The 72,089-nt window shown below is 33.8% G+C and overlaps 3 protein-coding genes across 8 annotated transcripts; 1 reads left to right on the forward strand and 2 right to left on the reverse strand.

Annotated features, from left to right (window-relative positions):
• The first annotated feature begins 27,765 nt into the window (after positions 1 to 27,765).
• Positions 27,766 to 31,713, forward strand: LOC120083722 (UPF0235 protein At5g63440). Of its 5 annotated transcripts, none has more exons than XM_039039575.2 (7): positions 27,766 to 28,063; positions 28,461 to 28,575; positions 29,315 to 29,468; positions 29,970 to 30,066; positions 30,684 to 30,772; positions 30,895 to 30,963; positions 31,448 to 31,713. In XM_039039575.2, exons 1-7 carry the CDS (start codon positions 27,949 to 27,951, stop codon positions 31,505 to 31,507), a joined length of 699 nt encoding a protein of 232 aa, XP_038895503.1. In that variant the 5' UTR covers positions 27,766 to 27,948; the 3' UTR covers positions 31,508 to 31,713. The 5 variants fall into 5 exon arrangements, 3 of the variants coding, with proteins under 3 accessions (XP_038895503.1, XP_038895504.1, XP_038895505.1); XM_039039576.2 differs by having other exon boundaries at positions 27,818 to 28,063; positions 30,895 to 30,981; XR_005483525.2 differs by having other exon boundaries at positions 27,832 to 28,063; positions 30,684 to 30,812.
• Positions 31,714 to 32,984: 1,271 nt separating this feature from the next.
• Positions 32,985 to 35,858, reverse strand: LOC120082533 (ribonucleoside-diphosphate reductase subunit beta). Of its 2 annotated transcripts, XM_039037737.2 has the most exons (6): positions 35,630 to 35,846; positions 35,222 to 35,551; positions 34,160 to 34,441; positions 33,749 to 33,821; positions 33,462 to 33,540; positions 32,985 to 33,359 (listed from the first exon to the last, which is right to left on the reverse strand). In XM_039037737.2, the coding sequence occupies exons 2-6, from the start codon at positions 35,501 to 35,503 to the stop codon at positions 33,299 to 33,301; spliced, it is 777 nt and encodes a 258-aa protein (XP_038893665.1). In that variant the 5' UTR covers positions 35,504 to 35,551; positions 35,630 to 35,846; the 3' UTR covers positions 32,985 to 33,298. The 2 variants fall into 2 exon arrangements, with proteins under 2 accessions (XP_038893665.1, XP_038893664.1); XM_039037736.2 differs by having other exon boundaries at positions 35,222 to 35,858.
• Positions 35,859 to 37,453: 1,595 nt separating this feature from the next.
• On the reverse strand, positions 37,454 to 40,980 carry EXO70F1 (exocyst subunit exo70 family protein F1). Its single transcript, XM_039038690.2, has 2 exons — positions 38,706 to 40,980; positions 37,454 to 37,834 (listed from the first exon to the last, which is right to left on the reverse strand). Exon 1 carries the CDS (start codon positions 40,711 to 40,713, stop codon positions 38,734 to 38,736), a length of 1,980 nt encoding a protein of 659 aa, XP_038894618.1. The 5' UTR covers positions 40,714 to 40,980; the 3' UTR covers positions 37,454 to 37,834; positions 38,706 to 38,733.
• Between the last annotated feature and the right edge of the window lie 31,109 nt (positions 40,981 to 72,089).

Here is a 72,089-nt window from a genome sequence, read left to right on the forward strand (position 1 = left end):
TTCATAACTCTTATAAACAGCTTAAGTGTCATGCTCTATGTATTGTTCATTCATTGCTACTTTTTATATAACACTTATACAACACAACAATGAACCAAGAAAAACATGCTTCCATTCATGCTTATACTATAACACTTATAATATAAAGATGATGCATGAATATGCTTACTGCATGCATAAATATAACTCTTATATTTTCATGATGCGTGCGCATGCTTACTTTTAATTTCATCATACCTTATTATAACACTTATAATACATGATGCATGAATAATTGCACAACCTAAGGTAGGTTTCAAATTTATATGTCATACACTATGCCATATAAACCACATACATCTCATGTATATTAAGCAAATGTTGATGAACCGGAAAAAATTGCCTCAAATCCACAAAACCAAAAAGTTAACAATTACAAATGCAAAGAGTCACCGGTTCAAACAGGCGAATCGAGTCTTGAACTGTTCGGTCGAAGTCTGCGTCTCCCCTAACCATGTACTAAAATCCAAGCGATCATCTACACATAAGAGTAAATGCTTTACTCAATCGTTTACCTACACTTCCAGAGCTAAACGATCGTTTAGCAATGATTGTTTATGTGATGAAGCATGAGGTACGCAATCGTGCAACGTGCTTCGCATAACACAAACCGCTTAAACGATCGTCTAAACAACAACGATATGATGAAGCACGGTCGTCTAAATGATTGCTGAGCGAGCGCCTAAGTATCGTGTAACGCGCGATCATGTAGTCAGTGACTATGTGATGAACATGCTAACTATACAATCGTTTAATGCGCGCGTCTTTCATTAAACAATGAGCATCAAATGCTCCCACTCGATCGTTTACCTCCAGTGTCTACGCGATCAGGCAACCAACCCTACGCGATAGAGTAAACATTTTACCCCATCGTTTAGCATTAGCTAAATGATAGTTTAGTAAATACTACATGATCACATAGAAAAATCTACACGATCGTTTAGCTAAAACCTAACGATCATTTACCTGAGGCTACACGACACGACCAACTCTTGGTCTTCTTCTTCACTGAGAACGACATTTCCATGCTTCGAAACCTCATCACGAACGACTCGACAAACTCAAACACTTATAATTACAGACTCGATTACATGTTAATTATGCCCAAAAACACAGGGACCCTTACAAATTAACATTTTGTAATTGAAAGAAAACTATAAATAGAGGTAATTAACCCGTAAATATTCATCAACGCCATCCACAAAACGCATTTAACAATTAAACGCAATGCACAAAACCCACCACGACTGTAAAAAAAGTTCAAAATAGAAGTGAAATTTGGAATATCAGAACAACATGGCTTTGATACCAATTGAAGAAAATCGGACACGAGGATTTTCATGAGCATCGAAATATTGTTTAAAATCCCATTCTATTTGAACATTAACAATTACAATCAAGAAATGGAAACTAACTGGTTATACAACATACGAAATTACAGCATGCTTTACAAGATAATTAAGGGAAAGGTCATACATACTTTTGAAGACTCATCTTCAAAATCCCTCAATCCCAAACGCTCGTTTAATCTCCAAGACTGCAACACACAAACGCTCATATCCAACGATCGCAACACAGCACGATCACATCGACCACAACACAAACAATGTGAATTCAATGAACGACCTTCAAAAACTTCGACTTAGTCGAGTTGAGTATGACACCACCACAATGGCTACCTTGGTATTCTCAGTATGAGAATCTAGAAGTGTGGGCTCTATGTGAACTTGGTTAGAGGAAACGCAATCATGTAAACAATTGAGCAAATGCGATATGATAGAAGTCTATCGCATAGACAATGCCCAATCGTTTAGAAAAAGCTATGCAATCATATAGCAAAATCATCGCAATTGTTTAGCTATCATCCAGCTGAGTGAACTATCGTGTAGTGTCACTTCACAATCGTTTAGTCTCTCTTCAGCTATTGTTTAGTGAATCTTATTCACTTGACAGCCATTCGTGAGTTACTTTCCGAGAATAGCAACTTTCTCAAATCTTCAACTACTAAATTTAGGAAAACATTTTTCCTTTTATCTCACGGTTACCATGAAACTACCAATAACTCCCACTCAATTGGTTATTAGAGAAAAAGATATAATTATCCAATAATTAATATTATTATAAATATATATGATAACTAACTTACCATACTATATTTATAACCTATAGTTTTAATATTTCATCTCATGAAACATATAAACAATAGTGCTTTTTCTATTTCATGGTACTTAATGTAAATCTCATTTACATTAATCCTGCACTTGATGTATCTCATACATCACACCGATCATATCATATATAATCGAATTTCCTCTTGTCAATTTGAACACTTCAAATCAACACCAAGAACTAATTGTCAACTTGAATCCATTGAGCTACCAAAGGGACCTTATGGACATGTCACTCGAAGCTCCAACGGTACGTGAATAACTGACAAAACTCTTTAGTCATGGGATCCACAATCTGTTAACTGCCAGGCACTCCACTAAAGACCAACAGCTGAACTCTCTTTACTACCGTCCATATCAACCAATCAGTAGTGCGATAACCCTTCACAGATCACTCATAAGTTCAGTTGGGCCAATAACCGTTATGCCCCTTTAGTTACATTTAACTCTTTAAATACCACTGATCCCTCTAATGAACATAAGTCATAGTCCTACTATGACTGAGTCCTCTATTCCAAAGAGAAGTTGTGGCCACTATGTTTAAGACCCGCAATCAACCCTTAAGGGAGCAATCTATCTACTTACCCTTGCTTCGGGGAAGGAGTGAATTCCATCTTGTGTAACTGAGTTCCCAACTCCCAAATCAGGCAAATCCCTAAAAGGTAGGCATGTTGAGTTGGCAATCTGGCCACTCTCACCCATACTAATCAAAGGACTGCCCTCAAAGGCAGGAATTCCCAAAACACTCAGGATTGAGGTCATGTCACCTATCGTCGTTTAGGTGAGATGTAAGTCTCCAGTATCAACGGCGTTATATACAGTGACTAGTCATCTCATGGTCCGGTTTTATGTAAACTCTTTGTATAGGATACCTCCACTCGCATGTCTCCACATGAATGGTCAGGATATACCATCTGTAGTAGTTTACAACACTTGTAAACCTCTACAAACTTAGTCGTATCCATAGTGTCACTAGGATCAGGTATCCCTCCTTAATCCTTATACTACAAACCTTTTTAGGTTATCACTTAAGGCATGGTCCACTTGTATATCTTATATACATCCTTAAGTTTACATATAATAACTATGGAGCTTTGTTTATTGGATATGAGTAAATTTCAGATAAAATAACTCTTATTTTATTCATAACAATGTGTATAGATTACAAACTACGAGACTCTATGAGAATTAAGACACCAATCCCAACAATTGGCCAGCTGTACTTACAAGCGATCCATGAATGGTTATCGCACTATTGATTGGTTGATATGGACATAAAATATATCTGTAGGTGGAGTGCCTAGCAGCTAACGGATGGTGGATCCCATGACTAAAGAGTTTAGTCAGTTATTCACATATCGTTGGAGCTTCAAGCTACAGGTCCATAAGATCCCCTTGGTAGCTCAATGGATTCAAGTTGAAAATCAGTTCTTGGTGTTGATTTGAGGAAATTCGATTATATATGATATGATCAGTGTGATGTATGAGATACATCAAGTGGAGGATTAATGTAAATGAGATTTACATTAAGTACCATCAAATAGAAAAAGAGCTATGGTTTATATGTTTCATGAGATTAAATATTAAAACTATAGGTTATAAATATAATATAGTAAGTTGGTTATCATATATATTTATAATAATATAAATTATTGGATAATTATCTCTTTTTCTCTAATAACCAATTGAGTGGGAGGTTATTGGTGGTTTTATGGTAACCGTGAGATAAAAGGAAAAAAATTTTCCTAAATTTAGTAGAGTTGCCATTCTCAGAAAGAAACTCACGGTTTGTTGTCAAGTGAATTGGATTCACTAAACGATAGCTGAAAGAGAGACTAAACGATCGTGGAGTGACACTATACGATAGTTCACTCAACTGGTCGTAGCTAAACAATCACATGGCTTTTTCTATACGATAGATTTCCTTCTTTTAAACGATTAAGCATTTGTCTATAGGACAGACTCTTCTCATCTCTCACTTGCTCAATCGTCTACATGATTGTTATTCCTCCGGTCTTTTCCTTTAACCAAGTCCACACAAAGCCCACACTTCTGGATTCTCAACCGAGAATACCAAGGTAGCCATTGTAGTGGTGTTCTCACTCAACTCAATTGAGTTCGAGGTTTTAGATGTTGTTCATTGGGTTCGCGATCTTAGAGATCATTGAGTTCGTGTTTGTTGATTGATCATGTTGTGTTGCGGTCGTTGTGTTCAAGCGTTCGAGTATTACTGTCTTGGAAACTGAATGAGCATTCGTGATCGAGGGAGTTTGAAGCACGAGTCTTCAAAGGTATGTATACTTTATCCCTTGATCTCTTCTGAAAGCATGTTATAATTTCGTATTGTGCATGACCTGTAAGTTTCCATTTCTCGACTGTAATTGTTAGTCTTCAATTTCGAATGGAATTTAGAACGATCATTCTGCTGCTCATGGAAATCCTCATGTCTGATTTCCTTCAATTGGTATCAGAGCCAAGTTGTTTTGATATTCCAAATTTCACTTATGTTTTGAACTTCTTTTGCAGTCGTGGTGGGTTTTCTGCATTTGCATTTAAGTGTTAAATGCGTTTGTGGATGGTGTTGATGAATGTTTACGGGTCAATTGCCTTTGTTTAAAGCTTTCTTTTGATTATAAAGTGTTAATTTGTTAGGGCCTTTGTGTTCTTGGGCATAATTAACAAGCACTTGAGTCTGTAATTCAAAGTGTTTGAGTTTGTCGAGTCGTTCGTGATGAAGTTTCGAAGCATGAAGATCTGATTCTCAGCGAAGAAGAAGACCAAGAGTTGGTTGTTTCGTGTAGCTTAAGATAAAAGATCGTAGGGATTTGGCTAAACGATCGTGTAGATTTTTCTATGCGATCATGTAGTATTTACTAAACAATCGTTTAGTTAATGCTAAACGATGCAGTAAAGTGTTTTCTCTATCGCATAGCGTTGGTTGCCTGATCGCGTGGACGCTGGAGGTAAATGATCGAGTGGGAACAATTGATGCTCATCGTTTAATAAAAGACGCGCACACTAAACGATCGTGTAGTTAGCATGCCTCATCGTATAGTCACTGACTACACGATCACGCGGTATATGATACTTAGGCACTCGCTCAGCGATCATTTAGACAATTGTGCTTCACCGCATCATTGTCATTTATGCAACTCTTTTCTTTGCATGTTGATCCGCAATATAATGCAAAGATTGGAGTGAAAATCGGGCATGTAATCTATAGAGATTTTGAGAGAAAAATTGGTTTGAAGAAAGAGTTCTTCAATTGATTTTCTGCAGTGAGCATTTCTTCTTCTACCCTTGATTCAAGCTTGTTGTGAGTCCCAAAACTCAATCTAAAGCACCAAGAGAATAGTAGGGAAGATCTTGAGGTGGTCTACAATAAGATTTAGAGAAAATAGAAGTTGGTGAAGGAGCTTTGAAGAAGTTCTACAAGAGGTATGTCTTGAAACTCACTTGTTTCTGCAAAAGCATGCTTTTTATATTGCCAAAATTAGTGAATTTAGGTGCTTAGATGATTCTTCTGCTTCCGCTACTGTTGATGCAATCCTACAATTGGTATCAGAGCATCAAATAAGCATTCAATTCGGTTTAATTTTGGTTTGGTGGGTGTTTTATATGAGAAATATGAAATTGGTGCACTGATATGGTTTTCTGAGTTTTAGCTGTTTAATTCTCTTTAATTTCTCATTTAAATTTGTAGTTTAGCTCTTTCTTGATGAGCTTTGATGAGCTTTAATGTGTTCCCAAGAGTCTTTAATTTATTTAGAGTCATTAGAGTTGAAATTAAGCTATAAATCGAAGAAACAAGCAAAGAGGCCGAGTTGTTGTTCCAGTTTTTCAGCTTCTGCTCAAAATCGTTGTTAAGGTTCTAGTTGCTAAACGATTGCCTAGCTCCAGACGCTACACGATGTGAAGAAAAGCTAGACAATCATGTAGCAATGGGCACTGGTCGTTGTGATATTGAACGCCAAACAATCGTGTACCTGTGGGAGCTAAACGATGCGTTCAATTTTCTATATGATAGCATTAAGCGATTGTTTAGCTTTGGCGTGGGAACTAAATGATATGTTCAATTTACCATATGATGGTACTATGCGATCATTTAGCAACATGCATGCTAAACGATGTGATGAAGTGTTATGCAATAGCGCTGAGCGATCGTTTAGAAGCAGAGCTAAGCGATCGTGTAGACGAAGTGCTAAGCAATGCGTTGAAGTTTCTATGCGATGGAACTAAACAATCGCTTACCTAAGATGCTGAACAATGCGATGATATTCTATACGATGGAGCTAAACGATCGTTTAGCTACGGCGGATACTAAACAATGACATGAAGTGCTAAACGATGGTGTTAACTGATCGTTTGGTTCTATGCAGTAGAACTAAGCTATATTTATGCGATAACTATACGACAGCTAAGCGATAGATATGTGATGGAGTTGAGCGATCGCGTAGTTCTATACGATAGAGCTAAATGATTATTTAGCTTCGGCAGACACTAAGCGATCGTATAGCTTTATGCGATAAAGCTAAACGATCGTTTAGTTGAGGCAAACACTAAGCGATCGTGTAGTTCTTCACAACACAAGGCGATGGAGCCAGACGATAGCCTCCAAGCACTATACGATTGGCCTTTGCAAGATTTTGAGGTTGGACCGAGAGCAGCCGGTTCGACCTGTTTTCTCAAAGTCCAATCCGGTTCGACCTTAAAATTTTTTGGCTGGTCCAGTTCAGACTCATCCAGTCCGGTTCAAGATGTTTGGGTTCTGTTCGAGCAGTTCAAAGACATTTTTGAAGCTGATTTGTAATAGTTAGGCTTTTGTTTGCTTGTTTTTGCCAAAACTAAAACCATATCAGTCTGTGTTTAGTTATTTATGCATTTGATGAATGTTATAATTAAATAAATCTTGTATGTGCATTTAGTATGCCATTTAGATCTAAAATCCCACCATAGGAAGTATATTACATGCATTGAAAGTATGTTATAATTGTTATAATATATAGTATGCATGTTAGGGTTTCTAGTATTTAATATAAATGTTATATTAAATGTTGAATGCCTCATGTATGTTATGGATAAATAGCATGTCTAAAGTTTTATAAGCTGTTATAAAATTGGGTTAGACATTTAAAATCCATAAACAACAATTGCATGCTCACGTAGGTTGACCACCTGTTTTAATTGTTAAAACTTATCTAGGTTACAAACTCAACCGGTATACATTCTTGTCTAAGGCTGGGGGTACTTAAGTTGACAGGTTACGAAACACCTCCTACCTAGGGATTATGGCCGAATAATTGAGCGTTGGTAAACGGTTTTATGAGCATACGTGAGTGATATGAGGTAATAAAATGGTTTATCACCTCGATATCGTAGGTTAAAATCCAATTATAAGAGTTATACTTGGATAAACCACATAGACTTAGGTTTATTTTATTAGCCGAAAAGAACCTAAGTATAAATCTACCCAAATAGAACACTTCAGTGGCAGTTTAATAACTTCTATATGATAGAGTTATTAGAAAACTTCAGTGGGAGATTAATAACATATATGATACGCTATTTTTAGCTCTCACGTCTCTAAGAGTTCACAATCCAGATTTAAGCGGTACTTCGTGCCACCCTAGAAGTGACCTCCATTCGAAAAGTATTTTTAGCTTAAATCTAGATTTTGGTGAATAAGGAGAAGTTGTTCAAACATAAATCTATTATTCGATATATAGATTTCAACTGCCATGTCTCCACATAAGTTACATCGTGAGATTCATATGACGCTTCGTGTCACCGTGGAAGTGGTCTCCATTCAAAAAGTGTTTTGTATGAGTCAATATCAAGGTAAACGGAGGAAGTAGTTCAGAGTAAGTGGGTGAAGGATATGTGTTAATATATCCTACGGTCTTCTCCATTAGTCTGAACCGTGAGATTCCTATGTTGCGTCTACTGGTTTGCTTTGGGCGGCCCTTTGCTAGTCGTTTAGCGACGACTATCCCCTTGGAGAGTTGTAACATAGGATTCGAAACAATACAGGCTTCAGTAAAATTAATAGAGTCTTATAGTTTCGTCTTAGATGTTGTCTTCCATTTCAGAGGAAAATTCATATCGTCCTATAGGATCTGAAAATGGTGGGTCATACTTACAAGAATTACTAAGTTGTTAGTAAAGATCTTGACCAAAAAAGATAACTAAACGACTATAGGAATAAGAGTTATTTCGGGGATAGTGTTTGGTCAAAATTGTTTGTTTAAGTGAAGGAGTATCTGACTGCCCCTCGGTAGCACATATTCTGACTCACTAAAATATCGTTGCAAATAAATAATGGTTATGGGTATATTATTACTTTTTGCTAAAACTTGATTTTAGATTTAGTTACAATTTTCAAATTAGAATTTGTTTGAATTTTATCAGCATGTCGAATTCTAGTATACTCACTTCCAATGTACATAACAGTAAAATCAAATCAACAAACAAATTACTAGCGGTTAATTATACCAAAAGAATAAAGGATTGTCCTCTATCTCCCAACTCATCTAAAATTATGAATTATGTATATGAGACTGCTGAATTTGAACAATAAGATTTACTTGTTATTGAAGCATGTTTAGTGGAAAATGATAAAATCTGGATAATTGATTCAGGTGTCGTTAATCATGTATGTACTATCTCACAGAAACAAGTTCCTAGAGATAGTTGATAGAAGGTGAAACAATCTTTAAGGTAGGGACCGGGGAGATTGTTTCAGCCAAAACAGTGGGAGATATGAAGTTATTTATAGGAGATAAGTACATTTATTTGAAAAATGTATATTATATTCCTTCTATGAAAAGGAATCTAATTTTTGTCTCTTATTTGCTAGAACAAAATCATAAAGTTTATTTTGAAAATGATGAAGTGTTTGGAAATAAACAGATTTGCCCTGCAAAGTTAGAAAATAACTTGTACATGTGAAAACCAACTGAGGTCAAAGCAGTCTTGAACATAGAGATGTTTAAAACCGCTCATAAGAAGAGGAAGATTTCTCCATATGCCTATCTTTGGCACTTGAGACTGGGTCACATAAATCTCAACAGGATTGAGAGATTGGTTAAGAATGGTCATCTAAATAAGTTGGAAGACAGTTCATTACCACCATGTGAGTCCTACCTCGAGGGTAAAATGACAAAGAGATCTTTTTCTGGAAAAGGTCTTAAAGCCAAAGAACCCCTAGAGTTGATTCACTCATACCTTTGTGGGCCTCTAAATGTTAGAGTAAGAGGAGGATATGAATATTTCATCAATTTTATAGATGATTACTCTAGGTATGGGCATATTTACCTAATGCACCAAAAGTCAGAAACTTTTGAAAAGTTCAAAGAGTATAAGGCTGAGGTTAAAAACCAATTAGGTAAAAAGATTAAAACACTTCGATCGGATTGAGGTGGTGAGTATATGTACATAGAATTCTAGAACTATTTGATAGAACATGGAATTCAATCTTAACTCACAGCCCTTGGCACACCTCAGCAAAACGGTGTGGCAGAAAGGAGAAACAGAACCTTGTTGGACATGGTTTGTTCCATGATGAGTTACGCTCAGTTACCAAATTCTTTTTAGGGACACGCAGTTGGGACTGCGGTGTATATTTTGAACATAGTTCCCTCGAAAAGTGTTTCTGAATCACCTTACGAGCTTTGGAGAGGACGTAAAGGAAATCTATATTACTTCAGGATTTGGGGTTGTCCAGCATATGTGTTGGTGAAAAATTCTAAAAAGTTGGAAGACCATTCAAAAGTGTGCCTATTTGTAGGCTACGCAAAGGAAACAAGAGGTGGTCTCTTTTATGATCCTTAGGAAGATAAAGTATTTGTATCGACAAATGCAACCTTCTTAGAGGAAGATTATGTAAGGAACCATAAACCTCGCAGTAAGCTAGTAATAGAAGAAATTTCTAGAGAAATGACAAATGCATCAACAAAAGTTTTTGATCGAGCAGGTCCTTCAACAAGAGTTGTTGATAGAGCAGGTCTGTCAACAAGAGTTGTTAATGAAACCAATACTTCACATCCTTCTCAAGAGTTGAGAATACCTCGTTGTAGTGGTAGGGTTGTGCAGCAGCCTGACCGGTACATGGGTTTAACTAAAACTCAAGTCATCATACCAGATGATGGTTTAGAGGATCCATTGTCTTTTAATCAACATGAACGATGTAGACAAAGACCAATGGATTAAAGCCATGGACCTTGAAATGGAATCTATGTATTTCAATTCTGTCTGGGATCTTGTAGATCAACCTAAAGAGGTAAAACCCATCGGTTGCAAATGGATCTACAAGAGAAAACGAGACCAAGTTGGTAAGGTACAGACCTACAAAGCTAAACTTGTGGCAAAGGAGTTTACCCAAAGAGATGGGTTAGATTTTGAAGAAATCTTCTCTCTAATTGCCATGATAAAGTTATTAGAATACTCTTATCCATAGCCACATTTTATGATTATGAAATATGGCAAATGGATGTCAAGACAACTTTTTTGAATGGCTATCTTGAAGAGAGTATCTATATGTCTCAACCATAAGGGTTTATATAGCAGAGTCAAGAGCAAAATGTTTGCAAGCTTAATCGATCCATTTATGGATTAAAACAAGCTTTTATATCCTGGAATATGAGATTTGATGTTGCGATCAAATCTCATGGTTTTGAACAAAATATTGACGAACCCTGTGTCTACAAGAAAATCGTCAACAAAACTGTCGCTTTTCTGGTGTTGTATGTTGATGATATTCTACTCATTGGGTGAGGTAGAATATCTAGCTGACGTTAAGAGATGGCTAACTTCACAATTCCAAATGAAAGATTTGGGAGAAGCACAATATGTTCTTGGAATCTAAATAGTTTAGAATCGCAAAAACAGAACATTAGCTTTATCTCAAGCATCTTATGTTCTTGGAATCCAAATAGTTCAGAATCGCAAGAACAGAACATTAGCTTTATCTCAAGCATCTTATATAGACAAGATGTTGTCTAGGTATAAAATGCAAAATTCCAAGAAAGGATCTTTACCTTTCAAGCATGGAATTCACTTGTCTAAGGAACAAAGTCCTAAGACACCTAAAGAAGTTGAGGAGATGAATCGAATTCCATATACATCTGCAGTTGGGAGTTTGATATATGAAATGTTGTGTACTCGTCCCAATATATGCTATTCCGTAGGAATTGTCAGTAGATTTCAGTCCAATTCTAGTCATGACCATTGGACTGTTGTTAAAAACATTCTCAAGTACCTTCAGAGAACAAGAGATTATATGCTCATGTATGGTCCTAAGGATCTGATCCTTATTGAATACACTGATTCTGACTTTCAGACTGATATTGACTCGAGGAAATCAACTTCGGGGTCAGTATTCACTCTTAATGGAGGAGCAGTTGTGTGGAGGAGCATCAAGCAGAGTTATATTGCGGACTCCACGATGGAAGTTGAGTATGTTGCTGCAAATGAAGTATCAAAAGAAGCATTATGGCTCAAAAAGTTCCTGACAGATCTGGACATAGTTCCTAATATGCACCTATCTGTCACTCTCTGTTGTGACAACAGTGGAGCAGTTGCAAATTCAAAGGAACCACGAAGCCATAAAAAGGGGAAAGCATATCGAACGGAAGTACCATCTCATCCGGGAGATTGTACACCGAAGAGATGTTATTGTCATCCAAATTGTTTCCCAAGACAATGTAGCTGATCCATTTACGAAGGCCCTCTCGGCTAAAGTGTTTGAGGGTCACTTAGTAGGACTAGGTCTACAAGTTTTGTATCACTAGGGCAAGTGGGAGAATTTGTGGGTATTGTAATGTCTTAGTTTATTGTATTTGTACATTTTATTCTCTCCATGTGAACTCAGCATTGTATATATTTGTACATATTGATCCACTGAAGTTTTAGTCCAAGTGGGAGTATTGTTGGGTTTTATGTCCTAAAAACTCGTAGTTTGTAAAATAATAAACATCTTCTATAATCAATATACTTGTTATTGATCTCATAAATTGTATGAAAGTCTAAATCCAATAAACTAAGACCCATGACTATTGTATGAGTACTTGAACTTTATGTGGAGATATAAGAGTGGATCAGGTTCGAGTAAATAGTCAAAATGATCTATGGTACGTGAATGAGGTTGGGTACCTTATTTTGGTAACACCATTGGATGCGGCCTACTTTGTAGTTGTTACAAAGAGTTGTAAAGCTACATAGATGTGATCCTAATTCGTACATGTTACGACATGAGGAGTGAGGGTGTCCTATGCAATGAGTTCGCATAAGATCAGGACCAAGAAATAAGTCATTCTTACTTTATAACGTTGTTTACTGTTTAAGACTGACTATTTCACCCAGACAACCAAGGTAACTCAATCTTAATCCTGAGCTAACTATGAACTTCTGTTTATTCGGGATTGCCCTTAGATTTGCATAGTTGAGGATTGGCTCAACAGCATCGGCTCAATAAGACTCCCATTTCATGGGTAAGATGTCAACCCCGTACTTTATTTTTCCTACGAAAATGAGTAACAAACATGTTAAGTAAAATTATGAAAGGAGGTAAAGAAAGTAGGAAGATGGAGGAAGAAAATTCTAAGTATTAGAAATACTTAGTCGGGTGAGTTTTAGATAATATAACAAGTAAAAGTTGGCTAATTATGGGAGCAAAGTGTAGGCATGCATTGATAGAGAAGTGTGGACGCATGAGGTTGCGTATGTAGCAACCAAAGCTTGCAAGGCTTCTTGAGAGGATCAGCCCTGCGAGGCAAGGCATGAGCGCGCAATGGAGAAGCTTGTCACGGAGGTAAGGCCTGTGATCATCCAGCCTAGCGAGGATTGGGCTGCGATGGTTTTGGTTAAAAAAACCGTGTGATCCCCCAGCTTTGCGAGATGATGTTGCGATGGTTTTGGCTGAAGTTAAAGCACTTATGTGAAGTAAGGCAAGCTAATTACCCTTAAACATTGGTTGAAGGGGCCAACTGTCATAATTAGATGGATTAAACCCACTTAAGGTGCAGGTGGCACTATAAAATTTCATGCAGTGTGCTGGACGGTGGTATAAAAGAGGAGAATAAACTTCAGAAGTCTGGTTTGAGCAATTCCTCCCTGAAATCTGAGAGAACTTGGTGTTGTTGGAAAGTTTGATGAGTCTAGTTTCAGGGGTTTGCTATCGGAAGAATATTTCACCGGGGTAAGGCCGGAGAAGTGAAAAAGTGACAGAAGGTACAGTTCTCGGATGAAATTGGGCCATCGATGAAGATGTGAGGCTCTAGATCGAACCAAAGGAAGTTTGCAGCTGCAATTTTAAGGTAAGGGTCCTGGAATATTGCTGAATAAATTTGTAGAAGGAAATTTCTTGAATTAAGCTTTAGAATTTGAGATATTAATGGAAGAATCTGAATCTGGAAATCCTTGAATAAGCAGGCAGCTGTTTGAGATGAATAAGCAAGTAGCTCACTTTTGAGCGTGAGAACAATGCCTTGTTGACCACTAAGACACCCTAGACTTTGTGTGCTAGGCAGAGAAATTTCACATTGAAGGCTTGATCGCATAAGAAGCTGAAGGTTGCGATAACATGTAATGAGTTGGGATGCACTTGGCAAGTTAATCGCAACATGGGACTTGAATCCTAAGAAAAATTCTAAGGCATTAACGTATAATAAGGTATGTGATGGGTTGATTAGGGAAGATTAGAGACAAACTTATTTATATGAGTTAAGTATAAAAAGAAGGCTTTCGACAATAGCTAAATAAATATCGCTATTGACCACAGAATTAACACTACTCAAGGACGCTTATCAACCTATAAGGAGTAGCTCAAAGTCGTGAGTGACTATGTGATGATTTAATGTTTTAATGATTTAGAAACCATGATTTCTTTGAAGTTATTTCTCATGGTAAGTGTTTATATGAAGTGCCAAGCAACATATGTTTGAAGTTATTTCTCATGCTAAGTAAAGCATGTTTTCCATGGAAATTGACATGATTTAAGTATGTTATCTTGTCCAAGATACTTTCAGCATGTTTTAGTAACTCCATTTTTACGATGAACTAGTATGATGATTTAAGCACTAATCCTTAGTTTTCAACTAAATGTTTATGACTAGTTATATGATGGATTCTGAAGGACAATGAGAAGATATCCTAAGGATACTGAAGGACAATGAGAAGGTATCCTAGTTAAGTACCTAAGGTATGATCGTACTCAGTTATAACCACATGCACGTAGGTAATACGACGTTGAGGGATTGAGCAAAAGGGGTCTCCCCGACTAAGGTTGACGTTGAGGGTTAGATCTAGTAGTTCACTATCAACTAAGGATAAAGGCAGTCATATCTTCTCCTAGGCTAGAAGGATAGTTTAGAATTGCTAATGCTTATGAATGTTTAGCAATGCATGTTTAATGAAAGCTATTTATGACAACTATTCTCAAACAGTTACCAAGCAATGCATCACACATTAATGTTATACTTATGCTATGATTTTCAATGACCATGAGGATGCGTTAGTATAGAATGTTTATGGGCAACTAAGTCATTAAGAGATAAAAATATGTAAGTTGAGTATGAGTAGCTCAGTACTGAAGTACACAGAGAAGGTACTGAAACTTAGTCTTAGAAATTGAATAGCTTAGTACTGAAGTACATGGAGAAGGTACTAAAGCTTTGTCTTAGAATGTGAATAGCTCGATACTGAAGTATACGGAGAAGGTATCCGAGCAGCTCGATACTGAAGTACACGGAGAAGGTATCTGAGCAGTAGTACCCAAGGTATGACAGTACTTAAACTAAAATCACATGAATGTAAGAAAAGTTGTTATTGGTAGTGTCAAGATCATTCCACATTAGCTATGGATTGACGTTGAGAAATTGAGTAAAGGTTCTCTCTCAACTAAGGATGCAAATTATGTTTTTAGGAAGTGAACAAAAGGGTTCCTTTCCAGTTAAGTAGTATGCGGTATAGAATGATAAGGCGTGAGCAAAAGGGCCACTCTAAACAAATAGACTAAGGCATAGTTTAACAAAGTAAGAAAAATGCTATGTGATGTTGATGATGACATGAATAATAGTTGCCAAGTTTATGTTTTCAGTTAAAAATTTCAGTCTTAATATCAAATTTATATATGAAAATTATGATTTAAATGTTAGTCACTCACTGGGCTTTTAGCTCATGTTTTCAAATGTTTTCCTTTCAGGTAGCGGTCAGTTCCTAAAAGATTTCTCTGCTTCTGCTCTGCCACTTAAAGAGTCAGGTTGAAGGAAGCTTAATTGAAGACCTGTATTAGTTAGTACACATGTGTCTGTCAGATAGGGACTAGTATCCTAGATGGGGCTCATTAAGTTGTAATATTCATGTATGAAATGTTATAAAATCCTGTAATGTAAATGTGTTAAGTTCTGAGTTAATTTGTTTAGTATATTGATGAAATGTACGTATTCAGGGTTTGAGCAAATTCAACAGGTTAGATAGGCAGTAAGTGCTAGCAAAGGGGTTGGTAACTGCTGAGTTACCACCCCATCCAGATTAAGAGGGTAATCTGGAGCGGGGTGTGACATAAGACCGGATAGATAGTTAGGGACATAGGGTGCAAGACGGAGTTCACAAATTTTCGATTTAGGGATAGGAGAAAGGTCGTTCTCTCAAGTACTGAATCCAGGTCTTAAACAAGGGCCCCCACTCACTCACTGGGCTAAGAGAGTTTGATTTAGTAATTGGATCACAAACCAGTTGTTCATTAGAGGATCAGTTGGGACTTCGGGAATAAGATGTAATCTCGAGGATAAAACAAATATTTGACCCAGTCGTTATTACGAACAACATGTGAAGGGTCGACTTGCTGATTATGGTTAAATCATGTGGACATAATATATCTATAATGAGGGGAGTGCAACTGTGGGCTTTAATGGAGTGACCCATTAGTTAACGAATGGAGATTTGATCTAATGAGTTTAGCCAATTAATCTCGGATTGTTGGAGCCCAAGATCTATAGGTTCGCGAGGACTCCCTACTAGCTCGTAACGGACTAGCTCTAGAATAGCGTAATAAGTTAATTTGAAAGGTTCATATTAGAATTAAAGGAATTTAATTTGAAAGGTTCATATTAGAATTAAAGGAATTAGTAATTATATGAGATATAATTACATGTTTAATTTGAGAATTAAATGGAATAGGAGAATTTATATATTTAAATATGATTTAAATATATAAAGATGGATATGTGTTAAAATTAATTTAATATTTGATATTAAATTAATTAACTTTTATTTAAAAATTAATTTATGAAATTAATTAAATTTTTCATTTTATAAAATCAAATTTTGATTTTATGATAAAATTTGAAAATTAGAAAACAAAATACACAAAATGGAAAACTAAGATTTTCCATTATCCATCACCAAGTAGCTCACTCAAATGGCATTATCATTACCTTGGCTTCTCCAAGCATGAGCTGCAACTCATGCAACTCTTTTCTCTGCATGTTGATCCATAATATAATGAAAATATTGGAGTGAAAATTGAGCATGCAATCTATAGAGATTTTGAGAGAAGATTTAGTTTGAAGAAAGAGTTCTTCAGCTGATTTTCTGCAGTGAGCATTTCTCCTTCTACCCTTGATTCAAGTTTGTTTTGAGTCCCACAACTCAATCTAGAGCACTAAGAGAATAGTTGGGAAGATCTTGAGGTGGTCTACAACAAGATTTGGAGAAGATATCAACTGGTGAAAGAGCTTTAAAGAAGTTCTACAAGAGGTATGTCTTGAAACTCATTTGTTTTTGCAAAAGCATGCTTTATATATTGTCAAAATTAGTGAATTTGGGTGCTTAGATGATCCTTATGCTTCCGCTACCGTTGATACAATCCTACAATTTAGACGATCATTTAAGGTTTGCGTTATGTGTCTCACGCTACACGATCGCATACCTCATGCTTCATCACATAATAAAAGGTACACGATCGTTTAGCTCTGGAAGCATTGGTAAACGATTGAGTAAAGCGTTTATTCTTTCGTGTAGACGATCGCATGGATTTTGGTACATGATCAGTGGAGACGCAGACTTCAATCGGATGGTTCAAAACCCAGTTTGCTTGTTTAAACCGGAGACTCTTTGCTTTTGTAATAGTTAGCTTTTGGTTTTGAGGATTTGAGGCTAATTATCCCAGTTTATCAAGTTTTGTTTAATATACATGAGATGTATGTGGTTTATATGGCATAGTGTATGACATATAGAGTTAAAACCCACCATAGGTTGTACAATTATTCATGCATCATGTATTATAAGTGTTATAATATGGCATGATGAAATTACAAGAAAGTATGCGCGTGCATCTTCAAAATATAAGAGTTATATTTACGCATGCAGTAAGCATATTCATGCATCATCTTTATATTATAAGCGTTATAATATAAGGTTGAATGGAAGAATGTTTGCTTGGTTCGTTACTATTTTGTATAAGAGTTATATAAAAGTAGCAATGAATGAAAAATGCATGGAGCATGACACTTAGGCTAATTTGTAAGCATTATGAATGCCTTGTATGTGTTTGCTTCGCGTTGTGGTTGATTTTGGTCGTTTCCGGTTATAAGCGCTATAATGGAAATTAGAACTTAAAACGATAAGAAAGAGTTGCATGCGGACTTAGACAAACTCATGTTTTAAAAGGGTTTTAAAATTGGATTGAGATAGACCTAAGTTCAAGGTTCTAATGGGATTAGCAACCTAGTTTAATCTTTTTAAATCGGTTTAATAGGATTAAATTGATTGGCATAAATGATTAAAATTGTATTAAATCTATCTATAAGGGACCTTTTGTCTAAGACGGGTTCTGTCTAGGATGGGGTACTTAAGCTGACGGAAACGGAATACCCCTACCTAAGAACCTACCTGGAAAGGTAAATTAGATAGATTTTCTGCAAGCATGCGACAATTGGTCAAAGACTCCGTTAAAAAGTTTAATGGATGGTGATCAAAAGTTGTTCAACTATCCAAGGTAAAAGTTATTCTTGGGCAAACCCAAAAAGTCACTTATTAAAATTCTTAGCCGTGTTTTTTCTAAGTAAACTAGACCCTAGGTTATAAAATACTCAGTGGGAGGAAGAGATATATATGATATGACAATGATTCCACTCACGTTTCTCCCTGAATGTTCACGCTGTGAGATTCATGCTTGGCCTCGTGGTGCCTTAGAAGCATCCACCTTCGGATGATATTTGCATGAGTCAATATCAAGGTGGACGGAGAAAGTATTTACAGTAAGTGGGTGAAGGGTGTGTGTCAACATGTCCTACAGTCTCTTTCATTGCTTCGCACCGTGAGATCATTCTTGCACTCCCTTGTGGCACCCTGGGAGCGTCCCCCTTCAGATGGGTTTTGTGCAGTTGATCAAATCAAGGTGAGCTCCAGTAATGGATAGGGTCACTTTAGTTTTTTCCCTAATCGGGTTTTTTCCCTTCGGATTGGCTGCTTGGGGCGAAACTCTAGTGCCTAAAATGGGGGGTCACACTTACAAGAAATTTTTAAGTAAGTTAATGATTTTTTGACCAAATTAATGATGGCTAGTCGTTATAGGAGCGAGAGTTATTCTGGTATTAATGTCTGGTTGAGAATATCTCAATTCAGAGGAGGGATAAATTGACCACCCTTCGGTGGATTTTTTCCTAAACCTTTAGAGCGTCATTGCGAAACTAGATGTCACACGGGGTTCATGTTAGTTTTACTAAACCTTATTGGATGTTGTATATTTTTTTTAACGGGCATTTGCTTAAAACCTAACATGGGTCAATGTGTTTTTTTTTCCAGCAACATGTTTGATGTTCTATTTAATGCCACTAATTTGACCGATTACATACGGTGGAAAGCGTCTTGTAAAACGTATTTGATGGTAAACAACCTCAAATTTGTCGTGGTTGAGGAATGTCCTTAAGTCCCGACCCTTGATGCACCGCGAAGTGTTCGTAATGCATATGAGGTGTAGATGAAGACTAATTCATTGGCCCGATTTCACATTTTGGCTAGCATATCTAATGTTTTTGCCAAAAGAGTTGATCACATGGTCATTGCACACGAGATTATGGACTCGCTGCAAGATTTGTTTGAATGTCAGTTCTTACTTTTCAAGCACAGAGGGATGGATGACAAAACCAGTAGTGTCAGTTCCCAAGTTAAACTCCAGGAAGAGAAAGCAAGTGTTGCTGACTCTGTTGAAGTTCATAGAAGATAAGTGTTCTCTGACATTAAACTTGGAGCTTATTTAGGTTCTAATGCTGATCCCACTACTCTCCAAAAGAGCAGGATGTCTAAAGACAGTAAATGTGATTTATTGGTCTTGGAGACGTGTTTGGTAGAGAATGATGATTCAGCTCCTCTTACCAAGGATTTAGTTCCTGCTAAACGTTGCCACGAGGAGAGATGTGAAGTTATTTTTGGACAAGAAACATTATCTATTACTGGATAATGTTTTCATAGTTCCTCATATCAAGAGGAACTTAATCTCGGTTTCTTGTCTCATTGAACAAGGTTATACCGTCTCCTTTTCTGAGAGTAAAGTGTTTGTTTTCAAGAATGGAATGGAGATTGTTTTTGGTTCAGTTGAAAGTAACTTGTATGTACTAAGACTGTTAGTCATAAAAGCCTTGTTTAATACTGAAATGTTCAGTACGACAATGACAGCTAAAAGACCAAAGATTTCTCCTAAACAAAACGCCCATCTTTGGCATCTAAGGTTAGGTCACATCAACCTCAATAGGATTGAGCAGTTGGTGAAATGTGGACTTCTAAAGAGTTTAAAAGAAAACTCCTTGCCGATGTGTGAATCATGCCTTGAAGGCAAGATGACTAAACGACCTTTTACTGGAAAAGGTTATAGAGCTAAAGAAACCTTAGAGCTTGTACATTCTAACCTTTATGGTCCAATGAGTGTTAGAGCTCGAGGTAGGTATGCGTATTTCATCTTTTTCTTAGATGATTATTCAAGGTACGAGTATCTATATCTAATGTAATGTAAGTCTGAAGTCCTTGACAAGTTCAAGGAGTATAAGGCTGAAGTTGAAAACTTGTCAGATAAGAAGATAAAAACACTAGATCTAATCGTGGTGGAGAGTATATGGACCTCCAATTTCAGAACTATATGATAGAACATGGAATTACGTCCCAACTCTCGGCTCTGGGTACACCTCAACAGAATGGTGTATCAAAAAGGAGAAACAGAACCTTGTTGGACATGGTTCGGTCTATGATGAGTTACTCATCTTCTAGACTCGTTCTGGGGTTTTGTAGTGGAGACTGCATGCTATATTCTGAACAATGTTCCCTCGAAAAGTGTTTCTGAAACACCTTTTGAGTTGTGGAAAGGCTGTAAAGATAGTTTACGCCACTTCAGGATTTAGTGGTGTGCGGCCCATGTGCTTGTAACTCACCCGAAGAAGTTGGAACCGCATTCGAAAGTTTACCTCTTTGTAGGCTACCTTAAGGAATCGAGGGGTGAATACTTCTATGATTCGAGTGAGAACAAAGTGTTTGTCTCTACAATTGCTATCTTCTTGGAAGAATACCACATCAGGAAACATAAACCACGATGTAAGCTTGTTTTACGTGAGATTTCTAGTGAGATTGAGACTACTGAGGGTTCAACAAGAGTTGTTGAACAGACTGACAGATCAACAAGAGTTGTTGAGGTCGGTACATCTAGCCAACCATCTAAAGAGTTGAGACTGCCTCGACGTAGTGGGAGGGTTATGAACCCACCGAAACACTACATAGATTTGACTAATGCCCAGAACGTCATTTCTAATGATGGGATCGAGGATCCATTCTCTTTTAAGCAAGCAATGGAGGATGTTGACAAGGATAAGTGGATTAAGGCCATGAAACGGGAAATGGAGTCTATGTACCTCAATCAAGTCTGGGAGCTTGTGGATCAGCCTGATGGGATAAAACCTATAAGGTGTAAGTCGATCTACAAGCGAAAATGAGGTGTAGAGAGAAAGGTGCAAGCCTTTAAGGCTAGACTCATGGCAAAGGGTTATACCAAGGTTAAGGGAGTGGACTATGAGGAAACATTCTCACCTGTTGTCATGCTAAAGTCTATCATGATACTCTTATCCATAGCCACATTTTATGATTATGAGATATGGTAAATGGACACCAAGACTGCCTTTCTTAATGGTAATCTTGAAAAGACTACCTACATGGCTCAACCAGAGGGGTTCGTAGTTCCAGATCAAGAGCAAAGAGTTTGCAAGCTTAATAGGTCCATTTATGGGCTGAAACAAGCGTCTAGACCATGGAACATTAGATTTAATAGTGCAGTCAAACGTTTGACTTTTATCAAAACGTTGATGAGCCTTGTGTTTACAAGAAAATCATCAACAGCTCAGTAGCTTTCCTGGTACAGTATGTGGATGACATCCTACTCATTCGGAACGATGTAGGGTTTCTGACTGACATTAAGAAGTGGTTAGCTGCCTAGTTCCAAGGGTAAATTATGTGACTGACATCCTACTCATTTAATTTGTGCTACAAGGGTAAATTCAAAGCATGGACGATTACAAGGATGCATGCGAGCTTGAATTTAACTAGCAAAGATATGCGATCATGATAGAAGCCTCAATCTAACACATAAAGGCAAGTCTAAATTAAACAAAATTCAAGAAAAACATAATTCTGAATTTAAAGCACAAAATTGAACAGAAAACTCATCAAATACAAAGAATGTTCCATCCAAGAACTAAACAAAAGATTACCTCATTAATTCATAGACAAACCGACGGGATACAATCCAAAACACGTCCATAATTTGAAAATAAAATAAAAACTAACCTAAAGATACTAAAAATTGAAGGGAATAGAAGAAGAATGAAGATTAACTTCGGCCTCCATCGATTTGGCCTCCAAAATTCGACATGTTTTGACCTAAGGTTGAGAAGGAGTATTTATAGAAATCTTCGCAGCATTGCAATGCTCGACAGGAAAGGCCCCGAGCATTAGAGAAGTGTTGCAACGGTGGCGTTGTTTAATAATCGGAGCGTTGCAACCCTAGGAGTAGCGTTGCAACACTGAGTATTCTGTCAAAAACTCGCTACTCGATACTCGATGCTCGTTTACTCTGTAGCATTTTCTTAATTACTCGACAGCCCTTTTACACAATGGTACTCGATGATGCTCGATGGCTGATCATACTCAGTGGAACTCGATGGCATTTTGGTAATTTCGATTCCTTTAAAGCCTGAATGTTCAAATCAATTCCAAATTAATTCAAATTAATAATATTCTTCACCAAATGATTAATTCCACCTCTTGATTGCTTGGTACCTACAAAATAGAAAAATAAACACATAAAATCCGATAACAAACCCGAATTAATCTAAGAATAATAGCTCTTTTTTAGAGTTATCATACTCCTTAAGTCCCACTGATCTTCTAATGAACAATTGGTTTGTGATCCAATCACTAAACAGAGTCCCTCTCGAGCCAATGAGAGGGTGGTGTCCCTTGTTCAAGGCCTGGATTTAATACTTAAGAGAACAACCTCTCTCTTATCCCTAAATCGGGCAGGTGTGAATTCCGTCTTGCATCCTATGTCCCCAACTATCTACCCGGTCTTACCCCTGAAATAGGAGGCTTATTGAGCCGGCACTGTTGAGCCAACCCTCACCTATGCAAATCTAAGGATAATTATGAATAAATAGGAGTTCATAGTTAGCTCAGAATTAAGGTCGAGTTACGTAGGTCATCAATTTGAAACAGTCAATTTTAGACAATAAACAATGTTATAAAGTAAGAGTAACTTATTTTTTGGTTCGATCTTATGTAAACTCATTGCACAAGACACCCCCACTCCTCATGTCACTACATGAATTAATCAAGATCACTTCGTTTGTAGCACTTTACAACAAATTGTAACAATTACAGAGTGAGTCGCATCCAATAGTGTTACCAAAATAAGGCAGCCAACCTTATTCATATAATATAGACCGTTTTGACTATTTACTCGAACTTGATCCATCTTTATGTCTCCACATAAAGTTCAAGTATTCATGTAATAGTCATGGATCTTTAATTTATTGGATTTGGTCTTTACAAGTGCAATTTACATACTCAACAACAATTTTATTGATTAAACATCAATAACATCTTTATTGACAATAGAAAATGTTTAACATTACAAACTGCGAGTTTTAGGACATACAACCCAACAGTTTGTATTTTGCTTGTATGGAAGAAAAAAAGGAAATTGGATATATATGAGTGAATGGAGAAAAAAATTGAAAAGAGAGAAAAGTCAAGCAAGAATGATGGAATTCTGGTGAAAGCGCTAAAAAGAGGAAATCAAGGATTGTCCACCATCAAATATCGAGTTGCTGAGACTTGACTTGTAGTCTTGTTACACTACTTTACACGAGTAATGGGTGAAGTTGAAGTAAACACGATTAGTATAAAGAATGTTTCTCAAGCCACGAAGCCATGAGTCCTAAGGGAGATTGGAAGAGAAATCTGATCTCCATTCTCTCAAAGAAATACAAAGGCTATAAATAGGAAATAGAAATCTCACATATGCATGCACAAAAGTTTTTTACAAATGACTTCACATGGTATTAATTGCATTGAATATGTCAACATTTTTATAGATATTTCCATATTTTCATGGTTTCCAATGAATCTAACATTTTCACTATTGTGTAAGAAAATTTTTTAAATATAGAAAATATGCAATAAAATGTCACTAATGCAAATATAATATAAAATGTTTTTAATTTAAAACATAAAATGTTTATTTATTAATTTAAACTTTTATTTTGATATTTTGATTTTGTAATTTTTTTAGAAATATTCATCAATATTTTGGTCAACATTTTTGTAAAATTGATTCCTTGACAAGTAGTTGACATTGATATTTTATTCATTTGCTACCTCAAGATTTAACATTTCATAATTATTTAGTTTTCAAAAGTTAAACTTACAAACCCTACATCTATGATCTACCTACTTTGACGACATTTTATAATTATTTGATTTTTAAAAGTTAAAACTTACAAACTCTACATCTACCTATTTTGTTTTATTATTTTGTTATTCAATTTCTACAAGTGTTTTAAAAAACCAAGTCATTACAAGAAAATTCACATTCAATTGACTATTATAATTTCTAATTACTTGACATTTTTATGAAAAATGTAAAATAATAGGATAATTCATAAGAAAAGACATCAATAAATCTTTTTTGAAAAAGCAAAAGTTAGGAGGATTTTTTAAGAAAATTTCACGCTAACACAATCTTAATATTTTAAAAAACGCTAACTTTAATCATAGTCTTCTTGTCATATTTTAAATGTCAAGAATTACTAAGTAATGAGAAAGGGTATAGGCGTCTACTAACTTACCCTCACTTTCTTTATTTTGTTTGTCTATTTTTCCCCGAATTTCACAATCTTCCCTCTCTAACGAAACGCTCCCTTTCAAGCAAAACGCTCCCTCCCACAAAACCTTCACGTCATCGGTGCTTTAACATCGTTGATGACTTGTCATCGATGGTGTCTTCACACATATGATTTTTTAAACAAATTTTAATATATATATATATATATATATATATATATATATATATATATATATATATATATAAATGACTATTTTCAAATATAGAAAAATGAATAAAAAAATTACAAATAATAGTAAAATATCAAAGTCTATAGACAATGATAAACTACTATTTGTGTATAGACCGTGATATTTTGTTATTATTTATATATTTTTAACAATTTTATCATTTAAAATATATATATATATTTTTAAAGAGTGAAAATCTACTAAGAAAATAAACAAACTGAAAATCATTGTCAAAATAGGCTACATTTTAAGACCCTATCGTGAACCAACAGAAAAAACATCTGCAACCAATTAGAAAAAATGGCCGTTTCTACACTGCAGCAGTCGGAAGAAAGTTGTTTGAACTTTGAATCTGCAGAAAGCCTTTGCAGCAAAGGTGTAGCAATCTTTGGTATCCAAGGTAATTATCCAAAAAGGAAAATTTAAAAAAAAAAACAAAACAAAACAAAACACCTTTGCATTTTGTTCTTTGTAATCAATAATTTACTCCATCTTTCAAAATTTTCAATTAGCACCCTTAAACTCTTAGAAAAGATATTTCAAAAAGATATTTACTATTAATTTTGGATGAAAGTTGTTAGTATTTCAAAAAATGCGCTTGCAATTTTAAAAGTTTTAGTAGTACCCACCAAATTTTAAAAATGTTTTAAAGTACTTAGTATCTAGAAAAAAAAAATTAATACCTAATTTAAAAAATGTTCTTGAACTTTTAAAAGTTATATTAATACTCTTGCCCTTTAAAAAAAATAAAAAATGTTCATTAGTATATGTATCAATTTATTTGGAGTTATTTTGAGTTGGAAAATAACCAATTTTAAATTAAATAAATTATAAGGGGTGTTCAAATAACCCGACAACTCGAACAACCCGGACTACCCAACCTAAAATATAAAGGTTGGGTTGAGTTAATTTTATTTTTGGGTTGGGTTGGGTTAAACTTTTTCTATTTTTGTTGGGTTGAGTTGTGTTATGAGTTGCTAAAAAAAATTTGGATTAACCCAACCTAACCCGAATTTTATATATATAAATAAAATATACTATATATATTTATATTTGTTTAAAATTTAATTACTTTGTATTGATTAATTTGTTAATTTTAAATATTTTTATTTTAAAAATTGTTATGATATTTGTCTTTATTTGAAGTTTGCAATAAATATCTTAGATATAATTGATATTTAGCATTTGAATTTTATGAGATTTTAGCTATTAGTCATATGTTGTATATAAATTTACATATTTTTAATTAAAAAGAAAAAACAAATTATAACCTGACAACCCAACCCAACTCAATCCGAATTTTAAGGTTTGGTTGGGTTAGAGAATTTATTTGAATTCTTTGGATTACCAATCCAACCAACCTGAATTTTCGTGTTAGTCCAAAAAATACCCTCATATCTAACTCAACCCAACCCATGCACACCCCTATAAATTATATAGATACTTTTTTTTTTTTTTTTCATATTGGTACTCTCATTTTTCTCTCTTTTATCCAATTTTTATACAATTTTTCCAACAACCAAATATAAATCAAAATTTCGAGTTAAAGCATTAGATCCCACAAAATATTACACAAGGTTTTGAGATATGAACAAAATGGCAAATAGAATGAAGACGATGAAACTCCCTACAAGTGGTTTGGTGTCAAACGCAGTTATATTTCTGATAATCACATAGTTGCAATTCTTTCGAATACTCATTTGCCAACAACAACTTTACTAATACAATCAACTTTGCTCTTTCTCACCTTAGAGAAAGTCCATCGTTGTAGACATCTATAAGTTTCTAATAACCCCCACTGCTTGGTCGTCATCTTCCCCACATACATCGATCTATAGGCAGCTGGAAGCGTTACAGATCATATTGGATGATTTTCAATTTTTGTTTCTGAAATGTTTAGATACTGTGTATTTATGATTCTAGAATGTTTAAATAGAGTGTATCTGTGGTATTCGAGTGTATTTGTGGTATTCTAGTTGTTTTTGAACTAGTGTATCTCTGCATTCTCGTTTGTACTTAATTTTATTATTTTGGGTATTTTTGCCATTTACTAATTAGCATTTTCTATTATATAAAATTCTTTGTGCTATTTTTATAATTTTGAAACTTTTTTTTACCATTTTTCCAAATGAAACTTTAAAATTTGTTATTTCTCTTATCAACCCTCGATAATTTTTACTAGGGGTGTTCATGGGTTAGGTTGGGTTGAAAGACTTCTTAAACCCAACCCAATTGTTCGGGTTGTAAATTTCTTGGACCCAAATAGCCCTTATTAAAAAATGAACCCGACCCAACCCAACTATGAAATATTTGGGTTGGGTTGGTTCGGGTTAATCGAGTCATTTATTTAAAATTTTGTTCTAAAAAGAAGCAAAACGTAAATATGTAAAAATCTAATTTTATTATTTTCATATATTAAATTAAGATTAATTACTTAACTTCAACTTATATAGTGAATATTTTCTGTCTAAAGTGCAAAGAAATGACTTTTAAGAGTTGTTGAAGAATAAATTATTAAAAAATATTGGAATTAAATAAAATTAAAATCAATATATGTATAAATAATTGTGTTATGAGTAAATTTTTTTTTTTAAATTAATAATAAATTCGAGCTGGTTCGGGTTATATTAGGTGAATCCATGAACCAATCCAACCCATCAAATTTTCATTTATTTGAACCCAACCCAACCAAAATGAGTTGATAATCCAACCCAAACCACATGGATTGGGTTGGATTGATCTGTTTTTTCGGGTCATCACGTTTTTTGAATACCCCTAATTTTTACCAATGGAATCAAACTTAAGTGGGTGAGCCTACCACCCCTACTATTTAAATACTATTTTTGTTGTTCACCCATGTTTTTTTTTTTTGTTTCTAATGAAATGAAGGTCAGAACTCAGAAGAGGCAGATGATGGGCCTTTTATCCGAAAATGGGCCCGAACCAAAACAGACCGATGCGCGCTCGACGATAGCACAGTTTTGGGCTTATTCTCAAGGGAAGTCAATGTCAAAAGAAATTCATCCTGACCCGAGAAGGACGGGAAGTCTCTAATCCTCTGGTTCCCAGTTGTTGCTCGAGGACCGGGGAAGGGGGAAGGAGAAGCGAGAGGAAGAAGAAGAACTAAGAAGTCATGCCGAAGAGAACGACGCATACATACTCGAGCGAGGACGCCGCACCAGATGGACCAGATTCTGATCTCTTCGTTTACTACTGCAAGCATTGTGGATCGCATGTCTTAATCACTGGTACTCCTTCGCCTGGATTCTAGACTCTCTTTATTTTAACTTATCAAGTTTGTTGAGAATCAATTTATAATAAATTTATTGATTCAATGTGGAATTAACAGCTAGAGATGATATGGAAGGTATTTATGTATATCAACTTCATGCAATTTGATGAAAATGTTCGTTCTGTTTGAAGGACGGATGTAACCTAGGGTAGGTTATCGTTCTGCTTTATTCTAAAAGTTGAGCTAGAAATGAGGAAATTTAGGTGCACTTTGTACTGTTTTCATGCCAAGTTGCCTTCTTCTTGACCAGGATTAGTGTTTGTGTGAACTAATGACCAGGATTATCTTGCTATTATTCCAAGAAATAAGCATTTTGCCTGGTATTTAACCGTACTGAATATATATACTATAAGATACTCAATTGCAGAAGATGCCAAAAAGGAAGACGGACAAGGCTTTTGTGTTGGACAAGAAGAAACATCTTGCAAGGTTAAATATCAATGAGGCAGGGAAAATTCTATTGAAAAGGTGATTTTGATCTCTCTATGTGTGTGTATTGTATATATATTTGGGTATTTCAATTTTATGTCGGGTTACGAATAAATTTGCATTGAGATGCTTGAGGGTCAAAATTTGAGTTACATACAGGGTTTCACTTTTGAATCGATAGTATATCTGCTCTTTAGATAGACTCAGACTGATATATATGGGTCAATATAACCAAATGAAGTTTCTGACTATATTAACAAATTGAGGTTCAGCATAAGGTTAGCTCTGTTCTCCGATGCTGCCAATTAAAATATAAATGTTCCCTTGTTAGTTACATGGAACTTGACCTGATGAAAAATATTAATTCTATCTGAGGGATGCATGCATAATCGTAATCTAGAGTAAGCTCTCTGTTTTATTGGTCAAACTAAGCCTGAGTCAGGTAATTTAGGTGCGTTCTGTACCATCTGCATGTGAAAAGATAATCTGGGCAACTTGCTCGCCCCATTTTCTTTAAATACGGTACCACAAACAAGAAGAATAGGCATGGGATTAATAATTTGAAAAGAGGAGAGTTTCACGCATGCATCTCCTTGATGATCTCATTGTCAAATAGAGTCTAGATGTGGGTTTAGTTATTTATGTATTTTTCTCTTTTGTGTGTGTGTGTGTGTTTAAATAAAATAAAATAAACAATTTATAGTTCATATCAGATTATGTTGGGAAAATATGGAAAATTGTTGAATTAACACATGCGTTGTTTATAATTATTTTTCAGGGGTGAAGGGAAACTTGAAAGGCAATACCGCATGAACTGTATAGGCTGTGGACTCTTTGTGTGTTATCGCTCAGAGGAAGATTTGGAATTTGCTTCTTTCATATACGTTGTTGATGGTGCACTTAGTACAGTGGCTGCTGAAACCAATCCACAGGTAAGCCAGTCTGTTATAATAATGACAACTGCTTTTCATTATATTGCTCACGACGTTTGTTTTTTCACTGTAAGCATCTTGACACTAATTCCAATTTAAAGAAATTTTCTCTAGCGCAAGATGTAAAAGATGTTGAATATTTTATTACCATTTTTAGAATTCATTACTAAGAGATTGCTGGTATGTTGATCTTCGTTGACTCCTGATGAATATATCATATAGTCGGACACTTCTTCTAAAATTGTGGGTAAAAGCTTATTGTTATTTTAATAGAATACAGCTTCTACTATACTATTAGAAAAATCATTGAGATGAAAACAATGGAAGTTTTACGTTTACCGGCACTTACTTTACTTTGGTTGGTATTTTAAGCTTTGGTTAATTCTTGGTGCACATACAATAGTAATATGAAAGTATAGTATTTTCTTTACAAAGGTGTTTCAATATCTTTTTGTGATTTGTAAACAACCACATCAATTCTCACTCAAGATAACAACTTAGGATGCTCCTGTGCCACCCTGCATATCTCAACTTGAAGGAGGACTTGTCCAAGTAGCCATAGAAGTTGAAGATCGAGCACAGCGCTCAGCAATCACAAGTATAAAAGATACAAGTGCTGTCATATTTATCTTTATGCACATAATCTTTAATGATTAATCTTTGCTATTGTGTTGTCTAACAAAGAAGAACAGGAGAAGTCAATTCTGGAACGTAAGATTAAGTATAGTTTCAAGAGTGTGAAACTGTATTGAAATCAAACAATATCGTAGGATTTTGTACTAACGATCCATTTTTATTTTGTAGGCTAGCTCATTAGCGTGCTGTCATGATTGAAGGGGGGAAAAAGCTGTTATTTGATTGGGGAGGTTTTCATATACGAAGCCTTATTCATAATTTTAACATTATGATACACATCCTGTAGCATAATCCATTGTGTAGAACAATTTCATGAAGAACAAGTCCTAATAGATCTAGGGGATTTTAAAAAGTACAGGATAAACATCTCTAGGTGGGAATTTGATGGGTGAACTCTAGGAACAGTCAGTTTATGCTGAGATTAACTTGTATACATTCTGATTAAATATCCCTGTCCTATGTTTTACGCTGCAACTGTTGACTATCTGTTCACATATATTATTTTCTTGATTATAGACTCTATCTCATAGAAACACACATACACACACACAAAAAGAATGACATGTTTTCTTTCTGCAGGAGTAAATGCTGATGATGTACGTGTCGCTGTTGCGGCGCCTGCAGCACGTGGAGAAGCCAACAATGAGCTTTTGGAGTTCATGGGAAAAGTACATTCTAATTCTTGCTAAGCTATATATATATATATAGGTTCTGGATCTTCAATGCCTGCATGATTTTGCATCCTCTTTCAGCCTCTGCATCTACTTAAAAGCTATCTTCTTCAAAGCAGGTGTTGGGACTGAGGCTTAGCCAAATGACTCTCCAACGGGGATGGAATAACAAATCGAAGCTTCTTGTGGTGAGTTGATCACACCTGGTAATGCTTTGATATTCAATCGTCCCGTTTCTCTTCTCATGGACGTTCTTTATTGCTTATTACATTCCCACCCACGAGGTGGTTTTTTTTTGCTAACTCGAATCTGACATCAAAATGTAAGATGTGGAGGATCATTCCCACCCACTTGTTACTTGTTAGTATTTATTATCTGAAGATTCTGTGCATGTTTGAGAGTGATCTTGAAATTATTAAAATTACTATTTCATATTTAAAAAAGTACTTCGATACACATCTTTAATCACTCAAAATTAATTTAATATTTAATTTTACACTTTTACATACAATTTTCAGATCATTATAATTAATTTTGAATTATTAAAAACATGATTTTAAAAATAACAAAATCCCAAGCATGCCCTCAGAACCGACTATTTCTGTGATGTTCTTGTTGCTTGTCAGTGGATGTTGTATTGTAAGTGTAAAATTCTGTAAATTATTATTTCAGGTTGAGGATTTGTCTGCCAGACAAGTGTATGAAAAACTTCTCGAGGCTGTGCAACCTTGACTGACACCGTTTAATTAGCGACATCTTTTACGCTAAGTGATAACGGATGGCAATCCAATCTTAGTTTTGTAATTTTTTATATTACGAATTTGTGATGAGTGAATTTGAACTTGGGATTTTTTCTCTTCCATTTGTAGTTCAACAATATAGGGTGAGGACTCAAACCTTTGACACCCGTAATCATGATTTTAATTTTTGTGGATTAATGTCTATTATATCATAAAAGAATAACGGATCAATCAGATAACATAGCATTATATTGAAAAAAAGTATGTTAAATGCATTAATAAATAAATGGAAAATTTTCACAAACTATTTATAGAAATAATAAAAAAGAAAATTGATAAATATTGATAGATTTTTATGAGTTTTTATTTTAGATAGACTTCTATCAACCTCTTGTGTAAATAGTTATCTTTATTTTTTAATTTTTAAAAATCTTTCTTAATAATAAGGGGGAGATTGATGTATAACAACGATCAACAATCTATTTAGGGAATTTTACGTTCAACATTGTTCTCTCATGGGAAGAAATGCCTTTGTTCACGTAATGTAGGTAATGTAGGGAAAGTAGTGTTCCCATTGTCTAAAACAATAGAGGGGAGAGATTGGAAGGAAGAAGATAGGAAGAGAGACGTTGAGAGAGAAAAATAGAATCAGGTTAACAAATCTTATTTTTAAAAAATCAGCTAAATAACATATTTGCCCAATTTTGTAAGTCAATCAACCCCGTTACTATACATATTAATTAGAGGATATTTGAAGCAAAAAGTTAGTTATTATAGTTGAGATATAATAGTTTGTGTTTGACTTTAATAATGTGTTTGAAGGATAAACTATTTTAGTTTGAGAAATGAATGATAAATATTGTAACAAAGAATAAAAAATGATGAATATAAAATAGTCAAAATTGTAACAAATAATAAATATTGTAAGAAATGAGGGTTTTAAAATAATGTTCCGTAACTAATTGGGGATACAAAATAGTATTTACTATAACAAGAAGTGATATTTTAGTCTTAAAATAATCCTTATCCCAAACACACCCTTAAATGTTATTACAAATTTACAGGTATATACACTTATTAATTAAATAATAGGTCAATCTTGATTACTTATAATAATTGAACACTTATCCAAATTCATATTTACAAGTACTTGGCTTATTCAATTTATAAGTTTGTTGGTGAAGAGCTGTAGAGTCAAGTTGAACACCAACAATATTTAAGGATGTAATGCTTATATATGGATCCCAATAATCCCATGAACGAATTAGCAAGTAAAGAAATTTAAAATAGACAGTAACACAGCTTCTTCGTTATTTTTTTTTTCCCTTGTTGACAATAACATAATCACAGTTGATAAACGTTAATCCTTTTATGAAATAATGATATATAATATCGCTGCATTGGCTTTAATTTTACCACTACATTCTCCTTCTGTCCTACAACGTTCTACAAAATGTAAACCTTGTCAATTGAATGAATATTGAAATGAAATATCAAACATCATAAAAAAAAATATTCTCCACATTATCATCTAAAATTCATCATGATGACTTGAAACTAGAGACACACCCAAACACGATCGAATGGATATCGATATTTTCTAAGGACTGGAGATATAAAATATATTAGGTAAATTAAATTTCTAATAGATTTCTCAGATCTGGTACTCTATTCTAGAGTGAGAAAGCAAGGCAATGGGGCCACAATATTCAGCAGTGAACAAGGTAAAAACCTGGCAATGACTACAAACTCAGAGTGATGTCAATCACCAAAGTTTCTCCAATTATTTGACTCCTTGAGACTTGGAAAATTTGGAGGCGAGCAACTTCTCCAACTCCATTAAACTGAAAGATTCAACAAAATTTACAAACAAATCACCCCCTTTCTTTGTAACCAAGGTGTAATTTAATTAAAAAAGAAACAAGAAAGTCATAATGTAAACTTACATTTCATATTTTCTATAGGCTTCCTTCCGTTTTGCCAAATATATGCCACTGTCTTTTGGTAGATCGCTAAACGAATCACCTGCAATAACAAAAGAAAAATTCAAGAACGGGTATGCGTGGCCGAATTTGTGAGGGAAAAGACCATTTTCTAATTGTATTCTTAATAAGAAACCTCCAGTTCCAGTATTTAGAAATTGAGTCGAGTATAACTTTAAGTGTACTTATAAGAATGGTGAGACATAAGAACTAAGAAGTCTTTTAAGAATAGTATATAGAAAAAAGTTTACGGGGAGGCAGTGCTGGTTTCATTAAGACATCCTTGTGAACTTTCAGAGGAGATTTGTCAGGCAGCTGAGAACCCTGCCCAAGAAACGATAAAATTTCATTACAGAACAAGACCACAAGTGCCAGATCGGTTGAGGTAATAAGATACTAGCCAACAAAAGAAGTCAATGAGAATTTGTAGAACTTAAGAACACAGGACAGTATCAATACTAGAATCTTTTAGTTAGCAGATTCAGGCAGTACTTTAACTGACCTGTTTAGATTGACTTTCTAAATGTTTAATACACATCAATTGACTTTCTAAGTGTAAATATGTTTTTAAGCAGTTAGAAGGTGAATCAATCAAAACAACCTTCAATCAGTGAAGTGAATCCCCAACAGTTCATATGAAAAAAAGAAACTCATTTAGATACCTTTTTCTTTTCCTTTCTTTTCAATATCTTCAAATGACACTTTTTGATATAGTGCATTAAATGATAACGAGAATGTCTTGAACACAGCTGATCTCTGATGGTGGGATTTTCGGTCAACCAATCAGATATTTCCTTAGACTTGACAACCTCATCTTGATGTAGAGACTCTAACCAAGAATAAACAGGTATCCACTGGTTGGTGCGTTGAAATCGAGCATGTGGAAGATCGCCCTGATACCCTTGATCATCCTCATCTTGTTGTTTATGAATCTCTTCCTTTCCCTGTCATGGAACATATTATATTTCAAATCATAAGTTTATTTAGGGTTCATAAACAAGAAAATGTACCAACCACAGATGAAATGGCTAAAGGGAGAACAATGGAAGCAAAAGCACTGCAGTGCGTTAACAGTTTAGCCACCGAAAGCATAACAGTTTCATCAAACTACATTCTACTTTTCAAGTCTCGACCTAATCAATAACTAAGGGTTAAAATATCGATGTCGATATCGATATCAAGATTTCAATTTTACAGATATATCGATAAAATATTGATATCGACGGATTCTGTAAGTAAAAAAATTTAGACAATTTGTTTATATTAATAAATAAGTTGTTTTTATACTCAAACTTAGTTATGGATATTGTTATTAGTATTTCTATTCATATTGGATTAAATAGATGACATTTTTTTATTTTACGTGCATTTATAAAAGATATTAAAGATATCCATAGATATTTAATATCAATGTTGAATCCTTCAATTTATGTATATATCAACATATTGATAGATATTTTCATCATTGTCGAAAACCAAATCTAGAAGTTATTTATCCATCAACAAAAGAACTAGGATAGTAAAGCTCTTAACCCGCATAGGGCATTGCATGACAAACTGCCTCTGAAACAAAAGCGCAATTCAACCTCTACATCATAAACATTTCCGTTCTCCCTCTAAAATCCACGATTCTAAACACGATGAAGAGGCTAAGTTCTGATATAAAGGACTACACCAACATATTTCAATAATAAATGCAACAGAAAGAAAGTAGCGTAAAGTACCGTCGCCTGACTGGAAAGTCTCATTAAATTTTGAATGGAAATCAGCCTCTGGCAAAGGTCGGAGCGGGGCATTGATTTGAGGTTTCCAGGTAAAGAGGCATGATTGGAATCGATCCAAGCTTCAACCTCTTCCATGGACCCAGCTTTGGCCTCCGGGAAGGAGCAAAGCCAAGCCCGTGCCATGATTTCCCATTCTTGGGATTGATCGCCTTGGTCGCTAGGGTTTACCTCAGATGGCTTAGGGTCTTCTCCTTCTTGGGTTTGTTCCACTGGATTCGACATTTTACTCGCACTTGTTGCAGATTAAGAAGCTGGTCTGATTGTGATTTCCTGTGTCGCATTCTTCGTAAATCCAATTAACGAAATTTTGTTGTTAACATTAGAAATTTACAAGTAGAAGAAGAACACCTGTTCGTCGATTTGTTAATTCCCAAATCCGTTTTCTTCTTCTTTCTCCTTCATTTCCCCATGCCTCTGAGTTCGCCTTTAAAATACCAAATGACCTCGAGATTTTGTTTCAAACTTTTATGTTTGCCGTTCAACATTAAAATTTAGTTTTTTTTAAAAAATACCCCCTAGGGTTTCTTTTTCCCCTCCTCACCCAGAAGAATAGTAGAAATATTATGTCATTTGAATTATTATGATTTTAGTATATAAGTTTCTTTTTAAGAGTTTAAATTGACGTGATCGGTAATATGTGAAAAATAAAATGTGTCACTACACTTTATAATTATATACATCAACCATCATATCAATTTTCATTCTTTATTTTTATTTTCTAAAACAATTTTAAAGTTTGATCATAAAAATGATTTTTTTAATTTAAGTGTAAATAAAATAAATTTAAAAATTTAGAGATATTTTGTATAATTTAAACTATCAATATAATTGTTTCATATTTATATAGTATAACATGACTGATGAATTTACTAATTAATATCCTTAAACTTGTCGAGTTATATTATCTTTTATTCTAAACATTTTTAAGGAATTTTATGAATGTTCAAATGAGTAGACAATTTGAACAGTTTGTTTTATCCAACTCAAACTGTAAGTGTTGAGTTAATTTAATTTTGTTGATTTTTTTTCTATTTTTCGGTATATATATATTATGTTTTAATTTTTGGGTTTAGCGATACATATTTTATGTTTTTCTTTTAGGATTGTTACAATATTTGTCTTTGTCTATCATTTATAATATATATCGTAGATCTTTGGTATTTAATATTTAAGTTTTATGAGATTTTAGTTCGTAGACATGTGTTGTAGTAGATAAATTTAAGTATTTTAGATTAATAAAAAATAATTATAATCCGACATAACGACCAAACTCAACCCAAATTTTAAGAATTTGGTTAGAGACTCCATCCAAGTCTTTCAGTTAGCCAATCCAACCAATTCGAATTTTCAAGTTAGTTTGAAAAACCTCCCAATCCAACCCATATACCCTGGAAACTTTTATTCTAACCTTTCAATTTCATTAAATTGCATTTTTTAATCAAATGGCATCTCAAACATGTTAAGAGTTGCAATCTTAACCTTAATCTTAAAGAATTGTTGTAATTTTTATTGTCTAATAAGTTTTTGTTTGTAAATTAGTAATATATATATATATATTATATGCTTTCAATGAATTATTACTTATTATCAAATACTCGTTAGACTAGAGAACTCCAATCTCTCCCATAGGACCGTGTCCTGAAGGGGTTCCCTGATTTGGCGGAGAATGGGAGGAGTGGAGAAAAAATCCCCATGAGCTAAATAAGGACGAGGACGGGAATGTCCCTACCTGTCCCTCGTATCCGGTTAGCCTCTATTTGTTTATTTAGTATAATTATTTAATATTATGTTGTTATCATTATTATACAAATATTATATTTAAATTCCAAATTTGATTATTTATTGATCAAGATAATGAATATGTTTAAATTAAATATTTAAATTTAGATTATATATGTACCTAATTTGATTTATATTTATTTCTTTCTCATAAAAAATGATTATTTTGTTTAGACCAAATTTTTAGTAATTTATCTTTAAATTATCACGACTATCCATAATATACAATTTAGTAATAGAGTGAATTATTTAATTAAAATTTGTGTAAGTGATTTAAATTAATTAACTTTTTTAAAACAAGAAAAACTAATTGGAAAAAATTCCCGCAGGGAAACGCTTTGATTAAGCCTTGATACAAGTTGTTGATGGCTTAAAAGGCAAACCAAAGTAAAGTGTCTTGCAAGGCGAAGCCAAATCACATATAGGATATTCATATCATTACAAGACATCAGAATTCCCTTACAGAATGGAGAAAAACAAGAGCTACCATTCATAGAAAGCTAATTTACATTCTTAGACCATAAGAACAGACATCGTTTCTTTCGACAATACGTGTCGACGGTTCATTGGATAAAACATCCATGAACATAAGAAGGATATGAACCCTCCCCATTTAGATAAGCTGCTGAATAAGATATTTCTCTCAAGTCTCAACTAGAGTATAATAGATGGCAAGATTAAAGCAACAAAATGCCATGAATGACTATAAAATTGCCACCAACAAGACCTTCAAAATTTGATTGTTTCCCCATCCAAACTTGTCAAAAACCAAAGCTGCCAACCAACAGAGGAAATAGTATGATCAACCAAGAGTTTCAGTCCCCACAATATCATCAGTACTTGAAAGCACTAATTAAGTAAACCAAATGAAAATCTGCTATCATTGCCACTAACTAATGCAAAACTACAAAAAGAGTATTCAACAGAATCAATGAGAATGACAAGTGAACTTTGGTGATTGATAACGACGTGCAAGTTTTTGAGGTCCTTCCATGTATCTAAATAACCACAACACTGATGATCATGCAAGAATTCCAGCACCTTAAAGCAGACTACTACTTCAGCAAAAACTCAAAACCAAAAGACAACATATGGGAAAACTAATAGAAGCACGGCCAAACACATTAGCCAGATCAGCAAGTAGTAAAAGCTCTGTGGAACAAACCGCAGAGTTAGCCTTTGAAGCACTTAGATTCAACCAGGAGGATCATAATTATATCCTGCAGTAATAACCTACTTAAGGATGTAAAACTTTTTCGACGACAGAGTTGTAAGTGATAGCCTGATTTTGATTGAATATGATATGCCTTAAAAAGGCTAGGAAAATATAATTTGTTGATTTTGGTAGTCCTCCAGTTATCCAGTATACAATATGCATATAAGAATGTCTTTACTAAAGAGATGAGGAATGATGATTATTGAGTAGCAGTTTCATGTACATAAGGTATAAAATCCAAAAATGTATTTGACATTAAAAAAGATTCCAGGTAAGAAAAGCAAGAACCATGACAATCAAGAAATACATAACTTATATCCCTATAAAACATGTACATGAGTCTTTCTGACCCCATTGTATTAACACCATGAAGAACAGTAAATATCACGAAACTACATTCAACAGGTCAACCTCTTCAATGGGTCATACCTGTCAATAGAGTCGGTTCAGTATCTCGCTATGAACTACTTTTTCTTCGTAAGTGATGTATAACACAAGGTGATCCTTCAAACAGATCCAATAAATAGCCTTCCAAGTCATCGGATGTGTACTTTATATACCTCCCAGCATGTCTTGTATTCTCTAACTGACTTCCATGTCTTCCCAAGAAGGCACGATATGCAGGTAGCGCTTTTGCGGACACTGAAATTCGGAGCTCTTCCCGTAGTTGAGCATCTGGAACCTTCCAGCCTGTCTGAATTCTATAGATTTCCTCAAAGCCAGCATTGAAATTTTTGAATTTTTCCTTTAAAGTAGCTAGTTTCAGAGCACTATTAGAGCTCCCACCAGTACCTTCTTCCTTTAAGAAAGATAATAGCTTGCCCCAAGATGCCCTAAGATAGTTTGTTGCATAAATGCGAACCTGACCACGGCGCTTACGAACCCAGCGGTCACCCAAGAGCTTTCCAAGCTCAGAATCTTTCACTTTCTGCACAATATATTGTATATTGTTCATGAGAAATATATATTGTATTGAATCATCACCATAGAGTTTGGATTTTCTCTCTAAATTGGTCTCCAGTGTTGCTATCAATGAAAACAGACGACGAGCTAAAGGAGACATAGTTTCTAACTCCAAATTGTCACCGCCATCACCCCCTAGATGATGCAAATCCTCATCATCTCCTTCTAAAAGAGCATCTAGAGTCTTACTATAAACCACAACCAATGTTAAGTAATTCATGACATATCGAGTGAGCGGGTGAATCTCAGCATTTAACATTGTTTTCTTAGAAGTCTCATTCCGAACAGCATTCTCAAATTCAGCAAATGTACCTTTGGCGGCCTCTCCCAGCCTAGAAAGTACTCCTCGAGCCTCCTCAATCACAAATTCATCGGTTACCATAGCCTGCAAGTCAGGGAAGACGTATTCCAGAGCTTCATACATATCTAGAATACGAAATAGCTTCTCTACTGACCTTTCCCCTATAGCAATGGCTTCTGCAAAATTCAGTAATTGTCTGATGCACCCTTTTGCAGTCTCATTGAAGCAAAGTTCCTCAGAGTCATCAGACCCACTAAAGATATAGTCACACAGTCGCTTCTCGGCAGTCAAAAGTACTCGAACACTGACCTTAACAGCTTGGATCCATTTCTTCATCTTCTCGTCCAAGATTTTCCAGTCAATTTTCTGAACATCCTCAATACTTAGCTTCTCAACTCCAAGAACCACCAAACACTCATCTAAAGCATCGCGTCGGACACCAGTATACACATTCACACACTCTTTTTCGTATCCAGACCGAATCATCCGGTCGGCGATCTCTTTCAAATCAACAACAGCATCAGGATGGATCAAATCGACCCGCAAATCATCGCCCAAACTAACGCCACGCTCATGGTAAATTCCCGAACCACGGTCAACATCAGCGAAGGACTCAAATTCATCGGAATTTTCGCTGTCGTGTGAAGCGAAAGAGAGGGAAACCTTACGAATTGAACCGTAGAGATGCTCAGCATCGAGAGGGACAGTGCTCCGAATCAACATATGACGAAACTCATCCTCAAGCCTCGACATAGCGATCTGGATCGCGTTCTCAGCACGGTCGACGATCTCAGCAGAATCCGAACGAATTGACAAGTCGTCGATCCACTGAATAATATCATCGACCGCCGTTAAGTACTCAGCCGCCTCATCTGGCGAGTCCTCCCAATGAATTGAGTTCCTAGAAGCTCCATGACCAGAATCCCAACGAAGAATCACCTTCTCAGCAGCTTCAAATCGATCCTCCTCCCTCTTTGAATCCCCACTGTTGACCAAACTGGTGATGTTAGAAAGACGATTGTCAAAACTAGAGAAGATCAAAAGCATGTCGTCTCGAACCTCCTTAGGGGTATTATTGAGGCTATTTACTATCTGCTGAGCGGTAGCCATAACTCTATCTTCCCCACCGCCGCCGCCACCTCCGCCGCCAATACTGGTGGTCGTCGTCGCCATTCTTTACACCTTCCGTTAATCAAGCACTCCCAAAACAATAATCAAAACCCCCAAAATAAGGAAGAAGAAAGAAAGTTACCAGGAAAAAAAAAAAAAAAAAGGGTTTCAGAGAAAAGGAGGAGAAATGAAAGATGAAGGGTCAAGAATTTATGCGAGTTGTTAAACAAAATTTCATTGGAAATGTGAATGGCAATATCTTTCTTTATTTTATTTTATTTTTATTTTCATTTGGAAATTATTTAATTATTTATTTTATTTTTCTCGTTTCTGACTTTTTTGTTGGAAGGAACAAATAGGAAATGTTTGTGATGTGGCATTGAGAAGGTCCGGTGGGTCCCACTCCGACTTAAATTCTTTAAACAGTAGCCGGCTGCTTTGCCTGACGATTGCAATAACAAAACAACTGTTAAAAAAGATATTTTATTTTAGATTTTATTTTTTTAAAAAAAAAAATCTTTTTTTCTTAATTAATTCGGTGAATTATCCGCAAGAAAATTACAATTTGAGCTTGATTGGCGTGGACTGATGACTTTCAATATTGGAATTTTGAGGCCCGGTTGGTTTGGCATATTTGCGGTTTTGTCCGGTCCGTCGTTTTCGTAAACCGACCGTGGGGTCGGGTCTGACACTTTTTCTTGGTCTCGGTGTCCCCACGCCGCCCGATTTTGACCCATCTTAAGATATATAATAATGCGTACTTCTGTTGAATTAATCTTTCCATTTCTCCGTCCCCGAAAAAAGAAAATATATTTTAAAAAAAGTTAATTGACCTTGTAAAAAAAGCTTCTGTTGAACTAACAGGAGTAACCTATTAAGTTATATTATATTATCAATAATAATTAAAATAGTTTATAATTCGTGAAAAAAAATACAATTTAAAACATTAAAAAAATTGTGAATTAAATATTTAAGTTTCCATTTGGTAACCATTTTGTTTTTTAAAATTAAGTCTATTTTCTCTTCATTTCTTGTCATGAATTGCATCTTTCTTTAAGTATAATGGTTGAATTTTTAACCAAATTACAAAAATAAAAATAAGCTTTTAAAAGCTATTTTTCTAGTTTTCAAAATTTGGCTTGTTTTTAAAATCATTGAAAAAAAGTAGATAAAAAATAAAGAAATTTTGAGGTGGAAGTAGCGTTTATAGCTTTAACTTTTAAAAACAAAAATTCAAAAATTAAATTGTTACCAAATAAGATCTAAGAGATTAACGACTAAAATGATGCAAACCTATAATGTTAGGAACTAAAAATATGTCTTAATTAAGACCATGCTTCTTTTACTAGTTTCAAAGTTTCAAGTGTAAAAATATAATCCAAATTCACATGATGTTTGAATTATAAGATATACTTTTACTCGTTGCATGGAATAAAATGTTTCAATAATATCATGCAAAATTATATATTTCTTCTTGTGACATACTGTAACGACCCGACTTTCTAGGACTTATATTAGGTCGTTACTACATGCATGTATAAATCCCAAAAAACAACGATTTCATAAATTTTAACTAAAATCAAAAGAATTTTATTAAATAAATAGCTTTTGTAAAATCTAAACAATTGAAAATCTTTGGTCGAGGTCCCTCTGAAATAAAACCAAATTTCATGATGCTTTATAAATAAAAATTTTAAACAATAGCATTCTTAATTTAAACATAGCATCTATCTAGTCCCAATAGCACGATCACGAATTCCTTCTGTCATTCTTCTGGTATGTCATTATCCTATATGGAAAACATAATATAATAAAGAATGAGCATAGAATACTCAGTAAATAACCAATTACTGAGCCCTCTAGGTAACATGTTAGTCTCCCTATCCAACCAACAATGTACATTCTATAGCATAACAGTCGTGGTGAACTCGAAGGGTTATATATCAATCGTAAACGTGATCCCGAAAGATCATGGATCAGTCGTAAGCATGTAAACACAAATAAGTCATAGGCGTGTATCCTAAAGGTACACATATCAGTTGTAAGTGCGGTCCCGAGGGAGCACACATAAGTCATAGGTATATACCTGAATGTATACAAAACAGTCATAAATGCAAACCCGAGGGTGCACATAACAATCACAGGTGTGAACCCGAAGGAACACACAATTAGTCGTAAAGTGTACACTGCCCAAATAAGAAGGTTAATAGTTACCTTATATACTTAGCATGCATCAGTCCACATATATATATCCTTTATCATGAACACGGTCACTTTACTCATGAAAAATTACCAGAATGCCATCAGTCAACATATCATTAAATAGTAATCAAATATAAAGTAGTAGGGGTGTTCAAATAACCCAACAACCCAAACAACCCGGACTGCCCAAATAAGGGTTGGGTTGGGTTAAACTTTTTATATTTTTGTTAGGTTGGGTTGAGTCATGGGTTGGCTAAAAAAAATTTGGGTTGACCCAACCCAACCCGAATTTTATATATATAAATAAAATATACTATATATATTTATCTTTGTTTAAAATTTAATTACTTTGTATTGATTAATTTGTGGATTTTGAATATTTTTATTTTAAAATTGTTATGATATTTGTCTTTATTTGAAGTTTGTAATAAATATCTTAGATATAATTGGTATTTAGCATTTGAATTTTATGAGATTTTAGTTATTAGTTATGTGTTGCATATAAATTTACATATTTTTAATTAAAAAAATAAATAAATTATAACCCGACAACCTAACCTGAATTTTAAGGGTTGGGTTGGATTGGGTTAAAGACTTTATTTGGATTCTCTGGGTTGCCAATCCAACCAACCCGAATTTTCAGGTTAGTCCAAAAAACACCATCAACCCAACCCATGTACATTCCTATAAAGTAGTCTTATCATCATCATATGGTTGGGATGATTGGTTCGAAGGAAAACCAGTAATAAGACACTTACCTCAACTAATCTCAATAATAAGTAATTCAATCTTTCCTTTGGCCTGATTTGAATTATGGATTAAGTCCTTAATTGCGTATCGACTTTAATAAACTTCTCAATAAAATAGCTTGCTCCAACAATTACCTCCAAGCTTAACATAAGCCCACCGATAAAAAACATGTCAAAATCTCTAAAATCAACCTCTTCATGTTTGTGAAGATGATTACTACTTCGACTACAAGCTTGATTAATTCCATTACCCTTCTTTTTGTAACTTTTAGTTTTCTTTTGTTCAGAGGAAATTTGTTTGGATTTCTCAAATTTGTCGTCAAATAGAGAGAAATAGGATTTCTTGTAAACATCCAGGAACTGAACAATTCATCGAAAATGACAACTTTAGGATGTGATGCAAATTGGACAAAACGACCAAAACTTCACCACCCTTTTTGGACGGAGGCTCTAATTCCGTCACACTTTGAATCAACCGTTCCAAATGGTACCCATGACTGAAATTGAGACCCATGATGGAAGCAACCCTCTCCAGATGTCGGATGGGCATCGCGACTTAGGAACTCCGACGGTGAGGGCTATCACTAGAGGCAACAGTGATTGAGCAGCGGTGTAGGTAGAGACCGACGGACGAAGTTTTTGTGCATGCAAGTGTAGAGAGAGAGAGTGTGAGATGTGTGCAGCGGCTGGAACTTGTATTAGGGAGCAGTAAATAAATCTTGCTCATTCTTTATTAACCACAAAAAGCCTTTATATAGGCAAGTACATAACAGAAAGCAAGATACAACAATAAGAATCATTCAACAGTATTTATAATAAAACTCTAACTAATCCTTATGTCTAATACTCCCTCTCAAGATGGTATTATCGAGAACTCCCATCTTGAACATCAATGGAAAAAACAAAGAAGTTGGTAAGGCTTTGGTAAACATATCAACAATTTGCAAGTGAGTTCGGATTTGAAATAGTTTGACAGTACCACGGATGATGTGATCTCGGGTGAAATGACAATCAATTTCTATGTGCTTTGTCCTCTCATGAAATACTAGATTTTTGGCAATATGGACAATACCTTCATTATCACAGTATATTAAGGAAGGGTGAGCAAGAGGTACTGAAAATTCTATGAGAAGTTGAGTAATCCACAATAACTCACCCGTTGTAGCTGCCAGTGCTCGGTATTCGGCCTCGGTAGAGGACCGAAAGACAGTAGATTGCTTTTTAGCCTTCCAACTGATGATGGATTCTCCTAGGAATATGCAAAAACTAGATATAGACTTCCTTGAATCAGGACAAGAGCCCCAATCAGCATCAGAATATGTTTTTAACTGAAATAAAGTGATAGGTTTCAGCAAGATACCTTGTCCAGGAGAAGCCTTCAAATACCGCAACAAAGACATGATAGCATCAAGATGAGGCTAGCATGGTTGAGCAACGAACTGGTTGAGCTTGTGAACAGCAAAAGCTATGTTAAGACGAGATATGGTTAAGTATAATAGTCGCCCAATGAGCCTTCAATACATTGTTGCATCAGGTAGGAGAGTATTAACATCAGTATGCAGCTTCAGTGGGGATCAAGAGGCAGAGGAGCTGGCTTACAAGCCAACAAACCATGATCTTCCAGAAGTTGTAAAGTATAATTTCGTAGAGACAAAACAATGCCTTTAGAAAACCTTGCAATTTCGAGTCCCAAAAAGTACCGAAGGGAACCCAAGTCTTTTAACTTGAAGGTCTTGTGAAGGTGATCTCTCAACTCATGTAACATAGGTAAGAAAACACTGATGATGACTACGTCATCTATACAGACGAACAAGGTAATAAATGACTCTTCAGAACCTCGAAAGTAGTCTGATTTTGACTGAGAAAAGCCCAAACAAATGAGAGCTTTTGAGAATTTGTCAAACCATTGTCTTGAGGCTTGTTTGAGTCCATAGAGTGACTTGTGCAAGCAACAAACTAGATGCTCCCCCTGTTTGTGGACAACATTGTGCTTGTATCCTAAGGGTAAATCCATCTATACTTCCTCAATTAGATCACCATGTAGGAAAGCATTATTGACATCTAGTTGAAGTAGGGGCCAACCTTTGGAAACTGCAAGAGTAAGAAGGACTTTGACAGTGACTAGCTTAGTAACAGGGGAAAACGTCTTAATGTAATCAAGGCCCTCTTGCTGTGTGTACCCTTTAGCTACTAATCATGCCTTATAGCGGTCAATGCTTCCATCTGCTCGATATTTGATTTGTATATCCATTTGCAGCCAATAAATGTTGTCCTTGAGGTAAGGGTACAACAGACCAAGTCTTGTTAGTCTCCATTACTAAGATTTCATCTTGCATAGATTTGCGCCAATGCTCATGAGGGACAACCTAATGATAAAAGAGCGGTTCATATATGGCTAAGACATTGAGTGCAAAGAGTTTATGATCAGGGTGCAATTTTTCATAGGACAAAACAGCTTGTAAGGGAAATTTCTTATGTGTTTGCTGAGGTTGCTTTTGTAATAGAAGGTTGCAATGGTAGTCTTTGAGATATGAATGTTGTTTAATGACCCTTGTAGAACGTCGAGGATGATGAGACTGATGGGCACTGCCAATATTGGGAGGATTAGGTAAAATGGTGGTAGCTACATCATTTGGTTCATAGGAAGGTTCAACAAGATCAGGCATCTCATGAGAAGTGACACTGTGTAGCTCATTGGGAGCAGGTGTTGAAGTGTCCTTCGAAGAGTATGGCTAATAGATGGTAAATGATTTGCATAATCAGATGGTTCTCTGGAAAAAGTAAGCGACAGTGGTAGTACTAAGTCAGGAAAAGAGTCAAGTACCTCATCTTGAGAGTTGATTTGATGAAAAGGGAATATGTCTTCATGAAAAACAACATCTCTTGAAATAAACATCTTCTTCTTCTCAATGTCATATAAACGGTAGCCTTGACACCAGTGGGGTAGCGCAAAAAGATAGAGACAATGGCCCGTGGTTGAAATTTTGTAAGCAAAGTAGATGCAAAGCAAAGACAACCAAATGTACGAAGTGAATGCTTATCAGCATGTTCACCATTCAATCGATAAAAGGGAGTTTGCCAAGATAGAATATGAGATGGAGTTCTGTTAACCAAATAAGAAGCAGTCAATATGCATTCTCCCCAAAACATGATTGGCAACCTAGACTAGAACAAGAGAGACCGTGCTACATTTAACAAATGTTGGTGTTTTCTTTCCACTACCGAATTCTGTTAAGGCTTTTCAACACAAAAAAATTGGTGGAGAACTCCTTTAGAAGCAAAAATATCAGTAAAAGCCAAGTCTGGTGCATTATCAGATCGAAAAACTTTAATAAAACGACCATATTGAGTCTCAGCCAGTTGAAAGAAACGAGGAACGATAGTAATAGCTTCAGACTTGTTTCTCATCAGAAAAACCAAAGCATATCGAGAGTAGTCATCAACTATTGTTAAGAAATAATGATATCCGGCATGAGTAGGCTCATTATAGGGGCCCCAAACATCACAATGTATAACATCAAATGCATGAGCAGCAAGCCTATTATTACTTTGAAAAAATAGTCGTTTATGTTTTGCTAAAGGGCATATCAAGCATTTATTACAAGTATTATCCAACTCAACATGTAAAATATCTTTTAGTGAACTAAGATGCTTGTGGGATGGGTGTCCAAGACGATTATGCCAAGTAAAGGTAGAAAATGCAGTAGTGGAAGAACAAACAAGTTCTGTAAGTATAGAAGAATGTGTGGAGGAATGTAAAGACTTAACAACTGAAGCTTGTAAAAGATATAGTCCATGCCATTTGCTAGCCTTGCTAATCATCTTCAAAGAGTACTTGTCCTGAATTAGATAAGAATCACTGGAAAAAGTGACCATTACTGGTAGATGAGAAGTTAAAAAGCTTATGGAAATCAAGTTGAAATAGAATGCTGGTATATATAATACATTCTGTAGCATAATATCGGTAGTTATTTGGATATCTCCAACAAATTCAACAAAAAGTTGAGACTGATTTAGTAAAGAAATACTTGCTGGTTTAATTGGTCGTAAAGAAGTGAATAAGGCCTTATTATAGCAAATGTGTGTTGAAACACCAGAATCAAGTATCCATTAATCAAAAGATATACCAGGAAATGAGCAAATACCTACTACATGTCCATTAGAATTGATTGGTTCTGCTGCAATTGTGGGTGATTTGAACTTGTTGAGATGAGATTAAAACATGGCTAATAACCCTTGGCACTGCTCAGTTGTAAGAGAAGAAAGAGAATCAGAATGTTCTATTTTTGCTGATGATCCAAGAGACTTATAAAGCTTGTGGTCAGTAGGATAGCCATGAAGTTTGTAGCAATGATCAACTGTATGTCCTTGAAGATTGAAGTGGGTGAAAAATGGCCTCTTCTTCTTTTTGTGTTGATTGATGTTGCAGAAATTATTTAGAGTAGGTTGGGAGGAGGTCGAGGAACTATTTTTCACAAGAAGAGCAGTCGCATTGGATGAAGACACATTAAGGCTAGGGGATAAAGAGAAAGCTTTCTAATCAACTTCTTGTACTACCAAAGAAAAAGCACGATTGATAGAGGGTTATGGTTCCATCAGCAGCAACTGTGATCAAATAGGAGCAAAGGTTTAAGCCCATTAGAAAAGCCATAATATACTCCGTTTGAAAGTATGTTTGTAGATTCTTCCACAGGAACAGGAAGGGCGATAGGATATCAGTTCATTCCACAACGTTTTTAACTTTGCATAGTATGTAGTGACAAAATGTTGGTTCTGAGTGAGGTTGGAAATTTCCCAACGAATCGGAAAAACCCTTGGTCGATTCTTACGCTGGTATCGTTCTTGAAGATCAGCCCAAATTTCTTGCGCGGAGTCAAAGAAATTGATGCTCGCAGAAATCTCTTTAGAAAGAGAACTAAGAATCCACACAGTTACTACGTCATTGCATATGATCCAATATCTAAGTAACCCACCATAAGGATGAGGAATTTCTCCATTGATGAAGCCAAGTTTATTCTTGACAGTGAGCCCTATCTTCATCGCCTGACTCCATGAGTTGTAGTTCGATTCCGTGAGAAGATTGGAAATGAGCACAAGAATGGTACTGTTTAAGGGATGAAGAAAATAAGGGTTCTGATATTGTTCAAGAATGGAGGAATGGGAAACTCGAGCATTCTCCATGTAGTTGGAGTTTTCTAAAAAAGGCGGGTCGTCGTTCCCGATCATGGAAAAAATAGAGAAAAAGAGAAAATATTTTGGAGGGAAGACGAAAGTCGAAAGAGAGAGAAAAAATTGGGAGGGAAGGTGAGGGAGAAATATTTCCGATTTCTTTTAATGCTCTGATACCATATTAGACAGTAGTAAATAAATCTTATTCATTCTTTATTAACCACAAAAAGCTTTTATATAGGCAAGTACATAACAGAAAGCAAGATACAACAATAATAACCATTTAACAGTATTTATAACAAAACTCTAACTAATCCTTATGTCTAATAACTTGCAAGCAGAATTAGAATTTTTTTCACATTGGAATGTAGGTTAGGCTTAGAAAATCGGGGAATGAGGTGCAGATTTATAAATTTTGAGTTTGTGATGGAACCATTAAATTTTGAGTTTGTGATGGAACCATTAAATTTTGAGTTTTTTCTTGTACTATTTATAAATTTTGAGTTTCATCTTAATTATTTTATTATAGTCAAGTTTAAAATAATCTAAAAAATTTAGAAAAATATTTGTTTTTTGAATTTTGAAATATAGTTTTGACTAAAATTATAACTTTATTTAATTTATTGTTTTATAATTTGATATTTTGATTTTATTAGGTTTTGAAATAAAATGTTATACAAACATTTGTCTCTTTTACTAATTTAAATTGGAGTTTTCAACACATATAATTTAAATAAATATACTTAATTATGCAAAAATCTAGTTCAATTTACTTTTTACCCCTCCCTACTCAATTTTGATTAAAAATGTATATATAATAAGAAGAAACGCATATAAGGGATGTTTCTTGTAGTGATCAATTTACAGCTAGGATAAATAAATAAAAAAAAAACATATAAACAAAGGGAAGAGAGCGAATTAAAAAAGACAATCTAATAAATAATAATAATTAAAAAGAAAAAACTCCAAAATGAAAAAAAAAAAAAAAAAGAATTATCATTAAACTAAGAATCTGTTTAAAATGAATTAGAAAATCTTTTATTTAAACATTCTTGATTTAAAATAAAAACACGTGTTTGACAACTCTTTCTTATAAGTATTTTTACATATAAGTTTGTTTGGTTTGTTATATACTAAAAATATTTTTTATTAATGCTTTCCAAAATTGATCGATGGTAGCCAAAATTTGGCCAGAGTCGGTGGTCGAAAGTTTGCCAGCAGGGGTTGTCGACGGTGGTCATTGAAGTTGGCCGACAGCGATCACCAGAGATGGGGTCAAAGTTGGTCGACGGTGACCGAAGTTTGGCGACAGTCGGCGGCCAGAAGTCCATCGACAGGGTTGTCAGAAGTCCGTCGGCAGGATCGTCGGGAGTGGTGTCCGAAGGTGGCCGACGATAATCGTCGGAGGTGGTGGTCGGTGTTGGCCTATAGCGGCCGCCGGAGGTGGTGTCTGAAAGTTGACCGACAAACTTCCTAAATTAAATTAGGAAAAAGAAAAAAAAAACATAACCCATGAGTTTGAATAGTAAAGAGGGTAGTAAGCGTCGCTTCCTAAACAAGTTCACAAGGGTTGGGCTTAGAATACCTAACCCATCCCAAGCCTAACCCTTGAAACAAACACAAAAAATAATTAACCAATTTACTTTAAATTAAATCTAAATTTTCAAATTTTTTCAAATATTTGATTAAAGGAATTCAAAATAAACGAATTATCTTCTCCTAATTTTTTAATTAGATTTTGGATCCAAACTCCAAATTTAGAAAAAGTAAAATTTTAAAGCCACAATTTTCTCTTTTTCCTTCTTAAATTTTATTTCCTTCACAACTCCAAATTCCAAATTCTTTTGCCAACCAATTTAAATCATTTATGTTATCAAATTAATTTAAATTAAACATCTTCTTCAAATATCTCGATTTGGATTAAAAAAAAATTAGTGGAAAATAAAACTCAATAACTTAAAATATTCAACTTAAATTCACCTAAAGTTTCAAGATTTACACATATAATTTGATAATTCAATGATAAATATTTAAATAAAAATGGATATATACTTGATATCTCATTCCGTTTGAATAGTATTAAGATAGAAACAATCGAATCAAATTAGAAAAAATCATCAACATAAGCGTAGCTCAACTGACATAGTACTTGTACTATCGATCTTGAAATCAGAGGTTTGATTCCTCTACTCTACATTTTAATTACAATATATTTACAAATAAATAAATAAATAGAAAAAATCAATACACAATTTTATATGGTTCACAAATTGTGCATTAATTACATTTGCAAGCATGATATTAAAGAACAGTAGAATATAATAATAATAGAGGTTTTGTGTACCTAAAGAAGGTTTGGGAAACGATTATCTAAAATTATAATAACCACCTCTTATTATAGTAATTATTATTTCAAAATCTCCAATTAATTTTTAATTACCATTTGCTACCATTTTTAAACTATTATAATCAAACTATAATAACTAATTTATACTCCGAGAGGTTGAAATATTCGTACCTTAAATAAAAAAGACTCAAAATAAAACTTAAATCAGACTTCTTGTCGTGCTTAGTTTTCATATTGGACTCGGAATATTAAAAAAGTTGTTTTAAAATGATAATATTTAAAAATAATTTTAAATTAAGCCTGATCGTGTAGAACTTTGATTCTTGAATCTTCCTCGACCTACTTTATGGTTATATTATTCAGTCTTTAGATGATATTGCTTGCAAATTATGTTATTGTTTAAACAGAAATCCCTAAAATCTAACATCCATAAGTTGGAATTTAAAAATCTTGACAAATATCAATTCACACAAATCCTAAATTAATAATTACATCAAATCTTAAATTAATAATTATATTAAATTTAGTTTCATAAATGCATCAATTTAATTATACTTTATTTAGTTAATAAAAATTTAGTATTTAAATTGATATACTTATGAAAATTCAAAGTTTAAATTACAATTATTAGTTTGGGGTTTAAATTAATACTACATCCAAAGTTTATGGGTACAACCTTCGAAAGTCAATGATATAAATTGATATCTGTCTTTAAAAATAGTTGGAAAAAATTGGTATTTAAAAAATAATTTTGAATACCTGATTCATCTAGTGAATTAATTTTTAGTATACTTATGTTGACTTGTCATTTTCTTGAACAGAGTTTTTCTTGTTTGGATAGTCAATATTAAAATGAACTCATGTGCTAATGTAACACAGAGATGTTAAAATTTTACACTATTTGAAAATTTGAATGGTTTCTTTTCAAACATGTGCCTTCATTGATTGTCAAGGCCCGGTTTGATATCTATTTTTTTTTTTTTAATTTTTTAAAGTTAAAAGCCTATATAAATATCTCTTCTATTCTTAAGGTTCGGTTTGATAATTATTTGGTTTTTTATTTTTATTTTTGAAAATTAAGTTTATTTTATCAACATTTCTTATAATGATTTACATTTTTCTTAAATACAATGATTGAATTCTTAGTCAAATTTAAAAAATAAAAACAACTTTTTGAAAGTTACATTTTTAGTTCTTAAAATTTAGCCTGATTTTTTAAATTATTGATGAAAAAATAGAGAACAAATGAAAAATTTTAGATAAGGAAATAACGTGAGTAGGCTTAATTTTCAATAACAAAATCCAAAAGCAAGATTGTTATGAAATAGGGCTTGAATTTCTTGTTTTCTTATCTACTTTTTATTCATATTTTAAAAAATCAAGCCAAACTTTAAAAACTAAAGAAAATATAGTTTTTGAGAATTTCATTATGTTTTTTAAATTTGGCTAAGAATTCAACTTTTGTACTCAAGAAATATGTAAACCATGGTAAGAAAATATGAGAAAATAAATTTAATTTTCAAAAAATAAAAAATAAATTATTATCAAATTGGACAAAAGAATTTACAAAATTGGAAGGATTCTTGAATATAAATGAAACTACTATTTGCATATTTGAAAATCATTTTTACACTGGTATCTTATTCAATTGTACATTCTATTTTTTTTTAACCTTAAAGGAGTTAGTTCCACGTCTGCAATTGAATGAGTTTATAATGAAATGTAATAAAAAAAATCCATGTTTAAAAATTAGATCGAGCGTTTTGGATTCGATTTGTAATATCAAATTCATTTTGTTTCTACAGTTTTCAACACAACCCTTTTTCCCATTGTTTTCACACTTCATGGTCTCATTTCCATTATGCTCTTGATTCCCTACTCATTCCAACACTCCTCTTATTTCTAGTAAGACATTAATCTTGATTACATTTCAATCTCCCAACATAACTCCTAAATATTAATAAATGATGAAGTATTATTTCATCACACACAAAAAAAGAAAAAAAAATCAAATATTGTCCGTCCAACCAACGATGTATAAATATTACACATTAGTCCTAAATGTGAAATGTTTGAATTTTTTAAATCTTACATTGTTAACTTTTTTTCGTTAGTGGTTAAAAATTGAAAATGCATAATCCAATTGTAAAAAAAGATAATTAAGAAAAAAAAAAAAAAGACTCAATAACAATAACCAAATCCATCATAACCCGGGCTTGAGTCGCCTTTAATTCTAAAATATTATCGTCATGTTCATCTTAGATGTCTTACTTTGATGGTAATATGAGTATTGGCATAACATTTCTTTCTAAAAGTCGAATTTTTTATTTCCATCTACATATTTGTTATATACTAAAAAAAGTATTAACCTCTATCCCTCATTGTATTTAAATCCAAATTGTTTACTCATAATTTTTTTTTACAAAAATTTAAGTGAAACTTCATAAACAAAATTTCTAAATCTGCTACTACTAAAAAAAAAAGTAAAGGATTGACTTTTTTTTTTTTTTTTTTGAGAAGATTAAAATTTTTGTCGCTTAATTTATTATATTAAAAAGAAAGAAAACAACTAAAAAGTATCTAACCCAATTAGAATAGAAGAGTTAAAAGCTACATATAAATAGAAACCTTACATAAATGGGGATGTGGACTATTTGTAGATATTAATTCCACATTTTCTAACAGAATTTGATAGAAGTACAATTTTGGAATTAAAGTGGAATCAGTAAAATGGGCAGAAATAAATAAATAAAATAATTTTTATGTAAAGAAGTGGGTGTGGAAAATCCAAAATGTTGACCTAGAAGGAGCCAAAGAAACCAACATCCACGCAGTCTGCCGCGGTTTGACAGTGTGGCGCCGAGTCCCATTCGCGTTTTGATTTGGTCATTCAAACGGCGCACCGCACGCTCCTTTATTGCCTTACATTTCACAATTTCCCCCTATTTTTCAATTCAAACATCATTAACTCAATCATATCTAATTTTAATGCTTACATTCATCAACTTTTTCTTTTCCATTTCATTGTTGATTAAATTTTCAATTTGTTTATGTTTGATGATATAATCGTAAAATTACCTACACTTATTAACTTAAAATTTTAAATTATTTTAATAAATTTCAAACCTACCAATGAGGAAAGTCTTAGATGATATAATATTAAATTTACTTTCACTCATCAAGTTTAGTTTTTCTTGTCAATCGATGATTTAACAGTCTAATACATCTTTAAACTTTTAATCTTGTGTATAATAAATCACGGACCTATTCAACTTTCTTAAAAAAATAATAGGCCTACTATACACAAAATTGAAGGTTACGAGTCCTATCACTACAAAATTCAACTTTATATCAAATATGTTGATGGCAAAATTTGAACAAAGAGACTCACCTAACCTTCACGTGTCGTCGACGATAAATTTGTATTTTGGGAGAAGAGGTCACTTACAAAACAATCAAAATAATACATCAGTGTGGTGCTTGCCATAGACACTTAAATGCTTGTGTTAGTTTTAATAAAGAGTTAGAGCAAGCAATATAGGGAAGAATATGAAATTACCTAGACGGATACGTCATACTTTGTATATAGTGGGACCAAACTTGAGGTTTCCTTCATCCTTTTAAGAAAATGATTATGATTTCCTTTATCCTTTTGAGCATATGATTCTCATAGTCTGGATCAAGCCACTCGGGACACTAGATAGATACCTACCAAAATTAGGCTTCAAAGAATGGGGGGTCAATTACTTTACCCTCTCTTCTTTGGCATCTATCCAAAGGAAAATAGGTGAGTTTGCCTCGACCTTGGAGCGAATTAATTGGCCCGCTGATGCAACGAAAAAAGGCATTTAGGCTAAATCTATGGCCAATCAAAAGAAGTCCATCCCTAAATGAGAGAGCACTCTCAAAACAGCATAAAATTATACATTCAAATGGATCATTCAAAACTTTCTATTACAAATCCCAAAGAGGCTATTTATAGACTTACAACGAAATATGAAAATATCTAATTAAACACAAATTAATCTAAATTATCAACTAAAATAATCATTGCCAAAATATACTAATTATCTTCTAATTCTCCTCATCAACTATTTTTACGGAATAATTTTTTAACTTACATTTTTTTTCGTACAATAATTGTAGAGATGAGATCAAACATTTAACCTCTAAGAAAGAAAGTCATATTATTCATCGTTGAGCCAAACTTACTTTGACAACTCTACCATATTTAATTCTCAATGATACTCGTATTGAATTACATCATAACAAGTAAATCATGACTTTAATTCATTTTCTTTAAACTTTTTATTATTTACATTGATTTTCATTAACCACTAAATCAATCCATAATAATTAATTTATGTCTACTGTATGTGTATATATATAAAGTGACTCCAAATGTAAATCAAGAAATGATATATTTGGAATGAAAGTAACACAAATGAAAACAAAAGCATAGATATAAATCAATGGAGAAGCAGTTTCGTATTAATTAGCCTTAAAAACAAGGTGCCAACTTGGAAAGCTTTCTAATTGTAACATGAAATTTTGCAGATCCAAATAATTTCAATTATATTTATAGTCAAACAATTTGACGAAGCACGAGGCAGACAAAACGAACACACAATCTCCATTTATTTTTTCTTTAATTTTTTTTAAAAATAGAAATTAAACAATAGGATTTTATTTTATTTTTATTTTGTTAAATAAATGGGAGAATTTGAATTGGTTTGTGGTTTCCCACTTAGACGAATGAGACAAAGGTTATTAGACATATGGATTGATTGAGAACTGGAAAGCACAATTTTAAGTTACCACTTGTCGTCAGGTTCGAAACCTCGGCACGTTTTTCCAACTAAACTCTTTTGCCTTTCAGATACGTCTTTTTCCCACTCTACTCTATTTATTTTGGTTAATAAATAGCTTTAAGTATTCCTCGAAATAAATAAATAATTTTTTTTGGTTGGAACAGCTACCTCCAGTAAATAGAAGATAACTACGCTCGAACGACTTGAACAACATTAGACGCCGGAAATTAACTTACAAAAGAGAACATTGTTACTAAGTCGTGGAGCTCGCCCTCCTTAAGAAATTTCGCGGCTCTGTCCCTTGTGCAAGCAGTTCAACAATGGCTATCGCGTCCCAGGATAAAACAGGGAAAATTTGTACAAATGACCCAATATTTGAGTCCAAAATGTCAAATGACCCTTTAAAAAAAAAAGGTCAAATGACCCTCAACTAACATTATCGTCATACCAGATTACGAGAGTTGCCCCCTTATAATATGGTCTAGCTTTCGCTTCACTTACTCTCACTCTCTCGTTGTTGTTGTCGCTCTCACTCTTTCGCTATGATGTGATTGTTTGTCAGTGTAGAATGATTTGAAAATTCTCATGAAATAATTTGTCTGAAACCTTAAATCGTTAATACCCTAAACAAACAATGATGAATTCTTTAAAATCTAAACTTTGTTTCAACCGTGCTTTTGTTGAACGAGGTTCACTTCAATGGTGCTTTGTTGAATGAAGTTTTATTGAACGAGGTTTTCCAAAACGGGAGTTTTCAGACCGGAACGAATTTTTTCCAGAACATGGTTTCATTAGAGCTGTGTGATTTGTCAAAAAAGGTATGTAAATAGCATAACGAAAAGAGTAGGAGAGTGAGTGCAAAGATTATTACCAAGGGTTTAGAACGACAGCGAGAAAGTTCGAGAGTGAGAAAAGGCGATAGCGAGAGAGAGCGACAACGAGAGCGTGAGAAAGCAAGAGCGTGAGAGGGCGAGAGCAGAATTGGAATTGTGTATTGGACTGATATTCATCTACTTGTACAACTTAATGACAAATGTTCTCTTGTTTTGTAGAATGACAGAAAAGTGTCTACCCATTTGATATGGAGGTGATTGGGATGAGAACAAAAGTTTGTATATTGAAGGCGAGTTGACTTGAATCATTATGCCTATTACATTAAAGTATGAAGAACTTAAAGCTAACATTTACAGGGTTACTATTCAAAGTTTGATGTTATCACTAGAGTTAAATATAAGCTTGACTATGAAGCCCCTCCACAATACATATGAAACGATGGTGATGTTCACTTCCTTCTTTTTCAGGAAGATCTTTTTAGAGTTCAACTATTTGTAACACGAAAATCGAACCATGACGAAAATGTGAATATGAGTTATGATGATTATATGAGTATAGATAGACAACACGAGGAATCATATGAGTTTAATCGAGAAGAAGATGATATTCCATTGTATTTGAACATTCAACCATCAACATTATCAATAGACAATAACCGCACTAATCCATGAGACTTAGGAAGAGAAACTCAGAGTAACCGACTAGTGCTCGGTAATGAGAGATCGACAGATTCAATAGATTATGGTCCTCTAGAAGAGTGTGATCCTTTCATAGCTGGTAATGAGAGATCAGCATGATTGAATTTTATGGATTGTGGTCCTCCAATAGAGTGTGATCATTTTATAGCTGGTAGTGAGAGATCAACATGATTGAATATTATGGATTGTGTCAAACAGAGGTGTGTGGATATGCAGTGACTTCAGTGGTTCCACAATCCAGGTCTTCATATTGTAGAAGAGAATTGATTATGCCTGGTACCTCTTTATCTGGAACAGATGTTGAAGTTGGTCAACTTTTCTTTTCTTTGTTTTTTTTTTTTTTTGGAGTAAAAGTGACTTGAAAATGAGATTATCTACTCTGTCCATAAACCATAATTTTGAATATAAGGTAAGGAAGTCAAGTAAGCCTTTGTTCACTAACAAATATATTGAGAAAAGTTGTAAGTGGAGCTTCCGTGCAGTAAAAATCTCAGGGTGTAATATTCAAGATCACAAAGTATATGCGAACGCATACATGTTCGTAGTTTTTGAGATACACTTTAGAGATTAAAAGTGATTATTAGCTTTTTATTTATGGTTAAGTTATACTTTATTTTTTTCAATATATTTGTGAGTATCCAGGTCAGTTTATGTACACTTCCACTAATTTTACGAGATAACTTGCTTGATCTTATAACATTTTGATACCAATAAAGTACATAGAATATTAAGACATGGGTAGATGATAAATTACACATTTTAATATCTATATCTTTAAAGTTTGCATCGGTTTGAATTCTAAATATTTAAAATCGTAAATTTAGTCTAATAAAACTTTGGATTTTTAAGATTTAGGTTAAGATATCATTTAGTTTTTGTACTTTGGAGTTTGTTCGATTTTGGTCATTATAATTTTATTGAAAGTATGAGGACTAAAAGTGATCATTTGTCTCAAATCATCGATTGACCCAAAAGATTAAGTAAGTGAGTAAGGATAAATTTAATTATATACCATTAAGGGGGCGCTTGATGCATAGAGTTGATTTGGTAATTATTATAGAAGAGAGTAATTGAGAGAGTTGATGCAAATAACGAGATGAGAAATGTGAGTTAACACAAATAACGGTGGGTGAGTTTTTTTACCCATCCAACCCAACCTAACTTGGGGGCTAAACACCCCTAACACTCCCCTTCAAGTGGGGGGGGGGGGGGGGGGGGGGGGGGGGCTTGAACTAGTGGGGTAAAGACAAACCTAATTATATATCACTAACAAGTAACAATTTGAAAGTACATGGACTAATGATATTTTGATCTCTTACACATAAAATTGAGATTCTGTTTGATAACTAACCCTATAGACACTCCTTCCACCTCCAAAATTTTTCCTTTGTTATCTATCAATGATTTAACCAAGCCAAATTTTGAAAACTAAAAATAAAAACTTTTAAAAACTTGTTTTTGTTTTTGGGATTTGATTAATAATTCAATTATTGTACTTAAGAAAGATACGAATCATTATAAGAAATTGAGAGGAAATAAACTTAATTTTCAAATTAAAAAAAAAAGAACGAAATGGTTACTAAATCAAATGGGACCTGAATATTTAGTGTTGAATCAAATATAAAATTGTAATTTATATATAACATATCAATTAAATTTAAAAATTTGAATTTGTCAAGAATTTATTAGACATAAATTTGAAAGTTTTAAATCTATTAGATACAAAACTAAAAGTTTAGAGGGGTGAGATACTTTTATATATACAGGGGTCTTTCTTAATATAAAAAAATATTTAAAAATATTTACATAGTAAAATTTCAAAAGTAATTTTGGAATTTTTCCTATAAAACTTAAATATTTTTAGGATTTTCCTATTTATAAGAATTTTAAAGCCACACACCAATTTTTCTCACAAAATGTTCACATTTTTATTGATGTGTTATTTAATTATGTTTCATTATTAAAGTCGTCTGTTCTGTTCTTCAGATTATTAATTTATTGTTGGTTTAGATGTCAACATTTTATATATTTTAGTCATGTTATTGTTTAGATATTGATCTCCGAAAATTTTATATATAAAGGTTAAATATTAAAAAAGAAAAAGTTAGGTGGCATAGATAGCAATTTGATTTTAAATAATTACAAATTTAGTACAAAATTAAAACACTTGCAAATATAGCATATTTTAAAACATATCCAAATAATAATAATAATAAAGTTAGAAGGAGTCGGTTGACAAAATTTTGCACATGTATATTCATTATATCAATCTGTCGATAATAGATGTATATATATTATAGAATATATTTATATAGATATTTATTGCTTATATTATAAAATGGTAGTACGATGGTATACAAGATAAAAAAAATAATTATATAAAATTATTTAAACGTCTATCAATGTTGTAAATTAAAATGGTAAATAGATGATAGGACTGTTTTTAAATATAAAAAATAAATAAAAATATTTACAAAATATAGAAAATTTTAGAACTATCAAGGATAAACACTGATAGACTTCTATCAGTATCTATCATGATAGATAAGTTTATCAGTGTCTATCCGCGTTTATCATTGATGGTTCTAAAATTTTGCTATATCTTATAAGTATTTTCAACAGTTTTACCATTTGAAATAATTTTTCTAGATGATATGCAGAGGAAAAAACAAGAAATTGCTTACAAATATTTCGATGGGCATACAAAGAATATAAGAAAAATTACCATGTTAAACAAGTAATGCAAATTTCTATTTTGAGGGGTACACATGCAAATATGGTAACCAATTTTGCCATAGTGTCATATTCTGATAGAAAAAGTTTTTTTTTTCTTTTTATTTTTGTCAATCTGGATCAAATGAAATGGCCCAAGATTAAGTGTTGACCCAAACCCATTGATGTATTGGGCTTGTCCAAAGTCAGCCATTTTCAAGATGGGCCTGAAGCCCAGAATAGTTGCAATTTGCAAATACTTGTTTACATTTTCTATTAAAAGAAAATTCACTTTCACACATTGATCCCAAGGATATGAATAAGCTCAACAATAGAGTTTGTTGGCACGAGCAACTCGTGCAAGCCTTGTGCTCCTTCTGTCCACTCCTCTGGTCTATAAATACCGTTTGGAACTGACATGTAAAAGTACTCCCACCAATGTGGCACCATATTTCGATGATGCCAAAGTTAATAAACAAAGTATTTAACTTGATTAAGCAAATAGAGAATTGCTAACCCTCGTGTTGGGGTGGGGCTATTTATAAGATCCATCCTCTAACTTCCGCTTGGGGGTATGTGCAATATCGATAATGTCAGAATAGGTGTGGCCCTCGAGATTGCAAAGTGTCAATAATGAGCTCAGCTCAATCATTTTCTCTTTGGCGCAATTCCATAAGTTTAGTTGGTTGACTTGAAACCCAAAGGCTTGACTTTTCCTATTGAAACGTGTAGATAGTCAGTACCCCTTTGGACTTGGACCCATTTGTGGGCTTTGGTCTTGTCTTAGGAAACCCTCGATAGAGTTAAGAAGGATCAAAGTGAGCCCAATTAAATGGTTATTAACATTTACTACCTCTCTTGAGGTTGAAGTTTCAAATACCTATACCTCACTTGATATACGGAAAAAAAAGTTTTAAAATGAGAAAATCTTTGTCTTATGTAAAAAATAAAATAATAATAATAATGTTAAAAAATAATCTCATTAATTTAATCTATCCACATTTCTGAAGGATGGGTTGAAAAAGTTGGAACTCTAGGAAAGTTTCTACTTTCTAGAAGAATATACTTTCTAAGTTCCAAATTATACAATAGACGAAAGATTAAAAAGGAAAAAAATGACAGCATGGATGTGGGCTGACACAATTAAATTGATAAGTGTTTTGTTAATCAACGTAAATACTGTCACGGTGGGATACACAAATTGACTAATTATGAATTAAAAAAAATCAGAAAGTGGTGACTCCGGCTACACGGTAAACTGGACAACGATGGTTCGATACTATTTAAAAATTGAAATAATGTGACGTATGAGCAAATAATAACACATAAGTGGTGAAGAATTTTATTTTCGATAATAATATACCCAAATGTTTGGTATCTATATTTATCATATCTCAAATAGATTAAACAATAGATATATTACTTTCTCAAATATGTATATATATATATATATAAAAATATTTTTCAATAATTATTTTAAATAAAAAAATTACTGGAAATATTTTCAAATATAACAAAATGTCACTATTGTGAGGTTCTATAGTTTGTAATTGTATTGTACAAACAACTTATTTATTTAATAAAATCTGAGGTATTTTATTCGACATTTAATAGTATTAACCCACAAAACCAATAAACAAGCATCAAAGGTTATCTTCTGAAGCTTAGACATGTATGTAGAGACATACAAGTGAATTGTGTTTAAGTGATAACCTGAAGGGTCTGTAGTAGATGGATAAGGTTAGGTACCTTATCCTGGTGACACTATGAATACGACCCGCTTTGTAGATGTTATAATTGTTGTAAAGTTCTACAAATGATTTAATCATGATCATTCATGTAAAGACATGTGAGCGGAGGTGTTCTATACAAAAGGGTTTATATAAAACCGCACCATGAAATGAATAGTCTCATTATATTACATTTTTAATAGTAGAGACTTATATTTCTCAAAGATGACCATAGGTGATATGACTTGAATCCTAAGTGAGTTCGGAATTGTTGCCTATAAAGGTGGTCCTTTGATTTACATGGGTGAGAGTGGCCAGTTCGCTGATTCAATATGCCTACCATTTGGGGATTTGTTTGATTGGGGAGCTGGGAATACACCTATACAAGATAGAATTCACTTATTCTCTACTATCAGGGTAAGTAGATAAATTGCTTCCTTAAGAGCTAATTCTAGAGCTTGAACAATGTGGCACCACACCCTTTCTTAGCTCGAGAAGAGTTTGGTCATAGTTGGACCATGACTTATTGTTCACTAAAGAGATCAATGGTACTTAAGAAGTTAGACGTAACTACAGGGGTAAAACGGTAATTTTGGTTCAGTTGTACTTACGAGCAATTTGTGAAGGGTCATCGCATTGTTGACTAGTTATATCCAATTGACACAGAAATATATATGTAGTGCAAAGAACGCAGTTATTGGTTTTTAGAGGAGTGACCGACAGTTAATGGATATTGGGTAATTTAATTAAAGGAGTTTAATTAATTATCAAGTACCATGGGAGCTTCAACCTACAGGTTCATAAGGTCCCCTCTATAGCTCAACTAGGGTTATTGAGAATTAACTTTTCGATTAATTTGAATTGTTCAAATTAACCGAGGGATTAATTATATATGATATAATTAATATAATGTATTTGATACATTATAATATAAAATTTTATTTGGGAGAAAATAAATATTTGAATTTGATTCAAATATGAACTATATGAATTTGATTCATATAAAAACTATAGGTTAAAATTTGATATGAAATTGATTTGTATTAAACACTATAGGTTATATCATAGATTAATAAACTATAGGTTATATTATATGTGATATAATAAACTATGGATTATATGTTACATGGGATATAACATATAGTTTTAGTTATATTAAAATTGTTCTAATATAATTATATAAATTAAAGCGATTAGTTATTTGGTTTTAAAAAATTTAAAAAAAAATGAAAAGTGAGTTTTTCTCATTATTCCCTTATTGTCTCTCTATTGGAATAACCAAATGGTGGTTTTTGGATGTGAGATTTACACAGGCATCTGCTTCTTCTTCCAAAAACTTACGATCTCAGAAAAATTCAGAAGAGTTCTGTATTTTTAATTCTCTAATTTTCTTCCTTCCCTCTGCCAAAATTGAAGCTAAACCCACACCTCTTGCTAATTCTCATCCCTCTAGAGAATATAGAGGTTTATTGTCTCTCTATTGGAATAACCAAATGGTGGGTACTGTATTAAGTTTTGCATTTATGTTGATGAATGTGGTTTTTGCACATATTGGATGTTTTCGAGATTGATTTTTTGTTTACTGCTTTAATTTTTACAAATTGGTTTGTAAGGACCCGTTATTTTTTGGTGTATTATGAAATCGAGTATGTAATTTGATAGGTCTGGATCGTTCGTGGCTATCTCGGCAAAGATCTGGAAGAGACGGAGCCAAATTTGAAGCAGAATCGGCGCTGTAAAGTGTTATGTACAGAGCGTTGCAACGTTGTACCCTAGCGTCGCGATGCTCCGACGCGAGACAAACGGGAATTATTCCCGTAGCATCACAATGCTAGGGTATAGCGCCACGACGCTCCGAGACGAAGAGACACACAAGGTGTTTAGTTCGCGTGCAGTTCGCCTGGGTGGTTCGGTTCGCTGTTTGGTCCGGTCTAGGCGGTTATTGCAGTGCTTTTTTCCTTATTATTTTGTAATAATTTAGGTTTTAATTATTTAAATTAATGTATAAGTTATATTAATTTAATTAATTTTTTTGAAAGTCAATCTCGGTCCATTAATGTATTGTTTATTTAATTTTAAATTATGCATTGGATGTATGATTTATTTTTCTTATATGTGTCATAATGTATGTCATATAGAAAAATCTCATCATAGGTTATGCATTTTTTTCATGCATTATAAATATTATAATTATTATAATATAAATGCATGATTTATTTTATAGCATGCTCCTGCATCATATCTATAAATGTTATAATATACGTTTGCATGCATTAATAACATAGTCATGCATCATTTATATTATAAGGATCATAATATATAGTTTGGATGTATGAATGTATGTACGTTATTAATACTTTCATTACTTTAGCATATAAATGTTATGTATATTAAGTAATAAAATTGAAATTGCATGAAACGTGTCATCACTCTAGGTAATTTTCTAATTGTTATAATTTTCCCAAGTATGATTTCAAATGCAAATTATAGTTTTAATTTATTTAATTTGATTTTATAATTGTTATAATTAAATGAAATTAGAATTAAAATCAATAATAAAGAATTGCATGCAAACTTAAGTTAAAATCATTTTTTAAATAGTTTAAAATATGATTCACATAGACCTAAAGTCACAATATTTCTAATATGATTAGAAACTAGTTTAATCTTTTTAATCCGTTTAATAAGATAAATTGGTTTTGATAACAAATTAAAATTGTAGCAAATGTATCTATAAGGGACCTTTGTCTAAGGCTAATTCTGTCGAGGCTGGGGTATTTAAACTGACAGAAATGGAACACCTTACCGAGGAATTGACCTGGAAGGTGAATTAGATAGATTTGCTACAACAATTATTGATTAAAGTTTATTAAAATGTTTAATGAGTATTAATCAAAATTGTTTAACTATCCAAAGTAAGTGTTACTATTGGGCAAACTTAAACAATCACTTAGTAAAAATAAGTAGCCGTATTTTTTCTAAGTTAAATTGACCCTAGGTAAAACACTCAGTGGGAGGAAAATGGGTATATGATACTTCATTTTTCCTATCACGTTTTTCCCTCATAGTTCACACCGTGAGATCTATACTCAATCTCGAGGCACCTTTGCTTGTGTCCCACCACGGGTGGTGTTTGTATAGGTCAATACCAAGATGAATGAAGATAATTTTTATAGTACACGTGTGTTAACACATCCCACGGTCTCTCTCATTAGTTTGTAGTAAATTTTCATGCTCAACCTCGAGGCATCTTTGCTTGTGTCCCCCTACGAATGACATTTGCATAACTCTTTACTCAAACTTCATAAATGGATAGGATTGCTTTAGTTTTTGTCCCAATCAGTTTTTCCCTACGATTGGCTCATTGGGGCGGAAGTCTAGAATCTAAAATGATGGGTTACAATTATAAAAAAATGTTAAGCTAGTTAATAATTTCTGGACCGAATGATGGTGATTAATAATTATAAGAATAAAGAGTTATTCTGTTTTTTGGTTGAGATGGTCTCATTTCAGTGATGGGGTACCTGATCACCCTACGGTGGTTTTTACCCTGCCTCACTGAAACATCATTGTAAAATAGATGTCACATAAGATGCATTAAATTATTTTGCTAATTTTGATTGGTTTTTCCAAATGAGTAATGCCTGGATTACTAATATAAATAAATTGTATGTTTCATCAATATTATCAATATGACATGCGACTCTAAATATGCTCGCTGCTAACAATTAACCAACGATAATTACGTCACATGGAAAAACACAATCAATACAGTTTTGATCATCGATGGCTTATGATTTGTCCTGCTGGAGGAATGCCCTCTAGTCCTAGCTCCAAATGTCACTTGAAACGTTCGGGAGACATACGAGCACTAGGCAAATGAAAATGCCCGAGCGCATATCTTGGCAAACCTTTATGAAGTCTTGGCCAAGAAGCATGAGCCTATGCCTACCACCCGTGAGATCATGGAGTCCTTGTAGGGAATGTTTGAACAACTATCCACTCAGCTCAGGCATGACGCTTTTAAATTCATCTTCAAAGCCCGTATGAAAGAAGGGTCTTTGTTCGAGAATACGTTCTGAACATTATGGTCTACTTTAATGTGATTGAGATGAATGAGTCTGTCATTGATGAGGCCAGTTAGGTTAGCTTCATTCTGAAAACTTTACCTGAAAGTTTCCTACAATTCCGTAGCAATGCTGTTATGAATAGGATTGACTACAACCTAACCACCTTGCTCAATGAGCTACAGACTTTTCAATCCTTGATGAAAGTCAAGGAATAGAAGGGTGAGGCAAATGTTGCCTCGTCCTTTAAAAATTTCTACAGAGGTTCGACCTCTGAAACTAGGTATGTGTCTTCCTCTTCCAGCACAAAAAATGGAAGAAGAAGAAAGGTGGAAAGAAGAAGGCTAACCCACTAGTTGCTGCCCAAAAGGATAAGAAAACCAAGGTTGCAAAAGGAATATATTTCCATTGCAACCAAAAGGTATATTAGAGAGGGAATTGTTCCAAGTACTTGGCGGAAAAGAAGAAGGCCAAGCAAGGTAAATTCGATTTACTTGTAATTAGAGACTTATTTAATGGGCAATGATGATTCAACCTAAATAATAGATTCAGGCACCACTAACCACATTTGTTCTTCATTTCAGAGAATTGATTCCTGGCGTTAGCTGGCTCTTGGTGAGATGACGATACGTGTAAGAACTGGGCACGTTGTCTCTGTCAGGGCAGTGGAGGACTCCAACTTACTTTACAGAACAATTATATTTTGTTGGAAAATGTATATGTAGTTCTTGATTTAAAGAGAAATTTAATTTCTGTGAAGTGTCTTCTTGAACAAAATTATACTTTATCTTTTAATGTAAATAAAGTGTTTATTCAATAAATGATATTAATATTTGTTCTGCTAAACTGGAGGATAACTTATACGTGCTAAGACCGTTTGCAACTAAAGCTCTCCTAAATGCTGAACTGTTTAACAATGTGGTAACTCAGAATAAAAGACAGAAAATTTCTCTTAAAGAAAATACTCATCTTTGGCACCTAAGATTAGAACATATAAATCTCAATAGTTGAGAGACTGGTTAAGAATGAACTTCTAAGTGAGTTAGAAGAAGATTCTTTACCTGTATGTGAGTCATGCTTTGAAGGAAAAATGACTAAAAGATGTTTTACTAGAAAAAGTCAGGTATCTTGTTCATTCAGACCTCTGAGGTCCAATGAATATTAAGGCAAGAGGAGGGTTTGAATATTTCATCACTTTTACTGATGATTATTCCAGATATGGTATATTTATTTAATGCAACATAAGTCTGAAGCCCTTGAAAAGTTCAAGGAGTACAAGAGTGAAGTTGAAAATGCATTAAATAAAACAATTAAAACATTTCAATCTGATCAAATTGGAGAATATATGGATATGAAATTCTAAGATATTTGATAAAGCATGGAATTGTATCCCAACTCTTAGTACCTGGTACATCTCAGCAAAATGGTATATCAGAAAGAAGAAATTGAACCATCTTGGACATGGTTCGGTCTATGATGAGTTATGCTTCCTTATCTGACTTGTTTTAGGGATACGCAGTGTAGAGTGCAGCTTACATTTTAAACTACGTTCTATCCAAAAGTGTTAATGGGATACCTTGAGAATTATGGAATGGTCGTAAAGATAGTTTATGCCATTTAAAGATATGTGGTTGCCCAACACATGTGTTTGAGGCAAATCTTAAGAAATTGGAACCTCGTTCATAATTATGCCTATTTGTAGGTTGCCTCAAAGGAAAGAGAGGTGGTTACTTCTACAATCCTAAAGATAATGAAGTATATGTATCGACAAACGCTACTTTTTTAGAACTACCGAACCTTTCCCACAGTAAGATAATGTTAAATGAACTTTCCAGTAAAACTACCGAACCTTCAACAAGAGTTGTTGAAGAGCCTAATACCTCAATAAGATTTGTTGAAGTTGGTTCATTTAATAGTTCACATCTATCTCAAACGTTGAGAGAGCCTCGACGTAGTGAGAGGGTTGCGAATCCACCTATTTGTTGCATGGGCTTAACAGAAACCCTGGCTGTCGTAGCTGACGATGATGTTGAGGATCCATTGTCTTATAAGAAGGCAATGAAGGATGTTGACAAAGATGAGTGGATCAAAGCTATAGATCTTGATATGGAGTCTATGTACTTTAATTCAATTTGGGATCTTGTAGATCAACCTAATGAGTTCAAATCTATAGGTTGCATGGATCTACAAGAGAAAACTGGGTACTGATGGGAAGGAGCAAACCTTCAAGGCTAGACTTGTGATAAAGGATTATGCCCAAGTTGAGGGAGTCGACTATGAGGAGACTTTCGCACCTGTTGTCATGTTGAAATCTATCTGGATACTTTTATCCATTGCCTCATATTATGACTATGAGATTTGGCAAATGTACATCAGACTGTTTTTTTTTTTTTTTTTAATGGCAATCTTGAGAATACCATATATATGGGGCAACCTAAGGGATTCATAACCTAAGGTCAAGAGTAAAAAGTTTGCAGGCTTAATCGGTCCATTTATGGATTGAAACAAACTTCTCGATCTTGGAATATAAGATTTGATACTGCGATTAAATCTTATGGTTTTAATCAGAATGTTGATGAACCTTGTGTTTACAATGGAATCATCAACAGTTCAGTAGCTTTTCTTGTGTTATATGTGGACGATATTTTACTCATTGGAAATGATGTAGGTCTACTGACTAAAATTAAAAATTGGCTAGCGACCTAATTCCAAATGAAATATTTAAGATAGGCGCAGTTTGTTCTAGACATTCAGATCTTTAGAGATCGAAAACCTTATGTTTACAATGGAATCATCAATAGTTCAATAGCTTTTCTTGTGCTGTATATGGATGATATCCTACTCATTGAGAATGATATAGGCTTACTGACTGAAATTAAAAATTGGCTAGCAACCCAATTCCAAATGAAAGATTTAAGAGAGGTGCAGTTTGTTCTGGGCATTCAAATTTGTAGAGATCGAAAAAACAAAACGTTGGTCTTGTCTCAGGCATCATACATTGGCAAAATGCTTATCAAATTTTCGATGCAAAACTCTAAGAAAGGTTTGCTCCCTTTCCAACGTAGAATTATTTTGTCTAAGGAACGTTGTCCTAAGATATCTCATAAGGTTGAGAAAATGAAACGGATTCTTTATGCATCGGTTGTTGGTAGTCTAATGTATTTGATGTTATGTACTATACCTGACATCTTTTATACAGTAGAGATAGTCGTAGATATCAGTTCAATCCAAGATTTGATCACTGGACCGTCGATAAGAACATCCTCAAGTATCTTCGGAGAACGAGTGACTACATGCTTGTGTATGGTTCAAAAAATTTGATCCTTACAGGATGCACAGATTCTGATTTCTAAACTGATAAGGATTCTAGGAAATCCACTTTAGGATCAATGTTCACTCTTAACGGAGGGGCTGTAGTTTAGAGGAGCACCAAGCAAGGGGCATTGTTGAATCCACTATTGAAGCTGAGTATATAGTAACTTGTGAAGCTGCCAAGGAAACTGTGTGGCTCAGAAAATTCCTGACTGATCCGAAAGTGGTTCCAGACATGCCAAAGCCCATCACTCTTTATTGTGATAATAATGGTGTCGTGGCTATCTCCTGAGAGCCTAAGAGTCACAAACACGAGAAGCATATAGAGCGAAAGTATCATCTCATTTGAGAGATTGTGTATCAAGGATATGTGATCATCACACAGATAGCTTTGGCGCACAACTTTGTTGATCCATTTACGAAGGCCCTCACGGCTAAGGTGTTTGAGGGTCACCTGCAGAGTATGGGTCTGTGGGACATTCTGCATCTAGTCTATGGCAAGTGGGAGATTTTGTATTGGGCACGTGTTATGCCTTAGTTTCTTGTTTTGTGTACTTTTATATTAGTATGACTTTTATGATGTACACCCTACTAGCTTAAGGACAAGTTGAAGACTTACATTTCACTGGGATGACCAAAGATTACATGATCTGAATCCTGAGTGAGTTGTGAACTCCTGCCTATGAAGACAGTCCTTTGATTTGTATGGGTGAGAGTGGCCAGATCGCCGACTTAATAAGTCTAACATTTTGAAGATTCGTCTGATTGGGAAGCTGGGAACACATTTACACAAGAAGAAATTCACTCTTTTCCCCAATGTCGGGGCAAGTAGATAAATTGCTCCCTTAAGGACTGATTCCGGGGCTTGAACAATGTGGTGCCACACCATCTCCTAGCCTGAGAGGGGTTTTGGTCATAATTGAACTATGATTTATTGTCATTAAAGGGATCAGTGGTACTTAAAGAGTTAAATGTAACTACAAGGGCAAAACAGTAATTTTAGCCTAGCTGTATTTACAAGTAATTTGTGAAAGGTCATCGTACTGTCGATTGGTTATATCCAATGGAGTCAGAAATATATCTGTAATGCAAATAGTGCAACTATCGGTCTTTAGTGTTCGACAGTTAACGGATGGTGAATAATTTAATTAAAGAGTTTAATTAATTATTCATGTACCGTTGGAGCTTCAAGCTACAGGTCTATGAGGTCCACTCGATAGCTCAACGGGAATAAATGAGAATATGTTTTTTGGATTAATTTGAATTGTTCAAATTAATTTAGGGAATTAATTATATATGATATAATTAATTAAATTTTAATTATATCTGATATAATTACTATAATGTATTTGATACATTATAATATTAACTATTTATGAGAGGAAATAAATATTTGAATATGATTCAAATGTTAATTATATGAATTAGGTTCATATTCTTAAATTTAATATAAATGAGATTTATATTAAATACCATTAGTGAGAGAGGTTATATTGTATATGATATAACATTAAAACTATAGATTATATGTTATATTCGATATAACATATAGTTTAATATATATTATATGATAAAATAGTTATCATATTAATATATATTAAATTATTTATTAAATAAATATTTTTTTCATTTATTTACTTTATTTATATAATTTGAAATTAATTAATAGGAGGGAGTTGTAACTCCTCCCCCTCTATTCTCTCCTGATCGTGTGAATGATGGGATGGTTGAGTCTTCTTCTTCCTGCAAAAATAAACAGAAGAGAGAAGACTGTAGAGATTTTGTGATTTTTTTTTAGAGAAATTCCCATCATCCTCCTCTCTTCTCTCAATCAATTCCATTCTCTCACAAAATCCAAAATAGCCAGAGTCCACACCTCTTGGGTTCTGTACCTGAGAATACTGAGGTTTCCTAGTGGTGGCACCCATTTGGCCTTACAATTTGTACATGTTTTTCCCAGAGAAGAGGAAACGTGAAGATTTTGATTCTTCAAGGGTAAGTCTTTTCCTTCTCTTTTTCTCTTCTAATTTCTATGCATGTTGTATTGTTTTCTTAAATGCATAATTGTTGTTCTGTTTACTGTAAAATTATGAGTTCTGTAGAATTGGGATTTGGGAAGATCCGCTTCCGCTCATGGATACCTCATCGTGGTTCCTTCAATTTCATCATTCCGGATTTGTAAAATAACAAAGTTGATTTCTTCTTCTTCTTTGTATCTTCTCTCCCTGTTTTAACTTCTTCTTCCTTTTTCATTTCTATCTTGAGAAAAACTAATTGTTGGCCCTAATTTGCAATATATATATATATAATGGAGTTTCCAAATCTACAAAATAATAGAGTTTTGTATGTGTTAAATCTAAGCTAGCCATCCATATCCATGTTTCGTAACTTCAAGCTTGGTGCATACAAATATATTTTCCCTTTCATTGTAGTTTTTGGGCAAACACTATCATATTGTGCGAATAACTAGAAATGTGGTAGCACATTGCTTGAAAAGTTAACGTTTACAAAAGATGATGACAGAGTTTGAATTGAAGATTAGCCTAAAAGTCCGTCCTCTATGATTCTCAGAAAATTTATTACTGATCGGATGTCCCACTAGCTAATTTGGGGGTTTCTCTTTTAGTTAGTTCCCCCCCCACATATACTACTATAATTTTCATTTATTTTGTATATATATTTTGTTTTGTACTCTATTGTAGCAATGAAATTGCCTGATGATGAAAATGAGAAAGAGGAAGGAGAGAGAAAAATGAAAATCTGCTTCAATACAAATAAACCAATAAAATTTCAAAAATTGCCACATCA

The sequence above is a fragment of the Benincasa hispida genome, chromosome 8 (assembly GCF_027475165.1).
Source record: "Benincasa hispida cultivar pf3 chromosome 8, pf3_genome.v1.1, whole genome shotgun sequence".
NCBI classification, from domain to species: domain Eukaryota; kingdom Viridiplantae; phylum Streptophyta; class Magnoliopsida; order Cucurbitales; family Cucurbitaceae; genus Benincasa; species Benincasa hispida.

What these genes read in the sequence shown, in the direction of transcription:
- LOC120083722 (XM_039039575.2), top strand. Translation starts at nt 27,949, where the DNA reads ATGCCGAAGAGAACGACGCATACATACTCGAGCGAGGACGCCGCACCA. An exon ending in ATCGCATGTCTTAATCACTG is followed by an intron (nt 28,064 to 28,460) that starts GTACTCCTTCGC and finishes ATATACTATAAG; the next exon opens with ATACTCAATTGCAGAAGATG. An exon ending in CTGCTGAAACCAATCCACAG is followed by an intron (nt 29,469 to 29,969) that starts GTAAGCCAGTCT and finishes ATAACAACTTAG; the next exon opens with GATGCTCCTGTGCCACCCTG.
- LOC120082533 (XM_039037736.2), bottom strand. Translation starts at nt 35,503, where the DNA reads ATGTCGAATCCAGTGGAACAAACCCAAGAAGGAGAAGACCCTAAGCCA. An exon ending in AAAGAAAGGAAAAGAAAAAG is followed by an intron (nt 33,822 to 34,159) that starts GTATCTAAATGA and finishes TTTCTTGGGCAG; the next exon opens with GGTTCTCAGCTGCCTGACAA. An exon ending in GCCTATAGAAAATATGAAAT is followed by an intron (nt 33,360 to 33,461) that starts GTAAGTTTACAT and finishes TGAATCTTTCAG; the next exon opens with TTTAATGGAGTTGGAGAAGT.
- EXO70F1 (XM_039038690.2), bottom strand. Translation starts at nt 40,713, where the DNA reads ATGGCGACGACGACCACCAGTATTGGCGGCGGAGGTGGCGGCGGCGGT.